This window comes from Engystomops pustulosus, chromosome 2, assembly GCF_040894005.1.
Source record: "Engystomops pustulosus chromosome 2, aEngPut4.maternal, whole genome shotgun sequence".
Taxonomy (NCBI): domain Eukaryota; kingdom Metazoa; phylum Chordata; class Amphibia; order Anura; family Leptodactylidae; genus Engystomops; species Engystomops pustulosus.
Window position 1 is genome coordinate 154,735,412 of NC_092412.1, and position 72,089 is coordinate 154,807,500.

The 72,089-nt window shown below is 44.1% G+C and overlaps 2 protein-coding genes across 5 annotated transcripts in view; both read left to right on the forward strand.

Annotated features, from left to right (window-relative positions):
* Positions 1-6,144: 6,144 nt before the first annotated feature.
* WDTC1 (WD and tetratricopeptide repeats 1) lies at positions 6,145-57,685 on the forward strand. Of its 4 annotated transcripts, none has more exons than XM_072137017.1 (17): positions 6,145-6,226; positions 7,353-7,471; positions 9,706-9,789; positions 10,330-10,376; positions 14,499-14,610; positions 18,853-19,040; positions 19,134-19,316; positions 19,405-19,496; positions 23,838-23,953; positions 25,730-25,805; positions 25,934-26,018; positions 31,093-31,266; positions 31,346-31,581; positions 31,724-31,889; positions 37,030-37,222; positions 44,011-44,031; positions 56,698-57,685. In XM_072137017.1, exons 2-17 carry the CDS (start codon positions 7,424-7,426, stop codon positions 56,905-56,907), a joined length of 2,031 nt encoding a protein of 676 aa, XP_071993118.1. In that variant the 5' UTR covers positions 6,145-6,226; positions 7,353-7,423; the 3' UTR covers positions 56,908-57,685. The 4 variants fall into 4 exon arrangements, with proteins under 4 accessions (XP_071993118.1, XP_071993116.1, XP_071993119.1 ...); XM_072137015.1 differs by lacking the exon at positions 6,145-6,226 and adding an exon at positions 6,270-6,424; XM_072137016.1 differs by lacking the exon at positions 6,145-6,226 and adding an exon at positions 6,431-6,579.
* A 14,314-nt stretch (positions 57,686-71,999) lies between these two features.
* Positions 72,000-72,089, forward strand: part of TMEM222 (transmembrane protein 222) — an 11,283-nt gene continuing 11,193 nt past the window's right edge. Inside the window, exon 1 of the mRNA XM_072137019.1 lies at positions 72,000-72,089. This exon is cut by the window's right edge and continues 70 nt beyond it. Coding sequence (XP_071993120.1) covers positions 72,038-72,089 — 52 coding nt within the window. The 5' untranslated portion in view covers positions 72,000-72,037.

Here is a 72,089-nt window from a genome sequence, read left to right on the forward strand (position 1 = left end):
AGTTAAAACAATGCTTACAGAGATGGCCATGGCTAGTCCACCTCCTGCTATACCCACACGGGTTACAGTTAAGCCTGTGGTGGATTCAGAAGTGCGAGTAGCAGGTACCCTTAACAAAGGACAACAGCAAGAGGCTCAAGAGTTTGTAGCAAGAAATGCAGATGGCTTCTCAGAGTTGCCTGGAAACACGTCTGTAATTAAACATGATATTGTCACTGAGCCAGGGTTAAAAGTAAGATCAAGGCCATACCGAGTCCCTAAGGCTCCCAGACAAGCCATTTCAGAGGAGGTTCAGATGCTGAAACTACGGGTTATTGAGGAGTCCAAAAGTGAGTGGGCCAGTCCAATTAGTTCCCAAACCTGATGGGACGTTGCGTTTTTGCACCGATTTTAGAAAATTTCATGAGGTGTCTAAGTTTGATGCCTATCCCATGCCATGGGTTTATGAGCTAAATAAGAGACTAGGGGGAGCTTGGTTCTTCACCACTCTTGATCTAACCAAGGGATGTGGCGGGTACCCCAACAGCGCTATAGAAAAGACAGCCTTTATCACCACTAAGGGCCTATTTCACTATGTTGTGTTACCATTTGAGGGGCCCTCACAGCATGGTAAAAGCCCTGGATTTGTCTGCAGTAACCCAAGGAAAAATGCAGACTTGTAGTAAGCAGGAGTAGTCTGCTTGGTCTATGTTGGCCTAGCTAGCATAGACAGCTTTGTAATGTCCATATAGGGCCTGCTTACTATGGAGTAGGGGTAGGCTGGTAGTGGGACGCCTACTCCACCCGGGCTTTGGTCCTGGATCTTTGTATAGCTAACAGGTTCCGGACACAGGACTCGTTAAAGCCTGATTTATACTGCAGGCCAGAAGCAGTAGGTGTGGCACTACCCGGAGAGCTGAAAACTGGTACCACAAAGGTAACTGAGTGTCTTCTGATATTCTGCTGGCCAAGAGGATGTGCCTGGCAGCCAGACGCACGTATAGTAAGGTTCTGTTAATGTATTAATTAATGTGTTAATGTTAGTGCCCAGCCGGGCAGGGTTTATGTTGTCTATGTGCCTAAGCTGAGGCTAAATTTGTGTTTTGACATTGAAGTGCGTTTTGACGCCCACCTGTCCCTATTCCCAGCACTGTATGATTGCGGGAAGAGTGGGTGTGGCCGGTCATCTCTCCATTGTCACCGGAGAGATGGTAACTGAGGATGCCGGGAGGGACTGCGGAGGTAAGTGCCACCAATGTTTTTTTTTACGGTCTTGGACAACCCCTTTAACGTCCAATCTCCCCAGAGGACATTTCCAAAACCATTGACCAAATTGAAAGAAACTCCGTAAAGCCCTGGGACCTGACAGTTTGTCGGTTTTATACAATAAAAATTCTGTGTTTAAGCCCCTTCAAGCTTTATTCCAGGAAATTACAAAAGGTATGGGCTGATTTGGCAAGCTCTGTGCAGCGCTGCATAATCTGTGTGCACTATATAAATAAAGCAAATATTATTAATTATTATTATATTCGCCCCTCCCCTTGTCTGACTTTCTGAGAGCTAATAAAACTGTAAAACCTAAGCCTAATAGGGATCGCACTATCCAAATCTCATACAGTTTCTAATGCTACAAAAACACAAATGGTGCTTTTGACATAGAAATGGCTTTTGATAAACTCTTTTGGGACTACCTCTTTTCGGTCCTACAAAGAAGTAGCATTCAAGTTCTCAACACAATTAAACATCTTTACTCCATCCCTCAAACTCCTGTCCATGTCCAGAAGAATCATCCCTATCTCAAGAGGGACATGACAGGGTTTCCCCCTATGCCCAGCCTTTTTTGCAATCGTCATGGAACCTGTAGCTCATTTGATATCTTAATATTTCTGGAATTGAAGTGGACAATACACAGTACAAAGCCTGTTTCTAGATGACCTTTTGCTCTCGGTTACTAAACAGCTTACAATCTTACCTAACTTCATGGTTCAGTTCAGACAGATTTGAGGCCATCTCTGTCCTAAAAGTGAATTACAACAATACGGAAGCATTATATTGTAATATCCCTTCTCACAACTTCGGTCAAGATTACCTCTTCTATTGAAACATTATATTCCACTAATTTCACCCCACTATACAACTTTCATCTGAAAAAAAGCCCTACGATCTCCTGGGTGTAAAGGATAAATTTGGTAAAAATTAATACTTTTACTAAAATCTTCTATTTATTCAGATGTCTCCCTGTTAACCTAAGCCTAGCTGATAGATCAAATCCTGTCATTTCTACTTGTTCTATTTTCCTAAAAGGGCTGTAACAGAGAATACATTTTAAGATGGCACCGACATTGTGGATCATAACCAAAACATCGAAGCTAAACGAATGTGAGCGTGACGTGAACATGACGTCGATGTGCGACAGCAGGAAAGTTCTCCAATCAAGAGACTACATGAGCTGGGAATTCTCCGCCTCCTTCTGCTTCTTTCCTAATTTCTATATAGATGTGTGGATCCAAATAAAGCTTGCGCAGTGCCAACTTGCACGGGCGTGAGTGAGACTTTAATCAGTCATTACTTGCTTATGTTTATAATTGATTAGAAACATGCAGCAAACGCACATTAAAAGAGGATATCTTAAATCCTACCCCAACATCCCTATCCCATTGGACACCAAAGATCTTCATGCATTCCAGAAAGATATTTTTCACTTCATCTTGGTGGGTAAACGACCAAGGATTAGGACCTGTATCATGCACGCATCATAAGGACATGGGTCTTTTCCCAATCCGATCAAATTTTATTATGCAGCCCAATTGACTGAATGCTGGTCTATCCACCGCCTTGTGCATCATTCTTATATCCACTCTCCTCTGACCTTCCAACCTGCTAACCACCTTCTGATTTGAATACTACACCTTCTACTCTATGAAACTGTGGTTGCGTCTCCACGCCTCTTACGCACTTCCACACCTCTACCCATTATCCCACATAAGAATTTCACACCCTCAGTTCATCCTCAATCCTATTTATGGTGGAAAACTAGAATGACCCGACTGCAGTGCTTCCTTTGGTGGAGATAGAATTATCTCAGCCACTAGTTCAATTAGAAAGAACCCCTTGTCTTATGCAAGATACTGTACTTTGTGTGATCCATCTGCCCTATTAAACAGCTCCCAACCATGACCCCCAACAAATTCATATGTAAGAATGATGCTATGTCGTGAGATAATATATCTTTGCTATATTTTACATTCAATCAACTCCCCAAGAATACCAAGCTCCTGTTTATGTTACAATGGAAATTAGACCACAATAGATTCCAGAACAAGCACTTCAGGCACTAGACCAGACAATGGCTTCTACCGCAGACCGCAATACAGACAATATTTGATACAGCAGGGCCCAGACCAGACTATGGCTATTGAGACAGATCCTGAAGCAGACAATGGTTACTGATTCAGACCCTGGATCAGAAAAGCATTGATGATGGAGGTCCCGAATCATAAATGGCTAATGAAGAAGACCATAGACCAGACAATTGCTAATGGGCACACCATAGCTAGAGCAAACAATGAAAAGGCTGCCAGGAAGGGCTGATTCTAGCCTTTTTGCTACCTACAGTATAATGGATTATGTTCCTAAATTTATATTATCCTCACAACATGACTGAGCACACTATTCCTGTCACACAAGGGGGTGTGGAAAAGTCTCTTGGGGCTGTGGACTCCCTGGACCACGGCAGGAGGTGATGGTACTAGCCGCAATCCGGGACCGGAGTCTAAGTGGCCCCTGGTCTTCGCCAGAGCCCGGCGCAAAGCGGGATGGTCTTGCTGCGGCTGGGGGGCCACCAGGTCGTTCCAAGGGTGCGACTAGGCCCCCGGTGACAGCCAAGGTAGGGAAGCAGAGAAGGCAGGACCTCGGGATGGCAGGACCACTGGATGGCAGGACCTCAGGATGACCACAGGAATACAGGACCGCCACAGAAATACAGGGCGGCCACAGGAATACGGGACCGCCACAGGAATACGGGACCGCTACAGGAATACGGGAATGCCACAGGAATACGGGAATGCCACAGGAACACGGAAAACAAGGAGGTGTCTGGAAACGCACAGGAAACACGGAGGAGTCTGGAAACACACAGGAGGAACACAGTGGAATGCCTTGAATATCCGGCAGAGAGTGAAGGGAGGTGCCGGACTATAAGGGCGTGCCGGATTAGCCAGCAGTAATTAGGAGGACGCTGGGCTAGGATGACCCTTTAAATCCTAAAGAGCCGGTGTGCGCGGGCCCTAGCTGGAGGGTATGCGCGCACCCCAGACAGACAGCAGGATCGCGGCCTAGTCGGGACCAGAGCTGAGGCAGGAAAGGTAAGTCCAAGCAGGGGGGTGACCGTGCCACACCATAGGGCACGGGTGTACCTGCGATCCGTACCAAGGATTGCGGGTATGGCCGTGTCAATTCCCCACATAAAACATCCTTTATATAGTGACCCAAATAAATTATAGTATCTACAGCTTCCAGAATTTATTAGGTTCCCTAATTTAGCCTCTCCCCCCCAAGTAGACAGAGCTCCGCAGTATACAGAGCCCCCAAGTAGACAGAGCCCCCAGCATACACAGCCCCCCAGTATCCAGGATGCCACCTTCAATAGGGACCACTCATCTGCTGCCTGAGTTGTGATTCTCAACTGCTGCCAGGTATCATCTGCCTTGGGGCTAAGATTTACAAATGCTAGTGGAATACAGTGCTGCTCACCATTACTGGCACCCCTCAATTTTCTTATAGACTGTACAATATCTTGAGAAAAAATTAGTGGTCCAAAGTAATACAACAAACGGTTTAGAGATAATTAGATTACAAGTTAGAAGGTCAGCAGTGGTTTCTACGCACCCATCTCCACGGAAACGACAGGTACGCATTCTGCAACGCTCATTGCACATGCGTGGTCTACACTCAGCGATCCGTGGCCACTTGCAAGTGCCAGCCTCCTGTGTGCACGCACACATTGTAATGCTTGTACGTGGTTGCATTGCTTATATGGTGCCGGATTGAGCCAGCAGTGTTTGCACGGCAGTTGTGCATGCTCCACAATACCGATACAATACTTTTCACTGTTTTTAGTAAGCTATAAAATATTTGTTTTTCTGTTAATGTGGCTATGTGAGGAGATGCATTTTTCAATGATACTATTTTGGAGTGATCTATTGATCCAATAGACATCAAGTCCGCTCATCTCTACGGGTAAACCTTCCCGCAAGTCACCACTGAGCTTGCAGTTCGGGGCTGAAGAGATTCAGAGGAAGGGAGAATGTAGATTTCATCTCATCATCGAAGGTGACCTCAATTGCCACAGTGACAGCACATTATATCCCTGGTTGTGTTATACTCTCCACACCTTTGCCTGAGCTCACACAAAGCATGTATCTCCCCTTTGATTGGTGTAACAGTGATCACATGCGGTATTTAATAGAAAGAAATTCTAGTATTGAACTACTTTGGATTTTAGAAAACTGAAAAGGTTCCAAAATTTTGATGCATTGGTCATCCCTAGTTCCTACAATATACTGCAATACTACTATTGCTCTATGCCTGGTCAGTAGTGATCAATGTCTACATGGAGACGCATATGTACTGCTCCTGTTGCCACAGTTGGCTCTACTACTACTACTACTGGGACAAACTAAACAGAATGAAGAAAAGGAATGAACATTTAAACTCATAAAGATAAAAGAATTGGTATGATGAGTTTCCCACGTGTCCTATATGGGGAATTAACAGGTTAGGGGTTAACTCTTTAAATTGATTTTCTAAAATACGGGTGACACCAGGTGGGTGACTCTTTTCAGCTCAGACTAGATACTAAGTGAAAGTAATTATGTGGATTGTCCAATCTGCTCAGCTCTGCTTGGGAACCTCTATCTCTGCCGTCAGAGAAGCAATCGCATGATAACGATCGTGCCGAGATCCATTTGTGGGACATAGGAGCTTGTAAAGGGCACGTTACACGCATGTCACTGTTTACTACATGTGTCAGTCTATGCTCCGCCAACTGCTAATCTCCCATACACCTTAGCGCCACCACTGGCGAATCGCGATGAATCACTACATAAAGGTCAACTGTAAACTACAAGTTCCAGGACGCTTAGCGCCAAGGCGTAATTGCGCAAGTGCTGCTTCTAAAAGGCAACCTAACTTAACAGCTGATCTTATCTGCCTTTTCTATTGGTTGCATGATCTGTCATTCTAAAAAGTAAGTCTGCCATTGGTTTACACGACCTTTCCTTTTCCTCCTCACGTTGCCAGGGAGCCGTGGTATTAAGTTAGTAAGCCTATGCGTATTCATGAACGTCCGTGTACGCCGTTTACGTGCCGTAGTCTTGAGACTTGATGATACCTGTACGGTGATTACGTAGCTGGAGGGTGCTTGTTCTGAGAGACACCCGAAGAGGTAAACACGGGTAACTGGGCTGTCAGGGGCCTGCTCGCTGGAGAATGCAGCTACGTGGCTAGGGGACTGCGCTTAGCCATACAGCGCGGGGCTCACTTTCTTATTTGTTGGTGGCCATTTAGGCAGAGTATGTAGTGCACAGTGTCTGGGGCTGCGTAAGTACCTGTTTGTGTGTGTACGGGCTCATAGACGTCTTTACTCGGGTGGCTGGAGCTTCTACTTCATGGCTACTCGTACTATGCGTTACCTGCACCGGGTACGAACATGAGGAAGCTACTTGGGAAAGTTACGTGACTGACACCTCTGACTCCCTGCATTCCTCTGCTCTGGTGATGCAAGGATTTCCTGGAATACCCCTTATTACTCCATGGACATTGATCCTCTCTCCTGGCGACAGATGCTTTGAATTGGAGATCCATTAGCCAATATTATTGCTTATGTAAGGACAGAGCCCCTAACAGAGTTGTTCATATATGATCATGTTCTATAATAAAACCCCAGTGCCCCAAATCAGGGAGATCAGGACCATGCTGGCATAAATCATATGCTGTGATGTGTCTTACTGAGCACACAATTTCTTAAGTATCAGCTTTTCCATTCCGCAATGTTGAAATGTAACCTCAATGACTCTTCAAATGTTACTCACTCAACAGTGGCACCAAACAGTAGTCGTGATTATAGCGTGACAGGGGGGACTCAATGCATCCATGATGCTGGGAGTACCATCTATGCACTATGGTGGCTCTGTGATTCACGGATCAACCATGGTCGCTCAGTCCACATCTGTCTTTAAGCTGCCATTAAAAACTTTACTGACCTGACAGATGTACTTCATCAGTGAATTGTTTTTACTTATTTACTTCCATAATATGAGCACTTGGTTGCTGCCTTGCAGTCCTTGATTGTTTTATATTTCTTTATTTTGCAGCCTATTGGATGATAATGGCAGTGGTACATTTCCAGTTTTTGGTTTCATGAGCTCCTTATTTGGACTTCACAATGGATAGAGCCAACATTGCTCAGGACCTCATTCACAGACAGATCAGGGTATGTTGTCCATAAATGTAAATGATACGCGATTTTATTTTCATACACATTACAGTGGATTCCCTTTGGTGGTTTTTTTGCACATCAGTAATTTTTTAATAAAGCCATTCTGGCTTTTGGAAACACACAGATTGTTCTTCCTGGTTTCAGAGGTTTTTTTTTATTTCACAGATAATTTCTGAACCATTATTTTCAATGGGCTTGGGGGGGCTCGTGTTTGGTTTTTAGAGAATCACAGTTGTGGCTGTTAATGCGTAGGGTCGCTGCAGAGATCTACTATTCCAGACACTACGATTGAGTAGATACTCAGCCTGTGATACTTACATCCGAAAAATAGCAGCCCAACATGTGAAATTTTAAAACAGTTGAGTATGATTATTTAATAATTTAATAAAAGTTAAGTTCTAGGCCTGACCAATAAGACTTTTTTTCTGTCTTAGGACAGTTTTGAAAATTTGGTCATGGCTCTCTACACTAAATAAATATGGTTATGTTAAAAAAGTAACCAGTATTTAAATTCAATCTCTAACTACATTTAGGTGAACAGTGATTGATGCTACTACATGACTGCTACTTTTGCTTGAACATAATGAAAGCTGTCAGTCACTCATAAAGCTAATCACTGAACTGTATCATGAGACAAAGGAATATTCTGCCACCTGATGTATGGTGCATAGAGCCTGTGGTTGATTTAAAGTTTTATATGGCTAAATACAATTTTTTTTTTCTTTTGTTTTTTCCAGAACCACCATATGCATTGACAGGTCACTTTCTTTCCCCAACAGCATTTTATCTCTTGAGCTGCCAGTGTGGTTGCATCCTGCTTGTGACTAAATTGTTCTGTTCTTTTCATAAAAAATGGTTCATGGTGGAAGGAGATGAGGAAAGGGCCAATCTATTGAATGTCTCCTTCTCATATGTCTTTGCCAAGGAAAATCCCCTGGTGGAAGACACGATGAGGGACAATGTAAATTCTCCATTAAATGTCAACAGTTTAACCCAGGAAGAGGTTTGGCGCCACCTTGAAACCACTAAAATGGACAAATCGCCAGGCCCAGATGGTACACACCTCTGGGTACTAACGGAATCATGTACTGTGATAGACTGTGAAAATACGTTAAGAGCCAGTTCTGTTCCACAGGACTGGTGCACGGCAAATGTGGTGCCAATATACAAAAAAAAGGATCAAAAAGTGATCCCGGAAACTACAGACCTGTGAGTTTATCATCAGTTGTTGGGAAAATATTTGAGGAGTTTGTTAGAAATGCTATCCTGGAATATCTTACTGTACATATCCTTATAACCCAGCATCAGCATGGGTTTATGGATCGGTCCTATTAGACTCATCTGATTGACTTCTAGACTGGACCTGGGGAAGGTTGTGGATGTTGTGTATCTGGACTTTTCCAAGGCATTTATTTTTTTAAACGTCTTTTTATTGTAAACAATCATTTGCACGGTACAACAATCTTAGTACATCGTGTCTTGGCTCCAAATTACAATTTTAGTGTTATTTTCACCCAAACATGTACAGTAACATACATGTTAGAAAATACTTGCATTTATATCTAACATTAACATATAGAACTAGTATAACAGCAGGATAGGTCAACCCCTATCTATCCTGTGGTCAGGTTCTGCAGGTCTTTTTATTATTTTTATTATTTGCCCCTTTTTACAAATCACTGGTCAGACCGCAAGTAGAATATTGTATACAGTTTTGGGTATTGTTGCATTACAAAAAAAGACATAGTAGAACTGGAACTAGTGTAGAGGAGAGAAACCAAGATCATTAGGGGAATGGGGGGGGGGGGGGGCTAGAATACAATGACAAAAATTGGGGAAAAAACAACTAAAGGGAGACCTTAGTATGAATGTATAATAATCTGAATGGGCAGTACAGGGATCTTTTAAAAAAACTTTTCATACCTAGGCAAGGGTAAAGGGAGGGTCCCTCTCCAGATGCCTTTCCGGAGAGTAATAATATGACATCATTTGGGAATAAACTATTGGTAAGTAGTTTCTCTTGATCCCAGGAGTTATTCTGAGATATTAGAGCTCTGGAAGGAATCTTTCCTTACTTTAGGCCAATTGATATCAGTGTTTGCAGGGTTTTTGCATTCATCTGGATCAACACTATCAATGTTGATAGACTGATGTCTTTTTTTAACCTTGTTTCCTATGATACTATATGGAGCTACCTACAAAGGTGTGACCGTGCGCTTTTCTTTTAGGAAAGACGAGCCAGAAGCTTTCAGAGACACCATCATGTGACGGATCCATTAATTAGACGCTTGGGACTAGAAGCGGAGCTTCAGGTATATGCATGGCTAATTAAAGCAACCCTAAACATAGAAAATGCTTAAAATATGAAATTACTTCCTTGCCTTCTTTTTATCCTATTTTATTTTGTATTACAATGAGAACAGATAACTATTTTACATAGCTACCACAGGAGTTCAGACAAGCCCCAATTTCTCCTCCTCTGTGTTTCTCTGGCTAAAGACTCTCTGCTGTGACATGTTTGTAAGATTATTAAACACCGTCCTACCCCTCAGTCTCTCTATAGAATATATCTATATGAATGTAGAAAATATACCAATATGTGCTCTGTAGGATTTCTACAAGGCGGCTGTTTAATTCCTATTACACCTCCCGCAACTTAACCTAACTGTACATCCAAATGTGTGTAAGTTACTGCAATGGATGTGGAAGATTGCACATGGCACATGGAGAGGCAGGTGGTGACTGCCCAGTGCCCAGTGTAACACTGACACGCAGTATTGCTCTGGTACACCCATGATTGCTTTGTCAACTGCCCTTGAAGTGAGTAATGAAAATCTTGTTTATTTCCATAGGGGCACTCTGGTTGTGTCAATTGTCTTGAATGGAATGAGAACGGAGAGTGAGTATGGGCTTCATGTTTGTATGTTTTCTGCATTGTGTTTTCTTTATAACTATCCATTTACTAATATACTTTTAATCACTTTCATACTTTTCCTTCTTATTCACCATATGTTTATCTTTGGTTTGTGAAAGAGTAAATGTAATATTGTAAAACTTCTAAATTGCCCGAGACATTTGGGTAGAAGCGGTGTACATGAGCATAGGTCATTGTCGTTTGTCAGCTCAAAATTATATGGAGATTTAAAGGAAATCTACCACCAGGATGGAGGGTTGTAAACCAAGCACACTTACATGGTGGTGTGTGCCTCCTCTGGCAGGAACTGCCAGGAACTTTAGCTTCTTAAGCCCCTGTTTTTCCAAAAAATGAGCCAGAGGGGCCCCAGGCCCCATTGATTGGTTTACATTCCTTCATCCTGGTGGTAGGAATCATTGTATTATTTACAATACATACACAGCTCTGACATGACAGGAATATTACCACTTTTGACATTTATGTCTTTTAAACAGGATATAGCTCATTTTAAGCAAATGGGCATTTTGGTGTAGCTGAAGAATACAATGCACACTCTTTTGCCCAGCTTCACAGGATAAGCAGGGCACGAGGCTGAGTGGCTGGTACTGGCCAGTAAAATTTGGCAGTGAGCATGTACAGGACATGTTGGCCTTGCCCACAGTGCACTGCAAGGATGCTTTGTATATACATTAAAATGAATATTTCTCTGCATTCCGGTAACATATTTTCTCACAAAGACATGGCCATATAATTAGTTCTGGATGTGACTTATGAGCTGACAGATTCTCTTTAAAGAAATGTATTCATACACTTAGATTTCCTGTTATCACCTATCATGTGAAATATATTGCCTACATCCAGATAACAGGTAATGGTGTTGACTCGTCCAACCAGTCTGTTTATCACTTCGTCAGTAACTTGCCCTGCAGTGAAAAATGACTTGCACCAGGAGTCTCATTTCAGACATTTATAGAATATTTGTTGGGGGAAATGTATTAATCAACTTGTATCTGACTTCTGACGTAATTTCTGTCAAATCTAAATTGTGCCACATTTATCAAGTCTTAGACCATTTTCCGACACTTTTCCGATTAGTATGACTAAGGGGGAGTGGCTGGGTAATAAAAGTAAGTGCATAAAAAAGAAACATAAAGGTAGGTCTAAAGTACAACTGCTCGTTTCAGCCAGGTGGAGATGGGAAAGGTAAGCTCCTTACCACAACGTGACGATGCATAATAGAAATCAATGGTGGTTGGGTGCTAGCCGCAGCGTGTGTGGCTAGCTCACAGCCGCCATATATGGTTGTGTGTGCATTAGGACATACACTGTGCCAGAATTTATAATCGCAGTGATAAATCTGGCGCAGCAAAAGACTAGTGTTGTCTAGCTCTACACTGGCCTACCCTGAGACGCAATGATAAATTTCCCCCATTTATCCTTTCCTTCTAGGCAACCATATATGTATAGATTAAAGTAAACCTACCACCACAGAACTACCTATAAAGATAGATCGCATGGTAGGTACATCTATAGGACGTGAGCATAGCCCTTTTCAGGGCTATTCCTCACGTCCCCGCAATCTTTTCATAACTTTTATTTCCCTAATATGCAGATTTTCTAAAGAGGCTACTGGGGCGTGGAGTAGCTGGAGCTACTTCACGGAACCTCCACCAGATACCTTCGGCACGCAGCTATGAAGACCTGTGTGCCCACGTCCGCAAAGCCTGCTGTCTGCGCATGTGCAGTAGCTCCTCATAGCTCCTCGGCTCTGGCTATTCCATGCTCCAGTAGCCTCTTTAGAAAATTAGCATATTTGGGGGGGGGGGCGTGAGGATTAGCCCTTAAATGGGCTATGCTCACGTTCTATAGATGCACCTACCACCCGATCTACCTTTATAGGTAGATCTGTGGTGGTAGGTTTCCTTTAATCTACACATATTTGGTTGCCTAGAAGGAAGGATTAGGAAAGGATAAATGGGGGAAATGTATCAATGTATCTATGGCTGAAGCGGCCATAGAAGCGACAGAGCTTCATTATCAAAATGTTATATCTGTTTTATCAGCAAAACCACTCAGCACAGGGATTAACCAAGATATAATCCCGCATCAGTGTAGCTACAGCAGTCTCAAGGTATGTTTGCTTCATAATGCATCAAATCAAATGCTAGGTTTCCTTTAAGTTGAATTTGTATGTAAGTCGGAACTGTATATTTTATAATTGTAGCTGTAGGCAAATTCTTTTTGTCTCTGTGACAATTGGATTTTAAAAATGTTGGATTGTCAACCAGAACCAGGATTAACTATAAAGCTTAATTGCAGACACCTTTATAATTGTTATAGCTGTTTATTGTAGCTTAAAGGGGTATTTCCATCTGAGCATTTACATTTAATTTAATTCATCTGCCATATGTAAACAATTCTTCAATTGGATGTTATTAAAGAAAATGTTCCCGTGTGAAGATAATTTCCCATAAATGTAGCCATGTTGTCCCTTAGAAATGAGATAGCTTCCTCGGATATGACCACCTCGCAGTGGTGTCCAGACATGCGCTATTGAGCCCGGCCTGACCTTCTGAATTCAGCAATCATTACCACAGGACGGCTGCGGGACACACAGTAACTCCCGGACATTTCATATGCAAAAACAATTTGTTTCTTTGTGCAATCACTGCAGCAGAGGTGGCCATATCCAAGGACACATTCTTGTTTCTAAGGGACCATACCATACCATGAGAAATTATCTTCACACAGATACATTTTTTTTTTTTAATAACATCTAATTGCAGAACTGTTTATTTATGGCAAATTAATGAAACAGAATGTAAATGGCCAGACGAGAATACCCCTTTAAGGCTAAAGTACAATACATTAACAACATCCAGAGGTCCGTTAACTAGGGATTGTCTGTAAGTCAAGTAAGTGTTCTTATGTTCTTAAGTCGGGGACTGCCTGTGTCTTGAAAGACACCATTGGTCTATGTGCCTTGCTTGGCATACCTGAAATATCCATCCTGTTAACCCCCAGATGGCATAAAACTTTTTAGGGCATTTACGTTTCAAGTGGACAACCTAATGGTGCTTGCCTTCTTTTCCATATGGTATAAATACTAACATATGTTGGTACTAAAGCTACCTGTTATATTGTCTACTGTATACTGCACTCTATTCCCATGTTGCCTTGCAATCTTTCATGAACAATGTAAGAAGCTTATCCGCTGACATTTCAACAAGAAATCCCATATACAGTATCTACATAGTCAACTAGTCTGGAAGCTGGCATCAAGTGGATAGAAACTAGCAGTGAAATAGTTATGTGAAATGTAATGTACACCATGGAAATCAACCACATGGATTTAGTGCTTTGAACTCAAACATACATACACACTGGCACGTGTCTCCTGAAACAGAATATGTTTCATTTAGCTGCTAATGGCTTATGTTTTTGGTTAAAAGCCACTCTTCACAATATGCAAATGAGCCTCAGGAGCTCCTGTGTATGACATAGAGGCCCCTTTTGCTTTCTTCAGTTGCTCATTATTTACACCGTATTTCGACACACACATTACAAAAAAGATGGCATAAAGTGTCAGACCCCTTTAAGGTTAATTGCTTCACTGCTGTGTATATGAAATACTAGAGAGAGCATAGACTTAGAGGAGGGAGATACAGTGAGTGAAGGAGTTTGTGGTACAGTAGGTGCAGAGAGACACACACAAAAAGACTGGGGTACAGAGACTGATGGGGATCAGAGACCTAAGCCGTATCAGTCCCTTCATCCCAGTCTGTGATCCTACACAACTTTTTGTGTGTCTCTCTGCACCTACTGTCCCACAGACTCTAAGTCTGTTTTCACTAGTTATTACAAGATATGTCTGCACTCTCAGAGTTGCATAGAAATAAGTTATCACACGGTCTCCATCTCCCTCAGGAGTGTGTACAGGTTCATAAAAATATGTACCACAAAGTGAGGAGGAAGATACAAAAAAACCACCGACTGGTGCTCTAATGGGCAACATTCAGGAGGATAGCCATTTATATAAGTAGATGTAAAAAGCTTGACCTTTTTCGCCTGTTTATGGTTACTCACACTTATTTTTCTCCTGTTCAGTTTGCTAGCTTCCGGGTCAGATGATCAGCACGTGATGATGTGGGATCCTTTCCGTCACAAGAAACTGTTGTCTATGCACACAGGTCACACTGCCAACATCTTTTCTGTCAAGGTGAGTAGCTTGCAATAAATTCTTAGTTGCAAGTCTGTACATATAGATGTGGTTTGGCACATCTCAGCAGAGTGTGCCCTAGCTCAACATAAGCTAGGTTCACATTGCATTTTTTTTTTATCAAATACATTTTTACTAAACAATTTTTGTTTTTTACATGCATCAGAACAAAAACTCTCCCCCCCCCCCCCCCCGAATCAATGAATCATTATAGCACCCTTGTGTTCAACCAGTATATCATGTCAATGCCCCTGGCCACTCCCCCAAATCTTTTCAAATTTTTTCATAGCTTTCCTCTTAAGGTAAGCCCTTCTTTCCATTTTGATAAGCATAAGCATTTTATCCTTATATTCGTTTAGTGTAGGAGGTTCCAAGCTCAGCCAGCCTGAGACTCTCATTCCCCGGTAGCTCCTCAACATAGCCCAGGATACATTGCAAGGAAGTTTTAGGAATAGTTATCTGGAATATGCATTCTAGATAAGCAAGCACTCCAGAAGCGGCCAAGAAATGCACAGCCCCAAAACATGTGCATATAGTCAGCTGGGCCTTGAGCGCATCTTGGGTAAGTATTATCCTGCCTAATCCCAATCCGAAATAGGAAAGAAGGGGTTCTATATACTCTGTGGATGAGATATACATGTGTGATCATCAGGGCTTCAGACACCTGAGGGACAGATGATAAAATTCCCTCCCATTGTTCATCTGAAATGGGACCTACATCCACCTCCCACTTTTGCTTTAGGTTTTTTAGATATGCTTCTAATAAGTGGCTATACAATAAAGAAATCAGGCTAGTAGTCTCACCCCTAGCGGCTGTGATTGTGATTACAGGAGCACTGCCAGTGGTAAGCGTTGTTGTGTTGTAATTGGGAGGCTAGAAAATAGATCCAGGGGTTAGGGGCCGCTAGACCTCCAGCATCTTGAGACCTTTAAAGTGTCTCATACTTAATCCGTGCCACCCACTTTTTCCAGATCAACTCTCTAAACAGGGATTGAAATTTATGAAAAAATCGGAGGGAAATCCAAACTGGCGTATTGTGTATGATATACAACAGTTTGGGCATAAGTATCATTTTAGTCAAATTAACTCTACCAGTTACCGAGCGCGGGAGCTTACACCATGTTGTAATTTTATCAGCAAATCATTTAATGAGAGTGGTCAGCTTAAGCTGTAAATAGTCTAGGACTCTTGCTGATACCTGGACTCCAAGGTATTTGAACGTTCAAACTACCTGGAAGGGTGTATTAGCTATCACAGAGCCTTCTGATAAGGGGTAAATAGGCATAAGTACTGACTTATTCCAATTTATTGGTAGTCCAGAGAAATCCCTAAACTGTACGATAGTTGCGAAGGCACTCTCTAATGATGTTCCTGTGTCACCTAAAGAAAGCAGCAGGTCATCTGCATATAAAGCTACTTTCTCCATATAATCTTATTTGAGACCTGTAATCAATTGACTATCGCTTAACATACTATCGCTTAACATAGGACCTGCATACAAGAGCTGTACCCATTTCCTAAAATTGGGGCCTAGTCCTGCTTTTTATAGAACTGCCCACAGGTACACCCACTCGACGCTATTGAATGCCTTCACAGCATTGAGTGAGCGCACTGCCGGCTCCCCACATTGTCTGGCTGCGACTGAATGTTAAGATATAACCTACGCAAATTAATTGCTGTAGAATGATTGGGCATAAATCCCGACTGGTCCTGATGTATCAACCCATCTATAACACCTATCAGCCTTCGGGCCATAATTTTTGCCAGGATTTTAATATCGATAGTCAGCAATGAAATGGACCTATAAGACTCTGTTAGTTGCGTATAACCACAATCACCGCCTTCCTCATGGACTCTGGTAAGCTCCCTGTCTCAAAGGCTGCCTGAAACATTTCTAATAGCTGTGGGAGAAGCATCTCTTTTGCTTCTTTTAATGCTTTCACCGGTAGCCGCGTCCCAAATGCTAGCGTTTCTACCCTCCAATGTGTTATTCTCATAAAAAGCTCCCATTTCTGCTACAATTTCTGGTACATTATTTAGAATAGGAAGCAAATAAGGATTCAGTTTCCACATTGCCCTTTGAAGGTGAACAGGAACCCCCAAATTAAGGCTAAGCTGAAGCCGGGCATGATCTGACAGTGTACAAGTGCCATATTCACATCGCGTTTTAATCCCTCTGTTGCAATGATAATCCCATCCCTTGTCCCCTGTAAGTGGGGGGAATAGTGAACATCATCAGCAGATGTTTAGGGTGTTTCCCCCAATGATGTAAACAGTTATGTCACGAACCCGAAAGACTGGAGTTCACGCACGGGGATACCTACTCTATGGAGACCCAGAATTTAGCCCTTAAGCTCCACCCACTGGCACAAAATGGCGTCCTAGCGCTAAATTTACTCCACGCAATCTCTGCACTTGCCACTGTCCACACTGCCACCACCCACAAGTTACTTACGCAAAGAAAGCCGTAGGCACCTCAACCACACAGACACTGTGATGATTACACAGCTCATGCACTCACTACTACAATTTTACAATGATAAATTCACACAGAACATGCAATCGCTTGCTACATGGACTATGCTAAAAATGACCTCTAGTAACATAATTCCCTTCGGAGACTCAGATTCTTTAAGGCTACAAGCAGAGACTTATTTAAAAAACAATTTAATTTACATAAAAATGCAGTACACTCAAAGAATAAAATTGTCAGATAAAATGAAAAAGATAAAAACAATACACATACGATACTTACAAACAGTTAGGAAGAAGGAAACAAAAAACTCTTGCTAGTGAAATAGGAAGAAATTCTTTGGCCCGAGGACAGGGCATGGACATCGATCTAGTCTTCTAGTGTTATAGAGTCCCCCAGACTGAATAACAGCCTGGCCCCAGTTATGGACAGCTATGATATTCCCATTGTCTAGGTTTTTGAGGGAAAACCAAAGTCTGCAGGTTCTATCACCCATGCCCCCCCCCCCCTCCCTTCCTGAACCACTCTGGCCAAAGGTGTTAATTTCGTCACCTATGGAAGTGCACTTTTCTCTGATCAAACAGAGTTCCTGGAGTGCGGAGACTCGCTGCCCACTGCCTCTTCCTGGCTGGTTGTAAAACTGGTCAAATGGAGTCCAATGACTCAGAACAGGACAGAATGAAACACCACAAAAGAAAGAAAAATAAAACAAACAGACTGTAGAGTGGTAATATTATTATCACAAGTTACATCACTGTGGACCTCAAACAGTGTACTCTCTGTGGAGGCTGGGGATGGAAGCAGTGCAGTTCCATCTGTCTCCATAGGTCAGTGATGGCGAACCTTTTAGAGCCTGAGTGCCAAACTTCAACCAAAAGCCACATACAGGCAGTCCACGGGTTACATACAAGATAGGGTCTGTAGGTTTGTTCTTAAGTTGAATTTGTATGTAAGTCGGAACTGTATATTTTATCATTGTAATCCCAGCCAGAACTTTTTGGTCTCTGTGACAATTGGATTTTAAAAATGTTGGGTTGTCATAAGAATCAATATTAACACTAAAGCTTTATTACAGACACCTGTGATAACAGTTATAGCTGTTTATTATAGCCAAGGACTAAAGTACAATAAATTACCAATATCCAGAGGTCCATTTGTAACTATGGGCCGTATGTAAGTCGAGTGTTCTTAAGTAGGGGACCGCCTGTATTTATAGCAAAGTGCCAGCACAGCAATTTAAGCAGTAATTTATATCTCCTTGTTCTTTGACAACTTTCAATCGTTCAGCCTCCTAAAGAAACCATTGCAGTTTAAAGGAGGAGGGCAAATTTGCCTTTCATTGTAGGAAGATTCTGTAGGAAGATTCTTTGAGTCCAGTCTGGTGATCTTCATTCTGGGGTGATGGCCTGGTGCCCACAGAGAGGGCTCCGAGTGCCGCCTCTGGCACCAGTACCATAGGTTCGCCACCACTGCCATAGGTTATTATGGCCTCCACTAAGCCAATATATGGTGAATATCCTGCCCCTCTCACTTATGAAATTTTACTGGCTGGCTTTCACAAGCACGCTTAAAGGGTGAAATAATCACCGTTACTGGTGCATGTATGCTGGGAGCTATTGTATTGTATACGCTACACATATCCATAAAATGTGATGTCGCCTAATACAGCATCTCATCACCCAGCAAATTTTCATCCTTGGATAAAGAAACAAATAGATGCTTCTCTTATAGGAATATTGCTACATATGTTTCTATATTTTCTTATTAGTTTCTCCCACACACTGGAGATCGTATCTTGATTACTGGAGCAGCTGATGCCAAGGTCCATGTCCATGACGTTAACTCTAAGGAAACGCTCCATGTTTTTTCTGAACATACTAACAGAGTGAAGCGAGTTGCCACTGCCCCTATGTGGCCAAACACTTTCTGGAGTGCAGCGGAAGATGGCTTGATCCGGTGAGAAATATTTGGTTGCCATTTTTTTTTTTCATAGAGTGTAACCATATTTGCCCTAACTATGTGAATATATGTGCTTTTTCTTCTTTTCAGGCAGTATGACTTAAGAGAGAGTAGCACCCACTCTGATGTTTTGATTGATTTAACGGAATATTGCGGCCAGCTGGTGGAGGCAAAATGTGTAAGCATTAGCCCACAGGATAACAACTGCCTGGCAGTAGGAGCTAGTGGGCCATTTGTCAGACTATACGATATCCGCATGATCCACAGTCACAGGTGAGTTATTGGTTGGTGGTGAGAGTATAGTTCATGGCGAGATTTGGTAATTACAGTACCATAACATGTTGGATCTTCTTTATAACAGAAAGAATCTCCAGCAGACACAATCTGGGCTTCACACTTTTTGCTCAAGACAGAAACCCATTCCTGAGGGAGCAGCACAGTATTACGTGGCAGGTACTTATCCAATTGTTTGTGTTTTTCTCTGTTCTGAAAAGGTGTGCAGGACCCCCCCACTCATATCTTAAAAATACAGCTACCATCTGTCTTCAAAATACACTGTAAACTAATGGCCCAACCAAATATATATAATTGAATAAGATGTTATGGATCAACAGTATAGTGATATAATACAATTACATTAATTTAATAACTCTCCTTTCCAGAAATTCAAAAATCGGTAGTCATATTCTAGTAAAATGTTTGCTCTCGCAGGCAGTCCCTGACATACAGACGACCCTTAGTTGCAAATGGACCTCTCTGCTCATTGTGACTTCTGGTGAAGCTTTCGGTATGCTGGTAATTTACTGAAACTTAGTCCCAGTCTGCAATGGTCAACATAAGAGTTATCAAATGTGTCTGCGATGAAGCTTTATTAATAATAACAACCATTACATCCCAAAATTATGAAAATCCTAACCAAACAAAAAAAAGTTCTTAGTTCTGACTTGCATACAAATTCAAATTATAGGATCTATCACCAGGATCAAGGATTGTAAACCAAGCACACATAAATGCTGGTGTATGCCCCCTCTGGTAGGATCTGCTCTTCTTTTAGCTTATTATTACTTGGTTTTTACAAAAAAATTGGATTTTAAAATTATGCATGTGAGCCTTAGGGCCTCCGGGCTCCGTAGGTGTTAATGCAGCCTGGAACCCCTCCGGCTCATTTGCACAATTTTTAGAGCATTTTTATCTGAAAAACAAGGGCATAGGAAGCTTAAAGAAGAGCAGATCCTGAGAATGTGGGCACATACCAGTATAAAAGTGTGCTTGGTGTAAAAACCTTGATCCTGGTGGTAGATGTACTTCAAGAACAAACTTAAAGAATCTTTCTTGTAGGTAACCTGGGGACTGCCTGTACTTGCTTAATGCTGCAGAGCACTGATCTAAGACTGATCTGCACCTGAGGGTGAAGATGGGGAAAAATAGAATTTGGAGGGGAAATTGGTACAGCCTGCAACAGATACAAAAACTTAGGAAATATATCTACTTTTAGGACATCAATTTGTCCAAAGCAGGAAAGACATTTCCTGTCATAGCGGGATAAATCGTCCTAAAATTTTTTCTTTCAACAGAGGGAAATAGTTATGGTGATATAAATATGAGAGGTCCAAGGAGATATAGACTTTCAGGTATGTGATAGCTTCTGACTGCCAGACATAGGGAAACCTCTGACCTAGGAGGAAGAAAGATGTTTAAAGGGGTTTCCCACCAAACAAATTAGTCCCTGTCGGACCCCTCCCCCCCATTCTTGTGATCTGTGGGGGTGTCATCACTAAGACCCCCACCGATCAGCAAGTTAATTTGTTTGGTGGGAAACCCCCTTTAATCCTTTAAAGCCTCAGTCTTCACCAGATTGACCTTGAAGTTCCTGAACTTCCCAAAGCGGGAGAATTCCTGCAAGATAGAGGGTAAGGAGACTATGGAACAGGACACAAATGGGGGAAAGTCGTCCGCTTAAAGGGGCGGTTTTAATTTCTGAGTGGGAAGGGGTAGAAAGCGCACAATGGGGTTCCTTCTCTTGGCCACAGCCAGATGTTCCATGTTTGTAAGGATGTAAAGCAGGGGTGAAAGTGGGTTTTCTAGTTCCGTTACGAATAATAAAGCGTTCTGACAGAAGACTGTTGGTCTGGACCCTGGCAGTAGGGTTTCTTGTAAGAAAAGAATATGAATCTTCCACTTATGCATCTGGTACGGTACTTGACTACACATTTGTGGGATGTTGAAGTCCCCTACGTTGAGAGAGCAAAAATGAATAGGGTTAGGGAAGTGGGAGGAAGAAGAACGGAATGGAGGGGTAGGTGGGGAGACAGCGGAGATTAAAAAAAAAAACCTGAGGAAAATAGAAAGAGGAGGGACGGCACATAAAAGCACACCGTAAAAAGTGTACACACCAACCAGTGATATGTACCGGTGGAAACTGAAATTGCAACAGCAACTAAGAACAAGATCTTAATGGGAAGCGAACTTTCAATACAGGGAAGATCACCAACCCCCCCTTTAGGGCCCTGTGTCGCTAACAGAAGAAGCAACTGACAAATGTAAAAATTTTTATCAAACGGACTATGATGGCAGCGGAACACAAAAAACACTGTAAGTTGAAAGGTGACAGACAAACGGGTACAGTCAACAGAAAACACAGATGTGGCAACAAAGTGAATCAGAACCTGGTCAGAGTAAAACCCCAAATCTGGAAACTGTCAAATCGCATTAGGCTGAGGGTGTCAGAAAAAACAGTTTGTTATCTTGATCATCCAGATCTTCTGGGTGAAGAAACAAAGAAGAAACGGCAATGCAGGCTAAAGGTGTGAGTGAATCCTTTCTCTACTACTCTGACGATAAGGGGCTCTGTGGTAGGAGGTTGGAACAGGGGGCCAGTCCGAGATTGACACCATGGGAAGATGCTGGGATATCTTCAGGAGAATAAAGCAATATGTTGCTACTCCTGTGACAGACCATCAGGTGAAGGGGAAGCCCCAAGTGTAGGGCATCTGATGTTGATGGAGAAGCTTATGCAGCGGTCTCCAGGCTATTCTCTTCTGCAGGGTGGTATTGGACAGGTGGGGTAGAGATTCTACCTGGAATGAAGCCTGGGGTACGTTACGCAACTTGGGTATCACTTGTCAACTGGTGGTTTGGGTGCCTGGGAGCGATGAGCCCGATCCAGTTCAAAGGGGGAGTCTATTTATGAACCCAGGATCTTAATAAAGATTTGCTTTAGAACTAGGTGGAGTTCTTGAGGTAGCACAGATTCAGGATGGTCCCTTACCTATGGTTGTGACAGCGCCCCCCGCTGTCTATATTATCCAAAGATCAAAAAGGTGATGAATCTGACCAGTATGAGCATCTAGCTGGTTCTGTTGGCTATCCAGCCTGGCAGCTGCTGCACTTAGCAACAACTCCGACTCGGTGATTCTGTCCCCAGCAGATTGCATATTAGAGAGGGCATCAGAGGACAAGGGCACCCTGGGGTCCTGTGGGGGGGTTAGTGTAGCCCAACAGGGGCATCATGAGTCATCATATTGGCAGGCACATTCTCCCCAACAGAGAGGGATGCATGAGGTGAGGGTAACCAAGAACTAACCTGGGAGGAGGGGCCCGAGGTTTCCCTCCAGGAATTGTATCCAGGCACAATGCCAGCATGATGACTGCGGGGTAACTCTATGTACATTCTCAGATGTTGTCCTGGCCTGGGCAAAGAGTAGAGCCGTGTGGGAGCCGGGCAATGCTGTTGGGGTATAGAGGAGGGCAGCAGCAGAGTCCTGCATGTGAGAATCATGATTCGGCATCATGTTAAGAAGAACTGGTAAGGCAAATGGCCGGGGCGGGTTGGAGAAGAAGCGGCCAATGCCTTGTTGCCCCTCTTATTCCAGATTGTTATCTTTAATAATGCCAAAGCTAAACCATGTTGCTGGGTATTCTAGAACAGAACATAGAGGTGACTTAAATGATACTCCTCCTTTTAGCCTTTAAACTTGAATCATCTCAGGCAAAATATGACTATTCTCTACTCATTTTTGCATGACTTTGGATTATTTTCTTTTTATAGTTAAGTGGGCGAGGTTTTAAAAAAGGGAATTCTAGAAAAGACATTTCATAACCTACCTGAGGGGTAAAATGTGGTGACAGATTCCTTTTAAGGAAAAAAAGTTCTCTGTACATTTCTTTTTCTCCTTCAGTGACTCCTCAAGCAGCAGATGGTAATCGGAGAACATATATTTTTATGTTTCGGTCCTGGTATAAAAACGAACAGAAAGTGTTAACTGCTAAAAGCTGGAATCAAGGCAGAGACCATAATAATACAGTAATAACTTAATAGAAAACTTTTAATATACTTTTTATATGCACTGTATATCATTTGGTTAAAGGGGTTGTCCACTTTCAGCAAATACTTGATATTCTTTGTGTAAGAAAAAGTTATACAGTAGAAATAAACATAGAAGCTTTTTATAAAAGGACAGGAAGCAGAGATCTTGAAAACGGTGAGGAATTAGTACAAATAGTACATTGGAAAAATTGTATAACCTTTAATTAAACAATATCAAGTATTTGCTGAAAGTGGACAACCTCTTTAAATGTTTAGTAACTTTTTTTTACTGATCAATTTTTATTGGCTGTTATGTACAACATACAAATATGTTTACTAAGGTTTTAAACATTTGCTCTTTATATCAGATACAGTTTTTATCCTCTCTATATTCTCTATACTTGTATACATGGTGCTGTTTTGTTTTTTTTTGTTTTCTTCTTCACTGATGGCATATATCCTAATAAATGTGTGCTTATTTTCTTTAGGCCACCTTCCAGTCAAACTGCCAGATTACAATAACAGATTACGTGTGTTAGTGGCAACATATGTAACTTTCAGTCCTGATGGCACTGAGCTGCTTGTCAATATGGGAGGAGAGCAGGTAAGTTTTATTACAAGGCCCTTTACACACATTGCTGTAGTTTATGGAGTTACAGCAAATGAACACTTCTCTTTTGAAACATGTCTTGAGCATGTTCAACCTGTATAACAAAAAAAGGACCCCATATTCTCTAGCATAAGTCGACGTTTTCATCTTATTTTTTTATGCTCAAAAAATTCCTCTTAAAATTTAGTGCCTTGGCTTATATCCAGGTCTGCTTATATTTGGGTATATATGGTAATAAATGTTCACCCTTATGTTCACTAAAATGGGGTGTACTGCAATGCTTAAATTGCTGAGCATGTTTATCGTAACCTGGGTACGCACACAAAATACAGATAGGAATGAGGGCCCTGCTCATGTAAGATTATAATCTATGAGATTGAAGGTGTTACACAGGTGGTGACATTGGTTGTATAAAGCTCAAGCTATTCTGTATCAGAAATCAGAATACGTAAATGGTGCTACATAAGCCATCACCAGCTGTTAACTATGTGCAAAATTCAAAATGGATGGGCCTGCAAAGTGACATTTATAATGACAATAGGTCTCAAGGGTTAGCATTGAAAGGAGGGCTAATCAGCGGAGTCAGTGTAAAGAAAGTAAATGCGAGATAAAGTTTAGAGAGAGCCTAAAGATAGGGTAGACTAAAAAGATGTTTTTTTCAGGGCACTTCTGGAAAATTGGCATTTAGGAAAATTGGCAAGACATAAGAAAAGTTAAAAATCATCCAGCTAAAAGCGGTAATAATAACAGTCTGTTTATATCTACCTTTGATCATCATTCTTTAATGATCAAAAAAACATACTAAAACACTGGAATTTACTTTGTTTTGAACCACAATATGGCACAATATGGTCCCCTACTTAAGGACAGACAACCCCTAGTTACAGACGGACCCCTCTGCCCACTGTGACCTCTGGTGAAGCTCTCTGGATGCTTTACTTTAGTCCCAGGCTGCAATGATCAGCTATAAGGTGTCTGTAATGAAGCTTTATTGATAATCATTGGTCTAATTATAGCAAAAAATTTTGAAACGACAATTGTCACTAGGGCAAAAAATTTTTTTGTCTGGAACTACAATTATAAAATATACTGTTTCGACTTACATACAAATTCAACTTCGGTTTTATAGGTTTGTTCTTATTTTGTACGTAACCCGGGGACTGCCTGTATTTGCATATAGAAATAGAAAATCTTTGTCAAACCAAATTGTTCGAGCAAATATTAATAAAAACAAGCCATCTAAACATTCATATACATGTGCAACGGGCATGGGTACATTTGCCTGCTTATACTGACAAAATTGCAATTCGATCATTTAAAGGGGATAAATTCTCACATTCCACTCAAGGGACTGATATTCTGATTAAAGGTTGGTTTTCCTGTGAGAGCAAGAATGTCATATCAATGCCCTTGTGGTAAAATGTATGTAGGACAAACAAAACGGCAGGTCAGAATTAGGCTCAACGAACATAGATATGCGATTAGATCATATACAGCTGAGAAAGAAATGAAAAAATATGGTGACAAGCTTGCGGCCTTATATACGTTCCCCATAGGCCGGTAATGGGCACACGGAGCGATATGGTGCTGCACCGTACCGCTCTATAGCCGGGGAAAAGATAGGACATGTGCTATCTTTACCCGTATTACCGCGCCGTGCGCCATGTATCTATGCCGAGGGGCGGGCAGCAAAACCTAGTGATGAAGTATCACATAGCTCAGATTATTTGGATTGTTTTAAATGACTTTTACAACTCATTTTTTTTGTAGGTATACCTCTTTGACTTAACTTTCAAGCAAAAACCTTGTACATTTCTGCTACCTAAAACTCATCATGCACCTGGAGGTGAGCTTGCGCCAAAACACCTTGATTTTATAAGCATTTCCCTCATTCAGTTACCCTCCAGTTCACTACTTCAGTATTATAACTTCCTGCTTGGAGGTAGCTTATCAAACTGTGTTTTGCCTCTCTAGAAGTCCAGAATGGCAAGACCTCAGCAAATGGACTTTATCTTTACAGTAATGGGATTCGTGTGAGTGAAGCCAAGAACATAGTGGGGTGAGAACAGCAAAATATAACCTTTATATGAATGTTTATCCGCTTATGCTGCGTTTACAAACACTCGGGGTAGGACTCGGCCCCAACCCATATGCATTTCCATTGAAATTCATGTGATCAATAACCAGCAACCGATGTTGGGCATTTAACCCCCTTATGATCGCCGTATTATGTTTTTACGGCAGCCATTAAGCGTACTTCTTCTTACAAGCCGCCTTTTTATAGCGGTGTGTCAGAAGATTGTGGGACATCAGGAGCTGGGCCTGTGCTGCAGTGGCCTACTGTATGAGGATGGTGGAAAAGCTCCAGCTCTCATGTGTGGCGGGATACAGCACTTCCTGTACAGCCTCCTCTGTTATACAGTTCAGACCCCTTCACTGAGGGGATTTGGGATCCATGTAGAAGATTTCGGTCTCCACCACAGGCTGTAAGTGTATAGAAGTAACTGTTAGTGGATTGTATGTATGTATGTATGTATGTGTGCAATCAGTGTGTCATACATATTGCATGTGTTAATACAGTATGTGTGCAGTATAAGACCACATGAACACGGGTGCATTTTGCTGGCCACAGACTTTGTTTGCCGCCCATCTGACATCGGTGGGGTGGCATTCAACTTGCCGATGTCCACAGTAAATGACTGCGCCGGATGCAAAGACTGCAGGAATAAGACCTGCGCTATATTTGTGTTTGGCACATTCCCAATGATGCACTGTAAATTTGTCCAATAGAAATCAATGCGGCTAACTCGCGGCCAAAGCACGCTTTTGTGTATGTGGGTATTATGAGATTCTGCAGTAGCTGAGGCTTGTTTGAGGAGGTTCTGCATTAGCTGATGCTTGTTTGAGGAGGTTCTGCACTAGCTGAGGCTTTTTTGAGGAGGTTCTGCACTAGCTGAGGCTTGTTTGAGGAGGTTCTGCACTAGCTGAGGCTTGTTTGAGGAGGTTCTGCACTAGCTGAGGCTTGTTTGAGGAGGTTCTGCAGCAGCTGAGGCTTGTTTGAGGAGGTTCTGCAGCAGCTGAGGCTTGTTTGAGGAGGTTCTGCAGCAGCTGAGGCATGTTTGAGGAGGTTCTGCAGCAGCTGAGGTGTGTATGTAATATAAGCAGTATGTGTTGGGTGGCACTTTTCTAATGCCCTTTCTGAAAACCAAATAGCCTAGAAACATCCCTGACTGGTGTCATGGGCAGGATCAGCTGTCACACTAATGGCTGTGTACTGTGACAGGGGGCTGATATAGCGCTGTACACACTAATTCCGCGAGATCCAGTGATTACATCATCAGGATATAATGTGCATCCGCTCTGCAGGTCTGTGTCTACAGATCACTGGTCATCTAATGGGCTGATACCATTCGATCCATGGTACAGGCCATATGTGTATAAAAACAGCAGGAAACATATAATGTGCTCCCAGTCAACTTCTGCCCCAGGTAAAAGTAATAAATAAAACAAAAGTAAATTAAAAAAAAAATCATTATTAAAAAAAGCTTGGTCTGGGGCTTTTTTTTTAAAATATAATTTTCCATTTTACACTCCGATGGAGTATTTCGATTGCTGAGAATATCATACTCCTTCTCGGCTAAAAAATACTCCTAAAATATGGAAAGAGGAGTACCGTGTAAGCTGAGTTTTTTAGCACAAGACTCTGCTTATACTCGAGTCTATAAAAATATTAACAATATAGTCACCTTTCCGACGCCCCCCACAGGTACTCTTCTTGCTTCGGGTTCCTCCGGCTCTGGTTCCTACGCAGTACCACTGGCGTACACAATGGCTGCTGGCTACATACTAAGGGCAGGGGCTGGCAGACTATATGCTGGGGGGCAGGGGCTGGCAGACTATATGCTGGGGGGCAGGGGCTGGCAGACTATATGCTGAGGGGCAGGGGCTGGCAGGCTATTTACTGGGGGGCCTAGGCAGGCTATATACCGGGGCCAGGGGCTAGCTATATACTAGGGGGCTGGCTATATACTGGCGGGACAGGGGGGCTGGCTGTATACTGGGGGGTTGTCTGTATACCGGGGGGGGGCTGGCCAGCTGTATACTGGCTGGTGACTGAGACCAATGCATTTCCCACCCTCGGCTTGTGTTTGAGTCAATAGGTTTTCCAGTTTTTTGTGGTAAAATTAGGTATCTTGGCTTATACTTGTGGTGGCTTATACTTGAGTATATACAGTATTTTTGCTCTCCTGGAAAAAAATGTATGCGATCTCTGATTGTGAGACCTGCCCTGCCTGACGAACCTTGGCCTCTGCATGAAAGAGTGCTTCAGGATATACCATACAACTCCAACAATTAAGTGGGCCCCCGGTATGTTCCGCCACCTCAAATGCAACGCATTCACAATTTACGTCCAACCTGTGCTGTGAATTCATTTTGGTAATAGGAATTTTAGTTACCATTGTTAAGTCAAATTGCTCCCTATACCCCTTGATTATTTCCTTGAAGGGTGGATTTTGCAAACCAGGGTCACTTTTTTGTAGGTTTTCTATTTCCCCTCCAAGCCTCTGGATTTGTTAGCACATCCTTTGTAATTCTCCAGGTACTGCCTCAAATACACATGGTGCTTTATCATGGTGGAGCCGTGATGTATTTTCTGGCTAGTGTTTAGGATTACATACAGGGTCAGGAAACCTAACTTCCTTATTAGAGGCACAAACTAAGCATCACATAATGGGCACTGAACTTGTGTATTTCCAGAAATAATTGCAATTTCCATCTTTAGCATCAGTTGCACATCATATTTGGAACCACCTGTATGTTCAAAATGCTCACTATACCATAATAATTAACATATTACACCTTGCTAAATTCTCCAAGGGTTGTCCTTCCCAAAATTCTGTCACTTGTTGGGGTTCTCCTCTTTTTTTGTAGCGATGGGGTTTCTTCTGAACCTGAGTGAAGTTGGCCCCCCCACCTTGTTCAAATCAAACAAAATTGGTATCAAACGTTTGTGCTACGTTTGTGCTGGTTTGTGCAGCAAAAATTTTAGTTTGTGTCGCCATCGTTTTCGAGATTTTAATGAAAGTTTCCAGAGGTCATCAGAGGTCAACCAGCCCCCCCACATTGCCCAAATCAAACAAAACTGGTGCCGAACAATTCTGCTACGTTTTGTGCTGCGCAAATTTTTGTTTGTGCTGCTTCTGTTTTGAATATATGAACAAAAAATTTAAGTTCAAAAGTTCAAGTAGCCCCCCCCACATTAACCAAATCAAATCAAACCAAACTGTTGTCAAACGTTAGTGCTACGTTTGTGCAGCAAAAATTTTTGTTTGTGCCGCTATAATTTTTAAGGTATGTTCAGGTGTCTGAGGTGTTTAGGATGAACTGGTAAAAAACAAACCTACTGACACTTCCCTGGTTTGATCACCAGGGGGAGCTAGAAAACACATTGTACTTTGGAACAAATGAACTCTGATGACCTCTGCAAAAAAGTATGAATATATTGAAAATGATAGCGGCACAAACGAAAATTTTTGCTGCACAAATGTAGCACTAACGTTTGACACCAGTTTTGTTTGATTCGGTTAATGTGGGGGGCTGGCTGAACTTTTGAACTTTAATTTTTTGTTCATATATTCAAAACAATAGCAGCACAAACAAAAATTTGAGCAGCACAAACGTTTGACACCAATTTTGTTTGATTTGAACAAGGTGGGGGGGCCAACTTCACTCAGGTTTCTTCTGAGCCCTACTGGCTGTCCATACAATGTTCCATATGGAAATTTGGGGCTATTCTACATTCAGTAGATTTCACAATTTTGGGGGTTGTTTCATCTTTTATCCCTATTAAGAAAAATTAGTGGTAAATATTATTTTTTGGGGGAAATGTTCACATTTTTCTTTTTTGGGACCTAATTGTATCATATAGGTAGGTGCAAATACACATATTGCAACTTGCTTGCATATTGCACTCCAAAGTGTGTACTTTCCAAAATGTTGTCACTTGTTGGGGTTATCCTCTGTTTTGGTACCACTAGGCCTCTCCAAATGACACCTGAAAGTTTTTCAGCCATATTTGTCCTTCAAAAGTGCCACCCTGTGGCCATACAGAAGTGTACAGGCACAAAATGGGTAATGGCATACTCAGGAGGAATTACACCAAACCTTTTTCTATTAACGCCTTGTGAAGGGGCAAATTTTAGTCTTCAATAAATATATCATATAAAATAATTTTTTGTTAATTTCACTTCTATTTATTTTTCACCCTCATGAAATGCTCCAAGGTTAACAAACATCCCAAAGGTAATTTTCCATATTTAGAGGGGTGCAGTTTCTAAAATAGGGTAATTAGTGGGGGTTTTCTATCCTATAGGCCTTATAAAGTCATTTCTAACTAAATAAGCCCCTCCACAAATAGATTTTTCCTGAAAATCTAAAAAATCGCTCCTAAAGTCTCCTAACATCCATTTGACAAATTTCCATTTTTTTCACAAATAATTTTAGCCAATATGTTTAGTATTTATCAGCTTAAATAAAGTACAATGTGTCACGTAATAACATACTCAAAATCACCTGGATTTAAAGGGAAAAAAAGGGCCATGCCAGGAAGGTGCAAAATGGCAAAGTAGTTAAGGGGTTAAAGGTAATCCATCTTTTACCTCTCCGAACTAACTGCTATGGTTACATAAAGCAATGCTCACTTATGCTTTTGCTTCTATTGTCCAGTTGCTCCTTCTCAGGGCTCTGGCTCCACATCTCGCTGGACCCAGGAGTGATATAGCTGAAGGGGAAAGGATGAGAGAAGATGCTGGGGAGTGGAATTGTGGCAATGGGCATTGTTGATGCTGTGGAGCACTGGAGTCCTGCTTTGCTATAGCCCCTGAAGCCATTGAGCAGTTGGGAAAATAAAAGCTATGGGTGGGGGCTGCATGTAGTGATTACTGGGGAGGTTGTATATAGTTATTGCTGCAGGGCTGTATATATAGCGATTGCTGTACCCTATCTGGACTACATTCTCTGATTTTGCGCACAAGGGCCCCCACCAATCTTAATTCAACCTTAATCAGAATATTTCACTTTTGTAAGCAACTTATTCACTCTATTAATTTTCTTGTTTTACTGGTCTTTTCTAGGTCGGCAAATGAGCTTCCACCACATCTGGAAAAGGTTAAGCAAAAAGCCAATGATGCTTTTGCTCGTCAGCAATGGAGCCAGGCCATTGAACTTTATAGCCAAGCTATGCAGAAGGCTCCCCACAGTGCCATGTTGTTTGGAAACCGAGCCGCAGCATACATGAAGCGAAAGTGGTGAGCATACATTCAATGGTTTACGTTGTGTAGAGCTTTTTACCTGATATTTTATGCTGCATTTTCATTATAATGCTAGGGATGGGGATCACTATGACGCATTAAGAGACTGTCTGCAAGCACTGGCACTGAACCCAGCCCATTTGAAAGCACACTTCCGTCTGGCACGTTGCCTGTTTGAGCTGCGCTTTGTTTCTGAAGCCCTGGATTGCTTGGAGGAATTTAAGGCAAAATTTCCTGAGCAAGCCCAAAGCAGTGCATGTGATGCTCTGGACAGAGACATAAGGGTCGCCTTATTCTCGAAAAATGAAAACCGTAAGTCCCTTCTATTATATATGTGCTTTTTAGTTGTAGCAGTTTGTATTGTATTGTAATTCTAAGGGAGTGTATTATACCCATTATTGCATAATATCCTTTAAACCAGAGACAAATGTTTATATTTGTATCTCCCTGACAGAAGATGATAAAAAAGGAGGTTCTGTTCGCCTGCGATCTGGGGGCAGAAAGGATTCTCTCTCAGAAGATGAGCTGCTGCTTAGAGAAAGAAGTTTGGATTATAAACATAGATATTGTGGTCACTGTAACACCACTACGGACATAAAAGAAGCCAGCTTCATGGGAAGGTAAGGCAATTATTATTTAGTCTTCTTCCCACCACTAGAAGCATATGGCATATCTGTGTTGCCAGCAGTTCAGTTCAGGAGTAAGTATTGATCATGTCATCAATTTTCTAAATTCTATTAACATAATGAATAAAAGAAAAGAAATAAAACCATGGATGTCCATAGATTAAGTATAATTTAGAGCAGGGGTCAGGAACCTTTTCGGCTGAGAGAGCCATAAGCGCCACATATTTTAAAATATAATTCTGCGAGAGCCGTACAATGGGGCTTATTTACTGAGGGTCCCGCGGCCGCATTTTTGTCGGGGATTACGCCACCGCCCGCAGAACATTCTAATACACACGCCGCCCCCCCCCCCCCCCCCCGCAGAACATTCTAATACACACGCCACCCGCCGCAGAACATTAGTATACACACGCCACTCCCCGCAGAACATTCTAATACACACGCGGCCCCCCCCCCCCCCCCCGCAGAACATTCTAATACACACGCCGCCCCCCCCCCCCGCAGAACATTCTAATACACACGCCACCCGCAGCAGAACATTCTAATACACACGCCCCCCCCTCCCCCCCGCAGAACATTCTAATACACACGCCACCCGCCGCAGAACATTATTATACACACGCCACCCCCCGCAGAACATTCTAATACACACGCCCCCCCCCCACAGAACATTCTAATACACCCGCCACCCGCCGCAGAACATTATTATACACACGCCACCCCCGCAGAACATTCTAATACACACGCCCCCCCCCCGCAGAACATTCTAATACACACGCCACCCCCCGCAGAACATTCTAATACACACACCACCACCCCCCGCAGAACATTCTAATACACACGCCACACCCGCCGCAGAACATTATTATACACACGCCTCCCACCCCGCAGAACATTCTAATACACACGCCCCCCCCCCCCCGCAGAACATTCTAATACACACGCCACCCGCCGCAGAACATTATTATACACACGCCACCCCCCGCAGAACATTCTAATACACACGCCCCCCCCCCGCAGAACATTCTAATACACACGCCACCCCCCGCAGAACATTATTATACACACGCCACCCCCCGCAGAACATTCTAATACACACGCCCCCCCCCCGCAGAACATTCTAATACACACGCCGCCCCCCGCAGAACATTCTAATACACCCCCCCCCGCAGAACATTCTAATACACACGCCACCCGCCGCAGAACATTATTATACACACGCCCCCCCACCCCGCAGAACATTCTAATACACACGCCCCCCGCCGCAGAACATTATAATACACACGCCACCTCCCGCAGAACATTATTATACACACGCCACTCCCCGCAGAACATTCTAATACACACGCCCCCCCCCGCAGAACATTCTAATACACACGCCACCCCCCGCAGAACATTCTAATACACACGCCACCCGCCGCAGAACATTCTAATACACACGCCCCCCCCCCGCAGAACATTCTAATACACACGCCACCCGCCGCAGAACATTCTAATACACACGCCACCCGCCGCAGAACATTATTATACACACACGCCACCCGCCGCAGAACATTATAATACACACGCCACCTCCCGCAGAACATTATTATACACACGCCACTCCCCGCAGAACATTCTAATACACACGCCCCCCCCCGCAGAACATCCCAATACACACGCCACCTCCCGCAGAACATTGTTATACACACGCCACCTCCCGCAGAACATTCTAATACACACGCCACCCGCCGCAGAACATTATTATACACACGCCACCCCCCGCAGAACATTATAATACACACGCCACCTCCCGCAGAACATTATTATACACACGCCACCCCCGCAGAACATTATAATACACACGCCCCCCCCCCTCAGAACATTCTAATACACACGCCACCCGCCGCAGAACATTATTATACACACGCCACCCCCCGCAGAACATTATAATACACACCCCACCTCCCGCAGAACATTATTATACACACGCCACCCCCGCAGAACATTATAATACACACGCCACCCCCCGCAGAACATTATAATACACACGCCACCCCCCGCAGAACATTCTTATACACACGCCACCCCCCGCAGAACATTATTATACACACGACACCCGCCGCAGAACATTATTATACACACGCCACCCGCCGCAGAACATTATTATACACACGCCACCCGCCGCAGAACATTATTATACACACGCCACCCCCCGCAGAACATTATAATACACACGCCACCTCCCGCAGAAAATTATTATACACACGCCACCCCCGCAGAACATTATAATACACACGCCACCCCCCGCAGAACATTATAATACACACGCCACCCGCCGCAGAACATTGTAATACACACGCCACCCGCCGCAGAACATTATTATACACACGCCCCCCCCTGCAGAACATTATTATACACACGCCACCCCCCGCAGAACATTATAATACACACGCCACCCCCCGCAGAACATTATAATACACACGCCACCCGCCGCAGAACATTATTATACACGCGCCACCCCCCGCAGAACATTCTAATACACACGCCTCCCCCCCCCCCGCAGAACATTATTATACACATGCCACCCCCTGCAGAACATTATAATACACATGCCACCCCCCCGCAGAACATTCTAATACACACGCCACCCGCCGCAGAACATTATTATACACACGCCACCCCCCGCAGAACATTATAATACACACGCCACCTCCCGCAGAACATTATTATACACACGCCACCCGCCGCAGAACATTATTATACACACGCCACCCCCCGCAGAACATTATAATACACACGCCACCTCCCGCAGAAAATTATTATACACACGCCACCCCCGCAGAACATTATAATACACACGCCACCCCCCGCAGAACATTATAATACACACGCCACCCGCCGCAGAACATTGTAATACACACGCCACCCGCCGCAGAACATTATTATACACACGCCCCCCCCTGCAGAACATTATTATACACACGCCACCCCCCGCAGAACATTATAATACACACGCCACCCCCCGCAGAACATTATAATACACACGCCACCCGCCGCAGAACATTATTATACACGCGCCACCCCCGCAGAACATTCTAATACACACGCCTCCCCCCCCCGCAGAACATTATTATACACATGCCACCCCCTGCAGAACATTATAATACACACGCTACCCCCCCGCAGAACATTCTAATACACACGCCACCCGCCGCAGAACATTATTATACACACGCCACCCCCGCAGAACATTATAATACACACGCCACCTCCCGCAGAACATTATTATACACACGCCACCCCCGCAGAACATTATAATACACACGCCCCCCCCGCAGAACATCCCAATACACACGCCACCCGCCGCAGAACATTATTATACACACGCCACCCCCCGCAGAACATTATTATACACACGCCACCCCCCGTAGAACATTATAATACACACGCCACCCCCCGCAGAACATTATTATACACACGCCACCCCCCGCAGAACATTATTATACACACGCCACCCCCCGCAGAACATTATAATACACACGCCACCCCCCGCAGAACATCCCAATACACATTTGTTAAAGTGTCTGCGCCAGTTTTATGTGGCGGCTGCTCTGTGTCCCACAAGACTGCTAGACTGTTGTTACTACTAAGCCGGACCATGCGCCACATTTATTACTGACGTGCACCACAATTTTGTCTTAGGTCCTAGCTATTTTGTATCTCAGCTGCTGCAGAACCTCACATTAATGTAGAAATGCAGTGGTGGGGGAAGATATGAGGGGATGATGCAGAGGGGTCTGTAAGGGACACTTAGCTGCTCCTGCAGACAGGACACTAAGGGGTTAGTGCAGAGTGTGAGGAGACACTGCTGACTCCTTCTCCTCAGGTGCTGGATGTCTCCGGAGTATGCAGCTCTCTGGTCTCCTCTGTCTGAATCTCCCGCGCTGCTACATCCAGCGCTGGGATTGGCTGCAGGCAGACAGTCTCCTCCCCTCCCTCTCTCACACACGGAGGAGACTGCTGCAAGGAGGGAGAGGGAGGCGCCGCCCCTGAATTAACCCCGCGGACCCTGCGCTGCTCTGCCGAATACATCCAGGGGCATTACTACAGCCAGGGGCACAACAGGAGCCAGATAAGGGCCCCTGGTCTTGACAGGCAGCATAGCAGATGTCATGGCTGTAGTAATGCCCCTGGATAGGAGCCCTGGCTGCGAGCCAGATGCGGCCATCAAAAGAGCCATATCTGGCTCGCGAGCCATAGGTTCCCGACCCCTGATCTAGAGAAATGAACCTGAATGGAAAAACTAGTCATATGCATTGGTCAGATTGGATTTTAGCCAATTTTTACACACATTCTGTGTTTACACATGGCGTTTACATTGCATTTTGAACAGCTATGGAGAAGAGTTTTGCCTAACACACTGTTAACCCCTTAATGACCGCCATATTGGGTTTTTATGGCGGCCATTCTTCTGACACGCTACCTTTCTACTTTGGCGCATCAGAAGAAGATTATGGGACATAGGGTCCCGATGGTGCCAGTGTCGGGCCGTGACATCACAGCCCAGACCAGGTGTTTAACCCCTTACACGGTGCGGTCAAGTATGACCGCAGCGTGTAAGTGTGTCCCCGTGGATCGGACCCCCCCCTCCGGTGTGCTTAACAGGGAATCTGATCTACACACCGGACCCCGGGGCTGCCAGCTGCTAATGAGTCAGAGGGGCTAGACCTTCTGAGATCTGGCTATACAGACTGTTACACTGTCTGTATACTTCTCCCAGCGGCACCAACACTTTTGCAGTGATTAGGAGGTGTCTGGCTCTATGAGTAAGATTTCCTTTAAAATTCTTTTTCCTTGTGTTATTTCTCATTATTAACATAACTTCATTTATGGACATCATTTATGGCTTGAGTTTTTCCAGTGTGGATTGGATGGGTTCTTACCAACTTCTGGGGGAAAATTTCATGTTAATAGCACCATTATACATATATTTACTTGAATACTATTGTAACATTTTGCTAATGTCGTCACAGATTTCCTTTGGTGTGTATAATTGTTAGGTATATTTCAAGCAAACATTGCATAGTTTATATAGCTTTTACCATTTTTATTGCCTTAACGTGTTCTTCTTTTTTCTTTTTCTTTTTTTAAGTAACGCACAGTACATAGTCAGTGGTTCAGATGATGGTTCATTCTTTATCTGGGAGAAGGAAACTCAAGCTCTCACCCGGGTCCTGCAGGGAGATGAATCTATTGTTAACTGTCTACAACCACATCCAAGCTACTGCTTCTTGGCCACAAGTGGCATTGACCCTGTTGTAAGACTATGGAGCCCACGTTCTGAGGTTTGAGTGTAATTAATTATATTTGGGACCAATCAATTTTTACTGTTCTGAAAAGATTTCTGTTACATAGACAAGATTTACAAAAATGAAGTGATTTTGTTGCTGTATTGAGGGGCCATTATAGCATTCCATATGACAGTGTATTACTTGTTGTGTGTTTTTATTGCTGTATCTATCCTTTTTTATATCACTTTTAATTATATAATGTCTAAATCTTTCTGATAAATGCTTTTTTTATAAAGCATGTATGTCATAAGTTTTAAGTACCGTATATACTCGAGTATAAGCCGACCCGAGTATAAGCCGAGACCCCTAATTTTACCACTGAAAACTGGGAAAACCTATTGACTCGAGTATAAGCCGAGCGTGTAGTATACAGCCAGCCCCCATGTAGTATACAGCCAACCAGCCCCCATGTAGTATACAGCCAACCAGCCCCCATGTAGTATACAGCCAACCAGCCCCCATGTAGTATACAGCCAACCAGCCCCCAGTAGTATACAGCCAACCAGCCCCCAGTAGTATACAGCTTGCCCCCAGTAGTATACAGCTTGCCCCCAGTAGTATACAGCTTGCCCCCAGTAGTATACAGCTTGCCCCCAGTAGTATACAGCCTGCCCCCAGTAGTATACAGCCTGCCCCCAGTAGTATACAGCCTAGCCCCCAGTAGTATACAGCCTAGCCCCCAGTAGTATACAGCCTAGCCCCCAGTAGTATACAGCCTAGCCCCCAGTAGTATACAGCCTAGCCCACAGTAGTATACAGCCTAGCCCCCAGTAGTATACAGCCTAGCCCCCAGTAGTATACAGCCTAGCCCCCAGTAGTATACAGCCTAGCCCCCAGTAGTATACAGCCTAGCCCCCAGTAGTATACAGCCTAGCCCCCAGTAGTATACAGCCTAGCCCCCAGTAGTATACAGCCTAGCCCCCAGTAGTATACAGCCTAGCCCCCAGTAGTATACAGCCTAGCCCCCAGTAGTATACAGCCTAGCCCCCAGTAGTATACAGCCTAGCCCCCAGTAGTACACAGCACAGCCCCCAGTAGTACACAGCACAGCCCCCAGTAGTACACAGCACAGCCCCCAGTAGTACACAGCACAGCCCCCAGTAGTATACAGCACAGCCCCCAGTAGTATACAGCTTGTCCCCAGTAGTATACAGTCTGCCCTCAGTAGTATACAGCAGCACCTATACAGATAAAGAAATAAACTTAATACTCACCCTCCGTTGTCCCGATGTTCGTCGCAGCTCCCGGCGGCTTCCGATCCCCATCGCAGCTCCCGGCGGCTTCCGATCCCCATCGCAGCTCCCGGCGGCTTCCGATCCCCATCGCGGCTCCCGGCGGCTTCCGATCCCCATCGCGGCTCCCGGCGGCTTCTTCACTCTTCTCTGGCCGCTGATGACGTCATCCGCGGCGACAGCGTCGCATCACAGTGTGCGACGGCCAGCGCGATCTCCCAGCCAGTGAAGAGTGAAGAAGCCGCAGGGAGCCGCGACAGGGATCGGGAGCCGCGAGGAACATCTGGGACACCGGAGGGTGAGTATTAATGTATTTATTTTTATCATTGACTCGTGTATAAGCCGAGGCAAGGTTTTTCAGCACATTTTTTGTGCTGAAAATCTCGGCATATATACGGTAGTTACCACTCCATGATGTACAGTTACAGTTATATTTAAGTAAAACATAAATATAAATGGAAAAAAAAATAATTTAAAAGAGAATAAAAGTTGTCTCCTAATGTTCCATCTAATTTAAAAACCACATACAACAGGGACATGTCATAGCGGCGCATGTGAGAGTTTGTGCAGTGCTGAGCTCCGCAGATAGACTCCTGCAGAATCATGTTTCCCCGCCTGCCCAGGTAGGAAATCACTTCTCACCCAGTATTACAGAAGTCAGGAAGGCAGAGGAAACAATCGGGGGCCATCATGATGGGTCTCAAAAAGCAGAAATCTGCAGGGAAGCTGAGCAGAAGTCCCAAGATGCGCGCACCTGCACATCTTAAAAGCTGAGAGCAGAAACCACAGCGCCCCTGGACAGCTTTGCAAGAGCTGGATCAGGAGACGGCAGCCAGGTATATTATACCTCATACCAGCAGGCACAAGTATCCCCTGGCTCCCATTCCCTCCACTAGGTGCAGTTTGCCTGTGGAGTGTGCCATGGGCCTATAGTTACTCAAATGAAGGGGATCTTTATTTGGCTTGGGTATAACCGTTACATGTGCAAGGTAAAAATTTTGCGGCATTTGTTCTCCCTGTAGGAGGGCGTTACAGTAGGTTCGGATATGCGGGAGGAGAATGGGAAGAAACTTTTTATAATATGCAGCCGAGAGGCAGTTTGGACCTGGTGACTTCCCTAGTTTAAGTGCTTTAACTTTTTCTGTGATTTCTTCATCTGTGATTGGGGTTGTAAACGCTTCCATTGCTGATGAAGGGAGGTTAATTGAATTGATAAAATTTGCTATACTAGGCGGGTCAGGTTGAGTTGATGGGGTGTAGAGGGGCTGATAGAACTGATGGAATGTGTTGTAAATGCGTTCGGGGTGTAAGGTAATATTTCCCTCCCGTGTCTTAATGGAAAATATTGAGTTGATGGGTTCTTTTTGTCGTAGATGGCGCGCCAGCATTTTGTACATTTTATTGGCATATTTATAGAATGAAGCTTGCTTCCATTTAAGTGCCCTTGCGGTTCTTGTGGTAAGGAGGGCTTTAATGTGGAGTTTAGTGTCATATATGCATTTGGTTAGATGTTTTGAGCAATTGCAAAAAGACAGAGTTTATGGCGGAGCTTATGGAAGACATCTTTAATAGTGGGGAGTTGGAGGGTCGGTGGTGGATAGCAATTCATAATACATATTTGTCTGGATTGTAGTGTTCCCGAGAGTATCACAATTTGCCATACAGGGTCAGAATATGTACCTAGTGGCTGGAAGAGGAATTAATTTTTCAGTAGGATAACTACAGCCCTTATCTTACTGGTATGTGATGCCATGTAAACTCATCTATACTGGGAATGGAAATAATTGGGGCTGCAGGTGGTGGAGAAATGTGTCTCTTGGAGGCAGATGATATCGGGGTGATGTTTAGAATAGTCAATCATGGCTCTACGACGCTTGGCAGGGGAGTTTAGTCCCCTGACATTATGTGACGGTACTCTACACATTGTAGTGGAGAAACTGTAAGCGCGAAAGTATTTATAACAATCAGACTGAGTAATATACTGATCTTGCGGTGTTTGATGATCCACCCTGTGGGCGTGTTGAACCTGGATAAGTGGGGGAGGGAAGAGAAGGGAGAAACTAACAACCGGGGGAACATAAACATAAGAACAGTACGTTCGGACAAAGGTGCATCATACCAAAGAAATCAACATGTTACTAGGGTCATGAGTAGCAATGAGGTTGTGATGGATAACAGATATTCGTGTATTTTGTATACACCATTACACTATGTGGTAAAGGAATAAAATTAATGAGAAGGAGAAGAGCCGGAAGGAAAAACAATATTGGGCAGATATAACAGGAGTTCTCAGAAACTCACGTTAGCAGGTGTCACCTTAGGCAAATTCCCGCTCTCTCTGTGAGCAAGGCAGTTCAAGCGTGATAAGGTGAGCAATTGTTGTGGCGTGGTATGGTGCGCCATTGTCGAGATGGTCTAGGGGCCCGTTGAGAAAGTGGTGCTTGCGAGGCACAGGGGATCCCAGCTCGTGTGAGGGCTCTGTTACCCTCCTCCACGGTTCGAACCGGTGACTGTAAGCAATTGTGCGTAAATGCCAGGGAGAATGGGAACCCCCAACGGTATCGGACCTGTGCTGCTTGGAGTGCCACCGTAATAGGATGCATTTCTCGCCACCTGGCTAGTGTGGCAGGGCAGATATTGGCATACAATTTTACAGAATCGGGAAGGTCGGGTAAAGCCGCAGAATCTCTGGCAGAGTTGAGAATCAGATCTCTGGAGTCCTCATGTTGCAGTTTGAGAACCACATCCCTGGGTGAGCCCTCTGGTCTAGGTCGATCCAATGCCTGATGGATCCTGACAATATAAAGCAGGTTGGGATCTGCCTGCGGTAGCAGGGCGGAGAATATATTGGTGGTCGTCTCTTGAGGGCTGTTATAGACTTGTGGAGACCCCGTATTCGGATATTTCCCCTCTGTGACCTGTTTTCTAAGTCCTCGCATTTCAATTCCAGTGCTGTTATGCAATTGACATGGTCTTCCAATTGCTTCTGGTCTTGTTCGAGAGCATCAGCTGTATCATCCATACAACGCTCCAGGTCATCGGTTCTAGTTGTGATATCCTGCAGTTGCCTAGGAAAGGTTTCCACAGCTGTGGACAATTCCTTGCGGAAGGTTTCCTGGATGGAACGTAGGAACTCCTCGGTAGCAAGCGATGTCGGCTGTGATCTCGTAGAGGAGATGTTTGGGTCGAGTGCGGCCTAGCCTGAGGAGGTGTTGGTGCCATAGCAGGTCTGCTTGATGCCTGAAGTTGAAGAAGATCCGATATAGAGGGTCCTGAAGGTGACTGGTCCTTCTTTCGCTTTGGTCTTGTCATTCCTCTCTGGAGAGTTGCTCAAAGTATTATACAGGCGAATAGGCTTGTGTTAGCAAATGTCTGTTGGTGGTGACCCTAGGAGCAGGACTCAGAGGAGCATTTTCAACCCCTCTGGGCCCCCCGTATGTGAAGAAAAAATAGCAGTTTCTAGGGTGGTGGCGGGGTAGGAAAGGCGCAGGTAGCTGTTAATGTGGAGATTGTACTAGCCCTTTAAGAGAGACGGTTGTTGCGGTAGTTGCGTATTGGGCTGGAGCCCCGGATGCCCTGTCCTGATAGGTGTGTAACAGGGCACTATAAGGGTGAGCCTGAGCCAGGTAGTTGCGGGCGTGCAGGGTGTCTGATAGCGGCAGTACAGTACCTGGATAGGTTGCCTGCACGTGGATCCGGCTGTCTCCAGGCAATTCCTGGAATGTAGGTTGCCCCAGTGGTGTGAGATGCGCCTGGGCTCCTTCACTTATCCAGGCCGGGGCTTCTCCAGGCTTGTAGGCCCCATCTGGTTGTAGCCTATCTCGGGCTCCTCAGCTGCTGGAATCCCTCCCAGATTGTGCCCTAGAGGGATCGGAGGCTTTCCCAGGGCAAGGCAAGCTGTTTTGGGCTGGGTTGGGACTCCCGTGATCGCGGCTGAGCGTGCCGGGAGCCGCTAACACTAATCAAGGTCTTATGAGATGACCCCGTGAGGTGGTGGAGGGTGCCAATGGGCTCAGATATTATTGCCCGGCGCGGAGCTGCCTGATTGTGCGTCCGACCTGTTCAGTGGCTTAGCCACGCCCCCCCTCTTATAATGGGACAAAAGCATGAATAGATTTTCGAGGGGAGGTTGTCGAAGCACAGGGGGACTGACATCTTTTAGGTGGTAGGGTAGAGAATTGGGTTTACATGACCTATGGAGGGAACAAAGGGGCTCAGTCTGATTTGCATTTGCATTTCCATTGAAATGCATGCGATCAGTTACGGGCCGCCAGTGATTTGCCAGGAGAAGCTTTAGTGTTTTATGACTGTGTAGTATATGTGTTGTAAAGGTTGTCCTGGTAATGTTAATATAAACTAGTATACTAAAGAGTATAATTTAGGGATCATGTAGACTGGTGTTTTTGATGTGCTATCCTTTATTTGAGGAGGGCAAATGGATATGTGCAGTGTGTGTGTTCTATGCAAATAAACTGCACCAGTCGCTCGTATGTGTAACATCTGCTCAATTTCCTTTTTGCAATGCTTTTGCAGTGGAAATTCTCAGATACCTCAAACATAAAATTGAGCAAAAACTTCCCCCTGTAGTGGTTTAGTTTTGCAATTAAATTTGCATTCTTTTGAAAATTCTCATTTGATAAATGTTATGTTGCACACTCTGTGTTGTTTTTTATTGCCACCATTGTGTGACTTTAGATTCACTAAAAAAATGAAAAAATTACATTTGCTGAAAAATTTGCGACAATTATACGCCAAGAAGCTACATAGGACTAATAATAAATCCCCCCCCCCCCCCTTGTATCTGGAAAGCCCTGGGAGAAGTGGAGATCCATATATGGACAGATGGTGATATCGCCCTGATGACGAGGTCCCTGATCTGCCGCTAACCTGACACATCTACATAAAGGATTCCCAATGTCTCCTCTGCAGACAGATACAAGGAGTCTGTAGAGTCTCTGAAAGTCATTCAGTACCTCAAGTAACAGAAATCGTATGCTATCGTATAAGCACAGAGTATCGTATATGTATAAACAGTATCGTATAAGTACCAAGATTTTGATGCATCATGCAACTCTAGGTTGTAGTAACACCTAAGGAAGGGAGTCGAATAGTTAAAGCCCTGGTGACTAGGCTGGGTTCGGTTGTGAGTTCAGTGGTACATAGAGACCAATCAGGCTTTATTCCCTCCAAATGAACTGCAATTAATCTTAGGCGGTTCTAGCTAAACATGCAGGATAATTCGGAGGCGTTAGTGGATGCAGCGGTGGTATCATTGGATGCTATGAAAGCCTTCAATAGTCTGGAATGGGGGTATCTGTGGGCTGTATGGCATAAATTTGAAATTAAATGGGTGCAAATACTATATAAAGCGCCAGAAGCGCTTTATATAGTATGAGATGAGAATTAATGGGGCAGTATCTGATAGGTTTCAGTTGCAGTGAGGGACAAGACAGGACTGCCCACTGTTGCCGCTACTGTTCGCTGTACATATAAGGGAGGAGAAGAAAAGATAGCGTTATATGCTGATGCCGTTCTGTTTTTTCTCTCTAGGGTCAGAACTCTCTTACGGCGGTAATGGATATTATTTCACGATACGGGAGCTACTCTGGGTTGCATATCAATGGTTGCCATTAAATCCTGCAGGTCTTCCTCATGTACAGAGAGGAGACTTACCGATTGTATAGAAGTTTAAGTACATAGGTTTACGTATTACCAGGACAGTGAGTGATTACGTGAATTTGAATTAAGCGCAAGGGAAAATGTGATCTAGGATATTGGTGTGGTATAAATTACCTATGGCCTCTGTGTTGTTGCAATCTGATTAAAATGTTATGCTGCAGCTACTGTGTGTGCTACATAACACACCAGTTAAGTTTTGGGGGGTATCAGCGCACCTATAGATGCAAATTCAAATGTATCTCCACCAGTGCTCAGGAGAGGGGGGTAGATGAAGACAAACTCCAAACCGCCAATGCTGCATTGGTAACCGGCATGCAGCGATAAAATAGAAAAAACTGAGAAAACGTTTTTCTATTTTAGTAATTTAAATATTGGAAGGGTGGGGTCCCAAGAATTAGGTAGGAAAAGTTGCAGATGCCAAAAGACAAAGGAGATCTTTCCTTGCCTTATGTATGGGCATATTATATTGCTGCACAGTGTCGACAGTTTGAAGGGAATTGTCTGAAGCTGCAATGTGGTGCCCAAGGGTGGCACCACATTTTATTGGGGGGCCAGACTCCGGTGGCAGCTCTTGAGGCTGGGGTGTTTGGGAGACAGATGCTGGGACGCCCGACCTTTAACTTAATGCAGATGACTTTAAGTATGTAAAAGAAACTTTTGGAACTTTGTGAATTGATCAAGTTTAGTCCCCTATGGTATAACCCCAATTTAGGAGAAGTTTATATGCTGGAAGGGATGCAAGGATGGAACCAACAGAATGTCCAGTTTTTGAAGTGACTGTATGATGGGGGAGTATTGAAAGCTTTCCAGCAATTACAATAGGGTTCCGCAATCTGTTTTTTTTTTTTTTTTTCCAAAATCTACAAATTAGGCATGAGATCCAAGCACAGTGTGGTATGGAACCCGTTACATTTTCTACTTGGGATGTAGTAAATGGGAAGCGGCTATAGGTGACCTAAAGGACCATAAATGGGGAGAGGTTCTGGTGTCAGTGGCCTCATTGTAGCTAAACGTAGAACAGTGGAGGGCACGGCTATTTTTTATCCACAAGATGTATCAGACACCTGTGTTACTGTGGAAAATAAGAATTGGAAGGGATGCCTGTTGTCCGCGCTGTTTGGAACATATGGCAGATGATATGCATTTATTTTAGACATGCCTGGCTCTGGGTCCATTGTGTGCAAAAGTAATACTCTTAGTCAATTAAGTGTTTGGAACGAGGATTCCGGCTGATCCCAAGCTCTGTATTTAGGGTTGTATGGGGGAAAAAGTTAGAACAAATGGCGATGGCTAAGGTTCTTTACCAAATAAGGAAGTCTACTGCAAGACACTGGCTTGATGACAAGCCACAAGGTATAAAAGGGGTGAAGAAAATGTTAAATGTAACTATATGAATGGAATTGAAAGTGTATCGCTTCCACTGAGTAACTGGGAGCGACAGCAGGAGAAAAATGGAGTCTTGTTATAATAAGTGGAGAGGCTTACAGCTTAAAGGAAACCTACCACTTGAAGTGGCAGGTTTCCGATGGCAATACCGGGCACCAGCTCAGGGTGAGCTGGTGCCGGAGCTTATTTTAGTTAGTGTTTTAAACCGCGGTATCGCGGTTTAAAACACTTTTTAAACTTTATAGCCGGCGCAGGCAGGCACGCGCTCGGCGCTTACCGTGCGCGCGGCTACATAGGAAGTGAATGAGAGCCGCGCGCATGGTAAGCGCCGAGCGCGTACCTGCCTGCGCCGGCTATAAAGTTTAAAAAGTGTTTTAAACCGCAATACCGCGGTTTAAAACACTAACGAAAATAAGCTCCGGCACCAGCTCACCCTGAGCTGGTGCCCGGTATTGCCATCGGAAACCTGCCACTTCAAGTGGTAGGTTTCCTTTAAATAACATGTAAATAAACTGTTTAATATACAGTGCCTTGCAAAAGCGACCCCCTTTCTACATTTCAGGCTTCAAACATAGAGATATAAAATTGAAAATTTTTGTTTGATGAAGAATCAACAGAAAGTGGAACACAATTGAGAAATTGAACGAAAATTAATGGGTATTATAAACTTGTGAAAAATAATAAACTGAAAAGTGTGGGGGGGGGGGCAATATTATTAGGCCCCTTTACTTTCAGTGCATCAAACTCACTCCAGAAGTTCAGTGATGATCGATCCAATGTTGTCCTAAATGACTGATGATATAGATATAGATATATACACTTATACAGTATATATACATACATACATACATACATACATACATACATACATACATACATACATACATACATACAGTGTTGTGGACCTGCCTGGTGTGTTCCGTGGTCTTCACCCTGAGACTATCACAGAGCAGGTGGATTTATACGGAGACTTGATTACACACAGCTGGATTAGATAGATTATATATATAGATTATACCAGGCAGGTCCACAACACTGTTGTGGAGAAGCTTAAAACCAGATTCGGCTACAAAAAGATTTCACAAACGTTAAACATCCCAAGGAGCACTGTGTAAGTGATCATATTGAAATGGAAGGCCCACTGCAAATCTACCAAGACCCGATTGTCCCTCTAAACTTTCATCTCACACAAGGAGAAGACTGATCAGAGATGCAGCCAAGAGGCCCATGATCACTCTGGATGAACTGCTGATATATACAGCTGAGGTGGGAGGGCCTGTTCTTAGAACAACAATCAGTCATAGGCTGCACAAATCTGGCCTTTATTGAAGAGTGGCAAGAAGAAAGTAATTTCTCAAAGATATCCATAAAAGTCTTGTTTAAAGTTTACCACAAACCACCTGGGAGACACACCAAACATGTGGAAGAAGGTGCTCTGGTCCGATGAAACCAAAACCAAACTTTTTGGCCACAATGCCAAACAATGTTTGGCGTAAAAACAACACAGCTAATCGCCCTGAACACACCATCCCCACTGTCAAACATGGTGGTGGCCGCATCATGGTTTGGGCCTGCTTTTCTTCAGTAGAGACAAGGAAGATGATTAGAATTCATGGGAAGATTTTCTAGAAGAAAACCTGTTTACCTCTGCAAAAGACCTGAGACTAGGAGTAGATTGTAAAAGATCTTTATCTGGGGCTTAAACCGCCCTGCAGTTGCAAGATGACTTTCAAATTAACCCTTTTTAGACCGGTACTGGGATGAGAGCAGAAACCAAGACATACCAGTCTCTTAGAAAATGCAGACTCATGGGGGGGGCGTGGCCTGATGCCGACCTAGGAGGACGTGCACCGCGGAGCTCCCGGGACCTGGCACCCTATCACCCTTCCCAGGCAGCCATCCTTACCTGTACCCCCTCCAGTCTGCTCCCCGGTGCCGCGGGTACTTGCCCCCATACTCCGGTGGCGGTATCGCGGCGGTCACCGGCTCCGTGAGATCCCCTCCAGCACTCCAGCTCCTGCGGCCTCCCACGTGTCCCGCGCGGCGGCGGGACCATAGCCGCCCGACATTGCGGCTGCACACCGGAGCGGTGTTGAATACCGGGGGAGGGAACCCCCCCCCCCCCGTGCTGTGCCGCCGACCCGCTGTGCTGCTGACCTGCCCTGTCAGGGGATCGTTGCAGCGCTCCAGCCAGCCCTGTATCCGGCCGGAGGCGCCATCTTACTGGACTCCCCTGCGCTGCCTGAGGCCTAGGCGCGCAGGGTTAACCCTGTCACTGCCGGACTGCAGCCAGGAATAAGGTAGGGAAGTAATTCCCCTGCTGCTGCCCTCCTCTCACCTGGGGACCCCAAGCTGTGCAGCCCACCATACTCCCAGTGATCCCCTGCTCCTGGGTTTTGTTCTATATTAACCCTTGCAGTGCCGCTGTAATACTCCACGTGGGATTAGACTGTATCTCTGCTAATTACTGGACGCTAGGCTCCTCGATTGTTTATCACTGGCCCCCCTGTCCAGACGCCATGGGTAACCGGAGGAGGACGGCTAAATTGCAAAAAGCAGCGTCCGGGGTGTCTGCGCCTCCATCGGATGATGAATCCATCCATGAAGATCCTCCATTCCAGTCCCTGGAACCCCTGGATGCGCAGGAATGCTCCACATCACAAGCTGTCCTTGCACAGATTCAGTCAAACGCTGCCAAAAAGTTGGGGAGATTCTCCCGCACACAGCCCTGCTCTCCTCAGGGGTCCCCAAACTCTTCTCCCTCCCTCTTTGAAGGCTCCCAGAGCCCGCCGCAGCTTGTAAGTTATGAAGAGGGCGCTGATCCGCCTGACGTGGCCACTGAACTGGACCGCAAATTTGCAGAGGTGCTGGCGGCCATTAATGGGTGCCAATCCAAACTGGTTACCAAGGTGGATGAGCTGCGACAGGACTTTGTTCTTTTAAGACACGATGTTCACAAAGCCAAAGAGCGAATAACAGAAACTGAACGCAGAATATCTGAAGTGGAGGATGTCCAGAGGCCTATGCCGACACAGATAAGAGAGCTTCAGCGCCAAATGTCTGCATCCATCGACAGAGCGGACGACCTTGAAAACCGCCTGCGACGGAACAACGTCAGAGTGGTTGGTCTCCCCGAAAAAGTGGAGGGGACTGATCCGGTATCCTTTTTTGAAAATTGGCTCAAAAATATGCTTCCTGCAGATACCTTCTCCCCGTTCTTCACAGTGGAAAGGGCCCATCGTGTGCCATCCCGCCCTGGCCCCCCAGGGGGCAATCCGAGACCCTTCCTGGCCCGGCTGCTGCACTTTAGGGACAGGGACTCTATCCTCAGGGCTGTCCGTACCAAGGGAGAAATTCTTTATGCCAACAGCAGAGTGTCCTTCTACCCTGATTTCTCTGCATCCGTCAGGAAACAGCGAGCACAATTCACCGAGGTCCGTGCCCGTCTCCGTGACAAGGGGTTTAAATACTCCATGATGTACCCTGCCAAGCTCCGAATAGTGGATGGTCTGAAGACTCGATTCTTCACTTGCCCAACCGAAGCACTTCACTGGGCCGATGCAGCTCCACGGGCTCCAGCTGCAAGGCCCGCACCTCCTGAGTGACTGGACTCACATATCCTTTTATCTGATATGCAATGACAGTGCTGGACTTAGTCCTGAATAGTTATCCAGGGGTCCCAAATCACTGTTACAGTTTTCTAATATTTGTTTACACTTTACGTGCCTCACAAATGTACCCTGTGATTGATTTGTGATTTCTTCTTGGTCATCTTGACCGTGCGCCATTTATGGCACTCCATTCTCTCCCTCCCTCCCCCCCCCCCTTCCCACCTCCCCCCCCTTCCCACCTCCCCCTACCATTACCTCCCCCTACCATTACCTCCTTGCGTCTTCCTCCTTCCCCCCCCCCCTCCCCTATTTCCTCTTGGTTTTCTCTAAATATGGCTGCCTAATAACCTCCTGATCGTCTATTCATTAAGGGTTGAAGGTCCCGGGACAAATGGTGTAGGTTTGTCTTGAGTTAGGGACCACTGTTCTACTACTTGACTGTTAGTGGGTATAGGTCTACACTACTGCTGTTAGGGTGTTAGACAGGGGGTTTGTATTCTTGGGATTGTTAGTTCAGATCTGTTATATTTGTTATGCTCACTGTTGTCTGTCTGTCTATGTCTTTTTGGTATGAAAGGATGAATGCTTGGTTGCTCACGTCTCCTTCCCCACACCCCTTTCCCTTCCGCTAAGATGTCTTCACTTAAGGTAATGAGCTGGAATGTGAGGGGACTTAACTCCAAATTCAAGAGGGCTCTGATGTTAGATGTCATTAAGCGTCAGGCCCCCCATATTGTATGTATCCAAGAGACTCACCTTACGGGTCAGAAGGTCCTCTCCCTGAAGCGGGCCTGGGTGGCTAGAGGTTACCATTCCTCCTACTCTGTCTACGCTAGGGGAGTATCCATACTCATATCCAAAGCGCTTCCCATAGAGGTCATACAGGTAGCACCGGATCACTTTGGCCGTTATGTAGTCATACATTGTGCCTTGTGGGGCTTTACCTTTACTATAGCGTCTATTTATGTCCCACCTCCCTTTGATCCAGCAGTATTGCACCTAATATCCAGTAAGCTGGCTGCTATGCCTCCAAGCCCGTTACTCTGTATTGGTGACTTCAATGCAGTCCCTAACCCCTCCTTGGATCGTACAAGTGGTCTTGACACAGGCTCGGTCCGTCTGAATGAGTGGCTCACCTCTCTAGACCTCGCCGATGTTTGGCGTAGTAAACACCCTCAAGAGAGAGAATATTCATTTTATTCCTCTGTTCATAAGAGCTTCTCTCAGATTGATCTGGCCTTTGTCTCCCCTGATATGATGCAGCACGTTGACCAGATATCCTATTGCCCGCGCAGTGCGTCAGACCACTCCGCCTTGTTCATTAGTCTCCTTATAGGCCCCCCCAGCGACTCCCGCTTATGGCGCCTGCACCCGGCTTGGCTCCTGTCCCCAGCGGTCCAGAGTACTGTTAGGGCTGCGCACAGCGAGTTCTGGGATGTACACTCAACCCATCCTGATCCTCTTCTAGTCTGGGACTCGTACAAGTCCTCGGTGCGGGGGGCATTCATGTCGGGGGTAGCTGGCCATAGGAAGTCCTTAAATGCCCAGGAGGAAAGGCTGACGGCTGTACTGGTGACTGCAGAAAAGGAGTATCTAGAGAAACCTACTCCGGGGAATAAAAAGACTTGGGCTCAGGCGCAGAGGAACCATCTAGCTGTAGTGAAGGAGCGCACCAGCAAACGCCTGCTAGCCAGGGAAGCGTCCATCTTTGAATTTGGAGATAAAAACGGGAAGCTGCTTGCGTATTTATCGCGGGCTGAACGCCCCTGTGCTTCCGTCCCCTCTATTATTGATGGTAACGGAGCATTGATCACAGAGCCCCGGGCCATTAACATGGTATTTCATGAATACTATTCTTCTCTTTACAGCTCCAGATTGTCCGCCTCTTCCGTCGAGATCTCCGGATTCCTTGACAGTCTTCCACTTTGGAGGCTCACACAGGCACAGTCATCGGAGCTTGATGCTCCGCTCTCGGCAGAGGAGGTGGAACTGGCCATCCAATCGTTGCCCCCCGGTAAGACACCTGGACTTGATGGGCTGGGAGGTGAGTGGTATAGGGATAACTGTGAGACTCTGGTCCCCCTTCTCCTCAGCCTGTACTCTGATGCGCTTGATAGTGGTTCCCTCCCCGACTCCATGCGAGAGGCCCTTATTGTAGTTCTTCCTAAGCCTGGCAAGGATCCCCTGCTTCCCGACTCGTACCGCCCAATTTCCCTCCTAAACTCAGATGTTAAAATACTAGCAAAAATTCTGGCAACAAGGCTTAATAAAGTAATATTATCATTGGTTCACCCAGACCAGACAGGCTTTATGCCTGGGAGGGGAACTGACATAAATATACAAAGACTACACCTGAACATTGCAGAGGCAGAGCGGTCTCCAGACCCAGGGTTTATATTATCCTTAGACAATTGTAAGGCGTTTGATTCTGTGGAGTGGCCCTATTTGTGGACCCTTTTGCCTAGAATGGGTTTTGGCCCTCGATTTACAGCATTGGTTAAGCTACTGTATAACGATCCCAAGGCTAGGGTGCGGACTAATCTTAACATCTCACCTACTCTCCCTATGGCTAGGGGCACTAGACAGGGTTGCCCACTATCTCCCCTCCTCTTTGCACTCGCCATTGAGCCCCTTGCTGTGGCGATCCGCCACTCTGAGGGCATTAAGGGCATAACTAGAGGTACTATTATTGAGAAGGTATCTCTCTATGCTGATGATACACTTGTATATCTTGGGGATGTGGGCCCCTCTCTGGAATCCCTTCTGTCCCTGATAGAACGTTATGGGGGGTTCTCAGGTCTTCGGGTTAACTGGGACAAATCGGCCCTCTTTCCCTTATCTGATGTAGGGGTACACTCCCTCCCCGTCCCAGTTCGGGTGGTGTCCACCTTTAAATATCTGGGAGTCCAGGTGTCACGCAAGGTCCAGGCATTTACGGAGTTAAACATTACACCCCTGATAGCTGCAACGGAATCGCGCCTAAAAGCCTGGTCCACTCTCCCCTTGTCTTTGTACGGGCGTATTAATATATTCAAAATGATTTTTCTCCCTAAGTTTCTGTACCTTTTCCATGCCTGCCCTATACTACTTCCTAAGAGCCTGTTTAAACGCTTAGACGGCATTCTCAGGTCCTTCTACTGGCAGAGTAGCGCCCCGCGATTCAGTCTAGCGCTGCTTCAGGCTCCCAAGTCTAGGGGTGGACTGGCTGCCCCGGATCTGTATCTTTATTACCTGGCTTCCCAGCTAGTATATGCCCAGTGGTGGATAGATATAGACATGGGTAATGCAGCTACTGCACTGGCTGGTGCCCTGGTGGGTTCCTACGAGGCCCTTACAAACCTGCTGTACAGATACAAGTCCCCATCTGATACCCCACTTCCCCTACGTACGGTAGCGGTGTGCTGGCGTAGGGCACAAACCCTGGTAGAACCGAGCAGCTCTCCCCCTCTCTCGCCTAGGACTCCATTGTGGCTCAATCCGTGGCTTTCTCACTTCCTCTCCCTCCCGGGCTGGACAATGTGGGGGGCAGCGGGGGTGAAATTTGTAGGCCAGCTCTTATCCCCGGAAACAGAATTACTCAGCTTTAACGAGATAAGGGAGAGACATACTGTACCCAATACGGCCAGCTTCCATTACACGCAACTGCGACACGCATTCAAAGCCCAATTCGGCTCCTTCAGCCTGACAGTGAAATTCTCCAAACTAGAGACTCTGATGAGTACCCCGGACCTCCCTAAGCCACTCACTCAGTGCTATGCTCTCCTACAAGAGCAAAAGTCCAGACCGTTTGATAGAGCCTGTGAACGCTGGAGACAGGATATCCCTGACCTGTCAGATGATGACTGGAGGGAGGTCGAACTGTCCTACTTCACATCTGTAGTGAGTGCGAGGGACTTCCTGATCCAATCTAAATTCCTCCATCGAGTTTACTTCACCCCTGCTAGACTATTCCGCATGGGAACAATGCCTAATGATCTTTGCTTTCGCTGTCAGGCTGAAGTCGGATCCTTCCTGCATTGTGTCTGGTCCTGCCCTAGGGTCCATGTCTTCTGGTCCGAAGTGCTGGAGTTCCTTAATTTATACTTTGATTTCCCACGCTTACTATCTCCCTCTGTGTGTCTCCTCGGCATCATAAACGAAGTTGTCAATGGCCACTATGACAAAATTTTCTTTAGGTTTGTCCTATACTACGCCCGAAAAGTGGTGGTGATGACCTGGAAGGACCAGGAGCCCCCTCCATTAAAAAGATGGATACTACTCATTAATAGTGTCATTCCCCACTACCGGTCCCTGTATACCAACAGGAAGTGTCCCCAGAAGTTTGATCGCATCTGGTCCAGATGGTGCGCGACTCCCCATACTGCCCTATAATCACATGTGATATATACTCCTCTCCATGATGAAGGAGACTGAGCGTGCTGGTGTGTGTGTGTGTGTGTGACTGATTGTCCCTGTGTCAATAGTTGTTTGTGTTGTAACAAGATGTCTGGCTGCAGTATCCTGCTGTTATCTACTGTGTAATATCCCTCAGGTAGTTTTGAAACGCAGTAAGATCCTGTCTGTTATCATGGCTGTTATATAATAATCCTGTATTGGGGGGAAGGAAATATGTGACAGACAATCTTGATTTTTGGTTTTGTTTATTATGTTTGTATAAAAATTCAAAAACTGCAAAAATAAATACTTTTAAAAAAAAAAAGAAAATGCAGACTCACAAACTTTATTAACACGCAGCCGAATATATAAACACATAAAATTCTCTGCATAGGGGCGTAAAAAGGTGATAAAATACTGCAATGCTATAGGCCAGCTTGAATATCTCCCCATAAATTCCCTTTCCCAAAACATGTAGATGAACTTTACATATTATTTCTCACACAGCACACAGTCTCCAGGGAGACGGAATGTCTCAGGAAGTCCTGAGAAGAAGACTCCGATGGCTCCTAGGTGAGGCCACAGCATAAGATAAGCAGGTGTTGAAGCAAAAATATAGAACAAGAGTCAAGGACAGAACTGTCTCTCAGCAGATTCAAATAAAATTATGTTTGAATCATGAAATGAATAGACATTTTACAATATAACTGACAGTGATCATCATGACCCCTGGCTATAGACCAAAATGGTGTCCGCTTGGTCCAAAATGGCGGCTGGTAGAGAAATATATCTCTCACAAGATCTATCTTCCAACCAGACAAAGATCCCAAACATAAAGCAAACTCTACAATGGTATGGTTCACAAATAAGGTATTCAGGTGTTAGAATGGCCAAGTCAAAGTCTAGTCTTCCAATTGAGAATCTATGGAAAGAGCTGAAAAACTGCTGCTCTCTCCACTCTCCAACCTCTCTGAGCTCCAGCTGTTTTCCAAGAAAGAATGGTCTGGAATTTCAGTCTCTCGATGTATAAAACTGATAGAGACATACCCCAAGCGAATTGCAGCTGTAATCGCAGCAAAAAGTGGGGCTACAAAGTACTAACTTAAGGGGGCCAAATAATATTGCACGCTCCACTTTTCAGTTTATTATTTTTACAAAAGTTTAAAATGTCTAATAAATTTTATTCCACTTCACAATTGTGTCCCACAGATGCATACATGCCCAATGAGAACACAGTACATTTAAGCACCGTATTACATGAGCATATTACATGATAAGCCTGGGAGCCTTGGAGAGGCAGTCCCCAGCTGTCATGGGTTGTAACACATATGGCAATACATAATATGCTTTTAAATTTTTTTTTCTTTTGATCAGTCCCAAATAAGGACTTGAACATGCGATCATTAGACTGCCAGCCCAATGAGGGCTGACAAAGGGGTCTTCATTTGGCCTCCGCTATTCTCTGTTACAGTGAAAAACTTGCCTCTACAATCCAACTCATTTAGGTTTTGTGGTCACAATGACTGCAACACCTAAAGAGTTAACCACCGGATCCCCTCTACTTTCTGGTTTCCTGCGGGCTGCTAGAACAGTACAAGCAGTGCGTAGGGAGCCTGGTAAGAGAGATTTTGATTGTGGGTTGAGTCTTGCGCTGCTTATTAATATCTTAATAGGTTTTGGCCCAGTTATTTAGATGAAAACAGAAGAGATACACAATTAGGATGCAGACAGTTATTGGGATCACCATGCTCAATTTTTAGGAATATCTATTAGTTCATAGTTTCACTCTTTCTGCAAGATGGTTTTCAGCATTTTGCCATTTTGGGTGAAAACACCACCTAGAAACTTGCATTAATAACCACAATTTTCCATTCAAAAGTAATTTTTGATTTAAAAGTTAAAAAAAAAATGCATAGATTACTATAGCTGCACCCATACCGAACCTTAATATTTGACTTCAAAATAGGTTTCATATTACAAGTGACACATATTATATTACATATAACAGAATGTTAAAATCAAATAAATAGTAGTTAAATATTTAGGGGTGTTTAAAAAAGAAATAGCAAAAAAATAAAGTGAACAAATCTATTTTAAAGGGGTTGGGGATCTTCCTGAAAGAAATTACCAATAATACCCATTTGCCTAAAATATATACCGTATATTATATTTATCCCCCCATTACTGTCTCCATGATGCCATCCCTGGTCCCTCCATGACATTCTGCCCACCTCCCTCCCTGAGTGGACGGGATCATTGGGCGCCATCTTCTTTGTCCTGGCTCATCTGCGCATGTGCAATGTTTCATAGCTGTACCTTTGCTCAGGACAATGCTTGAGAATTCCATCGGAAGGTAAGTTTACAATATTTTTTTGGTTTCCTGCCTCTTAGCATAAATTGATTTAAAAATTAAAAAAAGCATGTAAAATGTAAATGTTAAAACTTTAAGTAAATGTGACCATATATTGTGGTTGAGTGAAAATGATGCAGATTGTTATCTTAAAACAATAACTAAATATATGTATATGCATATGTAGACGTGAAAATTAACAGTTATAGGCAACCAAATGTGAGGAGTGAAAAACAAAAATATTCTTCCTTAAAATAATAGCATGTTCAATAGTGATTTATTTGAGAGCCTTGGATTTCTATCACTGACACTATTGAAATACAGTTATGGACACCTCCATTTAACTTTGACAAAACGTCGTAATCTAAGTAGACATTTACAAACAGAATATAGTAAAAACAATGTGCCATGTATAAACCACATCTGGGCCTCGTCTGTAACTTTGCATTCTGTGTTTCCTGAAATAAAATAAAAAAATTATGTATTTTAGCACAGTCTAGAACAATTATACCAGGGGGGACACAGTAGTGGAACTGAGTTTTTCTGTACCCATTAAAAATGTTTTAGTAACATGTGTACTGTAACTTTAGGGCTTAATAATGGTCACGGACTGGTCAAAGTGCACAGCACCATCTTACAGTGCTGCCAAACCTGAGGTCTGATCCAGGTCTTTCCACCAAATGTTTGCTTTATAATGTCCTATTAAACTATTAGTTAACTAATAAACCCTTTTACATAGATTGTGTACTGATGCATCCCATTAAGACTTGTGGATATGTGTGCCTTGCTGTCATGTGTACGGTACTTAATAAAAACTCTTGTTCTGTCGGTTTTCAGAGTGAAGGGCCAGACAGACGAGTAGTACAGGACATGGAAAGTGCTTGTCAAGCTAACCAAAGAAGAATGAATGCTGACCCGCTTGAAGTTATGCTTCTGAACATGGGTTACAGAATTACAGGACTGAGTGGAGGAGGTCCATCATCTGGAGGGGGAGGTTCCGATGATGAGGATTCCACAGAGGGACAAGTACAGTGTCGGACCAGCTAACCTTTCCAGGAGGGATGTGTGTTGGTTATGGGGTGTAAAAAAAAACTTTATAAAGTGAAGCCTGACCATATTTTAATGGCCACTTGTGTTGCTTTGAAATGTTTTTGTACATACTTATGTACCTCATTACTACAATAGTAGGAAAGGCAGAAGCAAAGCAACAATGTTTCCACAACACCACCATTACATATATATTGCCCCCAAGCTCTTTAAATTTGTTACTGCACAAGCCCATTCTCCTATATTTTCACATGGGCAATAGACAGTCCTGTGTGCTCTATTTTTTCTGGATACCCAGCATTTTCCTTTAAGACTGAACCTGCATAATTTAAGAAAATACTATGAATGCTTGAGGCAGCTAACAGAATAGCAGAAATCACTAAGGCTTGGATTATCAAGTCCGCTATATTTACCATGGAGGTGATTTTTGACCTTTTTTTTTTTTTTTTTTTTTTTTTTTTTTAAGCCAATGTTTCTAAACCATCTAGAAGTGTTGTCTGTAGATATTCTGCCTAGTTTTAACTAATGTGAAACCTCTTTTGATGGTCTAAAAAGTTTTCTAGACAAAGCTGGCTGGCTTATTACTATAGGCTCAGAATAAGGCTTCGCTAAATTAGCCTTCTCATAACTTGAGAAAGAGATTTCTGCTGCCATCACCATCTCTCCGTGACTCTTGATTTTTACAGTGGGGAAAGCTGTCTTTGACTTGTGAGTGACTGCTCAATTTGTATTTGATGTACATCTACAAATAAAAAAAAGGTCTTTATTTCTGAACAGACTTGATATGTATTCTAAATCATTTTAGCATTTGTATAATCAGACTCTTATTTGGAATAGAAGCAACAGGTCGGGATTATATAGGTTACTTTTTATTACTAATATTTGCTTACTACCCTATAGAACCTAAGGCTTGCCAGAAAATACTAGATCTATCTACATAGTGGGGCTCATTGTTAAAAATTACTTTCAATTAATAACAACTGGTTCACAGAGTTTTTCCGCATGCATTCTGACCTATTTTCAGTGCTGAAGTCCATGGGGAGAATTTATCACACCAGTTTTCTGGTGTAGAAGCAGTGAAATAATCGCTAATTTCTTTGCACTGCACACAACATTTGGGCGTGGAGGTGGTGTAGAGGCGCTAGGTCACCGGTGGAGTGGCGTTCCTGCCATGTGTCTGCGTACTTTAAAAAAAAAAAACTGTGCAACTATTTGTGCAAAACCACGCCAGGGCGGACTTGCCAGAGTTTTGTTTGGTTGCAAGGCACACGTGTTTTACACAATGCCTTGTTGCAATCATTGAGAACTTCATATCATGTGACCAAGGTAATATCATATAAGCAAGTAACATTTTGCTCTTGTCTGTAACATTAACATCTGCCTCATGTATGTATCTGATCACATGAAATCACAGCATGCTTCCATGTAGACATGGGGAAGAGTTGTAGTCCATGGAGGCATGCTGTGATTTCATGTGATCAGATACATACTGTACATGAGGTAGATCTTAATGTTACTGGGTAAAGTGCCTTAAATGGCATCACCCTGGTCACATGAAATGAAGTGCTGAATGGTGAGAAGACATATGCTGTGGGTAGGAGTAGATTGGAGGGGTTGGTTGAGCAGGACACCCCCCTATGATGCCAGGTAAGATAACAAGGGTGGCATTTAGTTAATAGGGCTCTATGGAAACATTGTTTGTGAAAATTGTGGTGACAAGTTTCCTTTAAGGTCGGCAAATCGGCAGATGTGACAATGTAATTACATGAATACGCCTGAAAATGGCCACCATAATTTTTAAGAAACTACCTTGTGACCCTTGAGCCAATTAGCTGACCCAGGTTCTTGCTCCTGGAACCATGTAGTGTGGTATTGATGACCATCCCAAAGACAGAATGCTGATTACAGTGTTGTGGATTCTGTTTGGCTGGCAGACAGGGACTCCTTGCATTTCTTTATGATGCAAAGGCTCCCATCCACTGCACTGTTTTTGGTCCTCTGGATCTGACCAGCACAGGGTTCCGAATAAACAGACCAATTGGGGGTCATTTACTAAGGGTCCGAATCGCGTTTTACCGGCGGGTTTTGCGGTCCAATTTTTCCGGTTTGTGCCGATTTTCCCTGTATTGCCCCGGTATTTCGGCGCACGTGATTGGATTGTGGCGCATCGGCGCCGGCATGCACGCGACGGAAATCGGGGGGGGGGGGGGGCGTGCCCGTAAAAAAAAACCTGATGGATTCGGAAAAACCTCCGCATTTAAAAAAAAAAAAAGTGTCGCTTGACACGCGCTTACCTTCATCCAAGATGGCTCGATGAACTCCAGGGCGTTCCGATGCTCTTCAGCGCAGCAACGACACCTGGTGGACGTCAGAGGAGCTACCTTAGTGAATCCGGACCCGAATCCACCTCAGAGAACGCGCCGCTGGATCGCGAATGGACCGGGTAAGTAAATCTGCCTCATTGTGTTTGTGTGCAGGGAACTTAAGGCTAACTGCACACATAGTGGCAAATCTGTGGCCATTATGCAAGCGTCAGAGCCCTGTGTCACAGGCTGCGGACTTGCAATGTAACCCGCCAGGAATTTTAGTTATCTGTTTCGTTTGAAGCCAGGGGCAGGGGTGGACTGGGAAAAAAAGTGTCCCTGGAAAAATGTATAAAAGTGGCCCTATATTGTAGGTGGGGTCAGCCCAGATGGGCGTGGTCAATAAGTCATTGGTGGCAGATTAGCAAAATACCAGTATGTGAAGTACCTCTTAGTTATGGTTAACTCTGGATGACAACACAATACAACATAAAATAGCATGGCAGTTTAATAAAGGGACTTTATTGTCGCAAAAAAGCCCCATTAAAAGTCTCAACATGGACCAGGGTAGGGACTGGCATAAATTTGCGGCTTACCGGAAATTTGTGCTAAATTGCAAATTATGAATTCAGTGGTATGGTTAAAACTAGTTTATGCAAATAATGAATTTGGGACAAGCAGGGTCTACTTTAAGTGATTTTGCACTGTCCTATGTTCATTTTGCGCATTAGAAAGTCACAAATCAGCATTTATACCACAAATGTGCCAAAACAATGCCAAGCATAGACAAAGAACAGCAATAATAAATTACCCCTGGTGAATAAAGAAATCTCAAAGATGTCTAAATAAAATGCGCGTCCAAATGATCAATTTACAATGCACCATCAATTTTATCCATAAAGTGCCCCACTTCCAAATACAGGTGGTCCCCTACTTAAGAACACCTGACTTACAGACGATACCTAGTGACAAACGGACTTCTGGATGTTGGTAATTTACTGTACTTTAGGCTTAGGCTACAATAAACAGCTGAGGTGTCCTGGTTCTTATGACAATCCAACATTTTTAAAATCCAATTGTCACAGAGAACAAAAAAATTTGACTGGAGCTAAAATTATAAAATGCACAGTGCCAACTTGCATACACATTTAACTTAAGAACAAACCTACAGAACCTATCTTGTATGTAACCCAAGGACTGCATGTGTATATTATATTATATAGCAAGCTTTCTCCGATTACATTATAATATACAAATCTGCCAATGAAGTACAACATGTAATGATTAAACAGTCTCAGAATCGTGTTGATGACTAACAGGGCTCAAAAGTAATAATTATATAAAGCGACGCAAGTCCTAATACAAAAAATAAAACTGGCTGCATCCCTAAGGAGTTAAAGGAAATCTACCATTTTGCATTATGCATTATGAACCGAACATACCTTGAGAATGCTGTAGCTACACTGATGCAGAAACATGTCTTGTTTAAACCCTATTCCAGCCTTGTCCTGCCCAATATTAGCCGAGAATGTACAATTAGTCCCGCAAATACCCTAGCCCTCACACGTCTCTTGTACCTTGTACACTGGAGTGTGATTGGATAGTGAGCCACCACCTGACCAGGATAACAAAAACCCCTAGGCTAGGCCCTGGTTGGGGGATGTGTGGGGAGGGGTGGCAACTATACAGACAGAGAAGACCGAAAGAGGGATAAAACGGTGGGGGAGGGTTTTTTTTAAGAGGGGATGGGGTTAACAAGCAAAGTAGTGAGGGAATCAAGAATACAGCAACACCAACGAAATAGATATAAAAGATAAATGTTTGTTGGCAAATTCAAATAATCTAACCAGGAGTGGAGTAAGTTAATTTCATAGAAACCAAAGGAATACGGATGGAGGGAACACTATAAGTGTATGTACACTCATCCCAGAAGCCTCACAAACAAGATGGAGTAACTGGAGGAGGGCAAATATGATATAGTGGATATAAGAGAAACTTGGCTGGACAATAGCTATGAATGGCTGTAACTATAGATTGCTATAGTATTTTTAGAAATTATTGTAAAAATAAAAAGTGGGAGGGGTTTTGTGTATATATGTGAAAACAAACCTCATGCCCATTCAGTGAGGAAAATGAGAATGTAGAGTTCATATGGATGGAGACAATGGGAGGATAAAAGAATAACAACATTTTACTAGGCTCCAAACATAAAGTACTGATAATGGGGGACTTTAACTAACCTGATATAGACTGGAGGGCAGAAACGTGTAAGTCTTACCAAGGCATCAGGTTTTTGGCAATAACAAAAGACCATTACCTGTTGTAACTGGTACAAGACCCAACAGGAGGGGGGCCACACCTGGACCTTATCTTGACCAATAGACCTGACACGGTATTAGAATTACAGGTTAAGGGTCAACTTAGTAACAGTGACCACAACATCATTCAATTATTCTTTGTGACTTTCAGAAGAGGGGCAACAGGAACTTTGCAGTGTAGAAGGGCAAATTTTCAACAGCTAAGGGAGGACATTAAGAGTATAAACTGGGACAATGAGGCACATTTACTAAGAACAGTGCAAACTGTACTATGTTCAGTTTGCCTGTGTAATGTGCAAGGTGCGCCAGATTCAGGATTTGTGTCTAATTTTTATCCAGTGCTCCAACAACCCTTCCTAAGGCTACATTCACACGGACGTATGAAAACGGCCGTATCCGTACCGTTTTTTTACGGATTACATACGGCCACATTCATTTCAATGGACAATACGTCTGACCATTTATATTGCCGTTGTTAACTCCGTTCCGTACCGTATACTGGCCATATAAAAATATAGAGCATGTCCTATTTTCTCCCGTATTTCAGTTCTGTATGCCCTAGTAGTCTATGGGGACGTATAAAATACGGGTTACATACGAGCTGCATACGGATGAAAAACATCACATATATACAGTCCGTAAATATGGGACTGGAGAAATCATACGGTCGTGTGAATGTAGCCTAAGTTCTAAGGTGATCTCCAAATTAGTTGTAAAACAAAATGGCTGCCATGGATGTATAACAGAAAGACGCACACAGTTCATAAGCTGCAGTCAAATCACCCTTTAGTCAAGGCGCGTAGCCATGTATATAGAAAACAGAAATGCTTTGCAAAGGGCATGGAAAGGTGATAAAATACTGAAAATACTAAAATCTATGTATTATTTCTTGTAACAAGGTAACAGAGTGCTATCATGAAATATACTGTGAAAGTTCAGCAGTCATCAAAACAAGGTAGTGCAAATGCTGAAGCAAGAACACAATAACAGGAGTCAAAGACAAGCAGCCAGATTACACAAGATGGCGTCTGAATTATGAAATGCATGACAGTGCATAAGATGGCATCTTGGTGAACAAGATGGTGTCTGGAGAGAAATATAATATTCATAGCATCCCCGTTTTGAGTCTTGCATGATCAGTAACTTCCTCAAGCAACCTCCTCAAATTCTAGGTACCTTCAGGTGGGCTAAACCCTCTCCGGCTGGACATTTGAAGGTTTCACCAGATTCCATCCAGCATATTCAAATCGCATCGCAAAGGTCATGTCCAAAGCCATGCGGTTCTGAAACGCCATGATGGGGGTTGCATCCAACTGTTCAGCGACACCTCCAAAAGCATCTTGGGTATAGTTCACAAATTCCTGCTGGTTACAATAAAGACAAAAAACATCACACAAGTGTTTGCACCTTCTCAGTCTATGAGCTATACATACAGTCCTGGATGGGTCCCACAATCATCCAACAAGCAGTTTTCAGAAATTCAAAGGTTGTACTTCCAGAGCTTACCAATACAAAGTTTATTTTTTAGTTCCTTTATCCTCCTGCATATGTATAAAATAATTTTCTGTAACCATGAAAACTTAATACGACTAGAAACTTCAACAAGAATAAGATGCCATTCAGACACAAAACCGCTGCGGTCCTTCCTCCTCAAATATCCTTTGTAGCTCAATCAACTATGTAGAGAAGATATACACGGACATAGTGTAGACGGTTTCAAATGATCATAAAAATTTATTTTTCAATCTAGTCACATAAAAAAAGAATCAATCAGACTCCATGGTCTTTGGGAGTCTAAACCTGCCGAAAATCTCACTCACCAACTTCTTGGCTGCAGCTCTGGCGAAAGCCTTGGTCATGGGAAAAGCTTCTAGACACCCTGGAAAGAGATCAATGCACACAAGCACGTATTCATACGTACCACTTTTTGGTACCTGGATAAAATCCATCTACAGTCTCTGTACAGTGGCATGGGTGTCACCTTCTGAGGGGTCTTTACCACCTTACTCGGGTTGCAGTGGGCACAGACTATACAGGCTAGTCTAGGGGCAGGGTTAGTAATGCCCGGGGCGGTTTATGAGCGCTATCATTTTGAATGTGTGTGTATGTGTCCATGGACTATTTGACTTACTGTTGGGTACAGGGCCCTGGGCAGGCACACCCTCTCTCCCGGCATCCTTCTCTTCTGGTGAAACTCGGCCACCAGGGATTAAACTTTTCAGGCTCCGTGATGACCGTTGAAACTACCGGACAGTCTCTGGGTTCCATCTGTGCAGCCGCCTTCGCTACCCTGTCAGCCACATTGCCCTTGGCTTGTGGAGTTGCCAATTTTGTGTGTGCTTTTACTTTTATTATCCCCCTTTTTGTGGACGTAAGAGAGCATCCAGGAGCTCCTTAATCAGTGTGCCATGTTTAATGGGGGTTCCTGCAGAGTTGAGGAAATCTCTAGCCTTCCATATGGGTCCATAGTTGCGTTTCAACCCCAAAACTATACCTTGAGTCGGTATTGACATTTGCCTTTTTACCTCCGCCAGCTGTAGCGCTTCCTTGAGTGCCATTAACTCGTCCTGCTGTGCTTACCTGTGTGGAGGGAGTGGTTCTGCTTTTACTACCTCATGTGTGCCACTGACCACTGCATATCCAGTGCAGAACTGTCCATCTTTTCCTGCAGACCCGCAGCCATCTACGAAAAACTCAACATCTGGGTTAAACACTCAAACAAGGAATCTAGGCCCCCCCCCCCCCCCCTTCTGAATCCTGCAAGGCTGGCAACAAAGTGGCAGGATTCAGAGTTGCGCACCTTGTCCTGATGTTCTGGGGCAACAGGAGTGCACACTGGAGTCTGAGCTGTCTGGCCATGCTTAGATGCTTGGGCTATACTTGGGTGAGGACACTGTGTAACTCATTTGGAGCTTGCACAGTAACTGGGTGATCTAGGATCAACTCACTGGCCTTGCTAAGCAGAGTGCTGACTGAAGCTACTGCTCTGACACATGAGGGGGCTCCCCTCATGACTGAGTTTAACTGGGTTGAATAGAGAGGGGTGTGACTAGGGCCGGGGAAAAGAGGATTGCCAGCTTAAGGCTGTGGAATGCATCAATTGCCTCTCGACTAAGGGCAAACGGGGAAGAGGTTTTACAGTCCTAAATAGATCTGCATCAGGCTGGAGACAGCAGACCTTATCCCAGGCCTGCAGTAGCTGGCCAGTCCTAGAAACATGTGAAGAAGCTTAGGGCCTCGGGCCAGAGCAAATTCTGGACTGCCAGCTTTCTTTCCTCTATCAGGTGTCTACCTGTGGCTGAGTGGCAGTGGCCTAGGAAGACTACCTTATCCTGGCACTATTGGAGTTTGTGTCTGGAAGCTTTGCAACCCTCCTGTAACAGAAAACTCATAAGGTCAATAGAGGCATCCTGCCAAACATTTAAAGCGTGGGCACACAACATTAGGTCATCCACATACTGTAAAAGAACATTAGGTTGGGGGAAACTAGTTTCCCAATACTTCCTGTAGGGCAGTGGGGTACTGGGTGGGGGAGCCTTTGCCCTCCTTGTGGAAGTCTGCAGCATGTATACTGGAAGACTAAGTTGGTAAAGATAAACAGGTACTGGCAATATTCATGGAGGGGTACAGAGAAGAAACCATTTGCCAAATCAATAACAGTAATGCAGGTAGCAGTCTCAGGCACAGGTGCTAGCAGCGTGTGTGGGTTAGGGCCCACCAGATTGATCGCCTCAGTGCACTTGTTGACAGCCCTTAGGTCATGGACCATCCTGTAGGTGTCTGGGTGCCCCTTAAGTGTTTTCTTTCTTACTGGGAACAAAAGAGTGTTAGCTGGGGATTGTATGCTCCCAATCACCCCGGCCAGATACAAGGAGGGCTTGTATCTGGGCATTGACAGCATCTTGTTGGGCGGGGGTCAAGGGGTACTACCTTAATTTAGGAGTCTTTTTTCTGGTATAAGGTTTACCATCACCGGGATGAGTGGTAAAAGTTCCAGATCCGTTTTACAATAAAAGGAGCAAACTCTGTCTTGGGGAGGGTGTGCTTGCTGATGTCCTCCTCCATCACTCCCCCTTGAGTCCTGTCCTGTTGGGGGCGTCTCTGTCTTCTAGAGTGTGGGCAGTCACTTCAGTAATGTCGCTCCTCCCCACAGTTGAAGCCCTGAACTCTGTCCCCCTGGCTTTCTGTAACAGTCTCGACGGTCCCTCTGTACACCAGTCCAGCAGAGAAGTCTCTAAGTATTTCCAGGTACACTTAGAAGTGTTGGTGTTAGTCAAGCAGGAAACTAAAGTCATAGGCTCTGTCATAGGGTTGGGGTCTTGTCTTACACTGTTGTTAAGTTCAACATGGAGGACAGGGGAGACATCTTCACCGTCTTAAAGTGACATTAGACGGGATGAGCAGGGCACACTGCTTTCCTCTATCACAAGCAGAATTCTCTCCACTGTTGTCTCAATAAGGAGTAATATAGTCCTCAACTTCCTCCAAGGATGCAATGTCCACGGTTCAAGACCCCTGAGGAAGTCGCAGGCTCGCAACATAACGCGTAGGGTGCCTCCGGCCACTTGTCCCTCTTCCACTTACCACTCTCCCCCCATGGCTCACCCTATATTTTTCCAGCTACTCACATAATGCTGGCTTTTTGACCTTTCTACTGGTTGACTCATTTCATTGATACCTGTGTTCGACCATTTGTTTACCTTGTCATTCAGGAGTCTGCCAAAACCTCTATCACTTGGTAGATATATATGTGCCGATAATTTTTCTGCATTGTTGCTAACATTGATCTCCATATTGATTGTTAGTGCATGGGGGAGATTTCTCTTATTTTGTTGATTGGTGGCCGTGTGTGGATCGGTTGGACTGGCTCCGATCCACTTGTCTTTTGTCGATGTGTATTTTGTACACTTTTTAAATGCTTTTATGAAATGTGATGCATGGCATCATTTGTGTGTGTTTTCTATATATTGGAATGAAATAAAATTTATACACTACTTAGCCTTTACACACCAACTTGTTCTTTGTTTTGATCATATGTTGTATGTGGTGTGCTGGCTGCATGATTTATTGCATTACATATTTTGTATCAAATTTCCACTTTTTTGTATATGGTTCAAGATAAGATAGACATAACATTCCAACCCAGAGTGCAGCTTCACAGCCCCCCCTCTTCCCTGCCTGACTAATGCCGGACTACAAGCTCCGAAAGTAATACAAGGGATACTGAACCAAGCGTCAACAACTGCAACACTGCCAAAGGAACCTGTCTCCACAGACCCAGAGGATTCTGACACCTCGATATACTGACCCACAAAAACTCTAAACACCGACCTTTACAGAGTACTCTGTACCAAGTCGCTTTCCTTCATAGCCTACTCACCAGGTACAAAAAACAAAAATAAAACAGTTCTTGCAGTCCCACAAGGCCATTCAGACTCCCAAAAAGAGTGGAACGCCCACATAGCCAGGGCATGTCTCCGCTATACGTGCACAAATTTCTGAGCTCTATATCCCTATTGGCAACCCTTAATGACCAGCAGTATCATAGACACTATGACAATCACAAACAGAATACCTCCCACTCCGGCACTGCGGACATCTAAGGGTTACTATCTCCTACCCTGTCTCACAGCTTTACCTAATGTCACAGACTGTCAGTCACTGCCCGATCACCTTATAAGTGGTTCTTTGCCACAATTATAGTGAGCACACTGTCATAAATGGACATTTAAAGGCAAAGTACATAATATTACCTTACCATAAGGAAATTACCCTACCGAGTGAAAACTGAGTGAAACAAAAGTAACAGTTAGGTAGGCTTATCTTGGAGTGCTCTTTGTCAATTCTGGTCATTTTCGCAGAGGTCACCTCGAAGGTCAAATGCGCCCGCCCAGTCAATCCAATTTCTGTTAGAGATTTTTATCCAGGGCTCCAACAACCCTCTCTAAATTGTAAGGTGATCTCCAAATTAGTTGTTGTAAGGGAAAACAAAATGGCTGCCATGGATGACGGAGTATAAGAGAAAGACACACATAGGTCATAAGCTGCACTCAAATCAATTATTCAAGACGTGTAGCCATGTATATAGAAAACAGAAATGCTTTGCAGAGGGCGTGGAAAGGTGATAAAATATTGAAATGCTATAGGTTAGCTTGAATATACTTTGAGCACCTCCCGTTAGGCTACATTGACCAAAATAACATTGATGAACTCTATGTATCATTCCTTGTAACAAGCCTATTATATATTACTAGCCTAATAATATACTGTGAAGGTTCTCTAGTCCTCAAAACCGTAACGCCCCCTTCAGTGCAGAAATGTGTGTTGCAAGAAGAGTAGTGCAGCATGAACCACAAAGTGTCTCAGACGCTTCTTAAATTCTTAAATTCCTGTGGGCCAATGTTCTCAAAAATAAAAGTACTGAAAATAAATAAATAAATAAATAAAATAAATAGTGATGTTTAAAAATATTCTAAAAAGTTCCCTGTCAAAGACATATACCAATTGGAAAAAAGCACAACAGAAATGGGAAAAATCCAATGTAGTTAACTAGTTCAGTAAGGCAAGCCATGAATGAGATAGATAAGTTATTAAGTTAAGTTACTAAAACACAAAGGAAGCGATGATGCATTACAGGATTATAAGCAAAAACATAAATCCTGTAAAAAAACAGATAAAGCCAAAACAGAAATTGAAAGAAATATAATATGGAAAGTAAAAATGAACTCCAATTATTTTACAAATATATAAATAGTAAAAAAAAAAAAAAAAATGAAGAGTGTGCTTTGCACCCTCTGAGGAATAACTTGGGGGTCATGGTGGAGGAGGATGAGTAATGTCGCCTTCTAAACTCTCCTTACCCAGGACAGTCCCATGGGAAATGACATGATGAGATATAATGTAAATCCCCCATTGAATGTCAACATTCCTAACGCAGGAAGAGGTATGGTGGTGCCTCAACACCACTAAAATAGACACATCCCCGGGCGCTGATGGCATAAACCACCGGGTACTGCATGAGTTATGTACTCATGGAATATTGTAGACAGTTTTGGACACCTGTGTGTACAAAGGGCACGGTAGAACCGGAATGGGTGCAGAGGAGAGCAACCCTCTGAGTTGGAATTATTCAGTTGAGAAAAAAGACGGCTGAAGGGAGACCTCATTGCAATGTACAAATACATGAATGGGCAGTACAAGGATCTCTCTAAAGATCTTTTTATACCTAGACCTATGGCCAGTCCAAGAGGGCATCTTCTATACATAGAGGAGAGGTGGATCCACCATCGCCACACACAGGGATTCTTTACTGTGCCACAAGGTCTTGTAATATCTGATAATTTGAACGTGTTCAAAAGGGGCCTGAATGCCTTTCTAGAGAGCAATAATAACACTGTATGGAAATAGAACTTTTTGTTAGTAGTTTCTGTTGATCCACGGTTATTCTGACTACCATATTAGAGGTCAGGAAGGGATTTTTCCCTGCTTTGGGCCAATTGACATCAGCCTTGCAGTGTTTTTGCCTTCTTCTGGATCAACGCAATATAATGTATAGGTTGGACTTGATGGACTGATATCTTTTTCTAACCTCTTTTACTATGATATGTTTACTAAGGGCTTTGCGACACACTTTTGTCAGAATGTGCACATTCTTCTAGGCTAAAACTTCTTGCACAGGTATTTAAGAAGTGTTTGCAGTTTTACGGTGTCGCACGCTACCCTTTTGTGGCTTCATGCAACACAAAGTAGGGGACGTGCCGTTAGTCGGTCCGACTTAATCGGACCAAGCGCCATATTTAACTTGCAAATTGTGTCGCATGCCCTATGTTAAAGGTGCACCACAAAAAAGATGGTGAACTCTGTCTGGCCAGTGCAGGGAAGCGACAGATTCATGATTTCTGGTGCACAATCTTAGTGAATCGCTGCAAGCAGCATTATACACGGAAATAGTACTTTTAGTGCATTTTCCAACTTTCTAAGTAAATGTTACCCTTTGCCTTCAGTGCTATATCAGCCTAAGAAGTCGGAAGGGAGGGGAGGATGTCTACAGCCATGTTAGCCTGTGCTTTTACCACATTAAGCTGCTATTGACTGTTCTTAACCCCTTTCCAACATTGGATGTAGTACTACCTCATCGTGACACAGTACTACATCCAGCTTCTGGCACCGGTTGCCGAATGGCGCCTGTGCCAGAAGCTGCAGGTGTAGGCTGTATATTATAGCCGACACCCGCAGCTAATACCCGTGTTCGGAGTTTCCTCCAATCGCAGGCGTTAACCCCTTACAAAGGTTAAGGGGCTTCTGTACCAGATTGGAGCCTTCCTCCGCTTACTGGGGGGGGGGGGCGTGGTTCCGATGGCAGCCGCTCGGTCTGCCAGTGCCTTGGGGCTACGCACTGTATTACACTGTGTTATAGGAATAAGAGCTTGAACGAGCCAACCTGTAAAAGTAAAAATAAAACTTAAAAACACTTTATAAAAACACAAAATCATGAAAAAACCCCACATATTTGGTATTGCCATAACAATCTGTACAATAAATCAGTAACATTATTGGACCTGCTCGGTGAATGAGGGCGATACAAAAAAAAAATGAGATTTTCTCTATATTAGATTTTCTTCAGTAAAATAGTAAAAATATTATAAAAAATCTATATAAATGAGGTATTACCGTAATCGTAGTGATACATATTATAAAGATAATATGTTACTTTTATGGTACAATGTACGGCCCCCAAAAAATACAAGAAAAAAAGAAACCAGAATTTAGGATTGCAGCAGTCCTGATTAAAGTGTGCTGCTACAGGGGTAGCAGTCCTGTATAAAGTGAGTGGTTACAGGGGTGCAGCAGTGCTGTGTGTAATTTACAGCTCCAGATTTAACATAGGACTGCTGCAGTCAACACTCTTTACTAAGACACTAGGTCTTGACAAAAACATCTCTGTTGAAATGCGTTGGTCTGTGATCCCCATTTTTTGTACAAGGCTATAATGCCTATTTTTATGATTTCAAAATAAAGCAACGTCCTATCTTTTCCTGGGCACAGAACGGTATTGTGCTGCACCGTACCGCTCCATACCGCACCGTGCGCCCATTGCCGCCTATGGTATGGGCGACGTATCTACATCCCCCAATGGTTGTGTGAATTTGCCCTGAGACTGTTTCTAGAGACACTGTAGAACATAGGTAGTAGGGTGGGGCAGGGGTGAAGGGCACAGTATCAGTGGGAGCTGCTGGTCGGGGCCCTTAATATGAGGGAGACAAAATGTGATGGGGGGTTGGGACTTCACTGTGTGGGGGTGGAGTAAGAGGCGGGGCAAGAAGTGTAGGTGGGAAAATGTTCCCTGTATACTTACTTTACTGCACCTCAACTTTCGTTGCTTCAAAAGATGGGAACTATGCATGATGTCTTTAAAGGAAACCTACCACTTTAAAATGACCCTTCTGACCCACAAATACCTTAAGCTAGCTCAGGATGAGCTGATGCCGGACCATATTTTCAATTAAACCAGAAACCGCTGTATTTGTAGAAAAATTATTTTCTTGTGGTAGTAAAATCTCTCTTTGGCGCTTCTATAAGCGTCATACAGCGCCGCTCCCGTCACTAATTTTGCTGTGCCCGAGAGCCGTTGACGTCACCGAGCTCTCGGGCACACTAGCGCATGCGCACCACCTCCTCCTGGCGCGTCGCGGCCAGATCCCATTGCGCATGGGCGAAGTATAGCGGCGAGCATAGTGGAGGTAGTCTTCTCGGTCTTCTCTCCGAAGCCTCGCGATACTACGAGGCTTCGGGACTTCGCCCATGCGCAATGGGATCCGGCCGCGACGCGCCGGGAGGAGGTGGTGCGCACGCGCTAGTGTGCCCGAGAGCTCGGTGACGTCACCGGCTCTCGGGCACAGCAAAATTAGTGACGGGAGCGGCGCTGACGAGAGCGTGACCGCGGAGCAGGGTCCGGGGTGCGCGCCGCATGACGCTTACAGAAGCGCCGAAGAGAGATTTTACTACCACAAGAAAATAATTTTTCTACAAATACAGCGGTTTCTGGTTTAATTGAAAATATGGTCCGGCATCAGCTCATCCTGAGCTAGCTTAAGGTATTTGTGGGTCAGAAGGGTCATTTTAAAGTGGTAGGTTTCCTTTAAGGGATTGTAATGCAACAGCTCAAAACATATGTTGCTATTTAACTAACGCATGTGTGACTGGCTAAATTCTGTAGCGAAAACTGAAAAAAAAGCCTTTATTTTCTGTAATACTTGAGATGTCCACAGGGAGGCGAACTGTGTTAGTAAAATAAAGCAGATCGTTGCTCTCAGCTATGCAATTATAAGGAAACAGTTCCAAAGATATTTCTAGTATATTAATATAGTTAGAATTGTTACAATAGTTCCACAACACTAAAGAAGACACCGGTCAAACATTGAGGCACAACCTAGAGTCGCGGAAGAGTCTGAAGTATGACGGATATGACGTCACGACTGGCGATGAAGCCGCAGCGGGTGACTACTAGTGATGGCGGAAGGGGATGTGTTGTTGCCCGTGATGGCGGAAGTGGTAGAGGAAA

Coding starts and splice junctions, on each gene's coding strand:
- WDTC1 (XM_072137017.1), top strand. CDS start 7,424: ATGGATAGAGCCAACATTGCTCAGGACCTCATTCACAGACAGATCAGG. Junction 9,790..10,329: donor GACTAGAAGCGGAGCTTCAG/GTATATGCATGG, acceptor TTATTTCCATAG/GGGCACTCTGGTTGTGTCAA. Junction 31,890..37,029: donor GAAGCCAGCTTCATGGGAAG/GTAAGGCAATTA, acceptor TCTTTTTTTAAG/TAACGCACAGTACATAGTCA.